This window comes from Ascaphus truei, chromosome 4 (assembly GCF_040206685.1).
Source record: "Ascaphus truei isolate aAscTru1 chromosome 4, aAscTru1.hap1, whole genome shotgun sequence".
NCBI classification, from domain to species: Eukaryota; Metazoa; Chordata; class Amphibia; order Anura; family Ascaphidae; genus Ascaphus; species Ascaphus truei.
The window spans coordinates 194,345,325-194,417,413 of NC_134486.1; positions in this window are offsets into that span (position 1 = coordinate 194,345,325).

Here is a 72,089-nt window from a genome sequence, read left to right on the forward strand (position 1 = left end):
CTCCCGCATCAACTGGCTATTCCACCCCACAGCGAGCGGTGTTACCTGATGCAAAGACCTTAAAACCATTGCGCATGTCCTAGTCACCTCTGGTGAGTAGGATTTCAATTTTTACCACGGCGGAGCAGTTTCATCTTCCTAGTGCACAAGCGCATGGAAGTTTTATATGCTTTTTTCATGTCTGACATAATTGTCTGATGTAATTGTTTTATACTAATTGTTTTATACAATAAATTGCTCTCTTTATACTGTCATACTATGTCCCTGGGTAATACACTATTGTAGTGTTCTCTGCATTTTTGTCTTCCGTTCCTGAGGCTATTAGTCCAAGACAAGAACTTTTGCACAAGATCCCACTTCCATTCACACCTCAGCGCCACAGGAGGTTTCCTTCCACAGACTTCTCATCTGGTTGGGAGATACCAGATTAACCTTTTGGGCAGCTCCAGGACTACCTTCATTGGACTTTGTATCACAGGTTTTAAATCTTTGTTTATCATTGTATATTGTTTGCACGACCGCTATTTGCACTTATAATTTCAACACTTGAAATACATACAGTAAAGTACAGTACTAAACATCTGTGTGATACCGGATCGTGCACACATGAACGGGAATACAGTAAGTGACAGGTTGCCTTGCAATTAGATTATTAAGCCACAAAACTCATGATCGCCGATTTGAGTTTCTGGCCAGTATTGAAGACAATGCTAAATTTCAATTTCTGCACTCTTTCAAACCACATTAAACTCATGGCTAACGTGTGAAAAGTTTCTGAAATCTCACGGCTAGCCTAGGCTAGCCTCAGGTTGCCTCGCATGAAATGGTCGACAACCGGCGGCTGCAACTGTAAGTAGAACTTTAATTTACTATATGATGGCTGGGTAATGATTTGGTTATGTTTAATTTTTTAATAGGCAAATGAGCTATTATCCAGATATGGATAATATCTGGTGAGGGAGGGATTGTTCAATGTATTGTATTGATATGTGCATTGGAGGCAGAGGAGGTGGGTGGTTAGGCCTCTCGGGTGGGTAGTGGGAGGTATTAACAATTTCAGTAGCAGTTAATACGCTTAGGTAATGAAGAGGTAAACCCCTTATACAGTCTTCAATGTAGGCCTGGCCACCCACTCTATTCCCAATAAACCAGGTAGTCTGGCTTAACCCCTTGATTGCCTTAGCGGTTTGCCGCTAAGGTAATGAAGCTGTATTTCTTTTATTTTGATAACATATTATTGTAGCAGGGGGTCTCCGGAGCTGAACCGCATTGATTTCAGGTCCTACTAGGGCATTGTATACAGTGTATACTATGGCAGGGGAGCTGATAATTTCACCCCTGCATCCTGTCCCACCTGCTCGCACACCCCCTTACCTTGGCTTTGGTGTAAAATGATGTAGCGGGGTCATGTGATGTCATGTTACCATGGTAATGTAAAGTCAATTGACTCCGTGGCCTAATTTGATGCTTTGTTGTCATCACTATGTGTCGCTGAAGCCAAGGTAAGGGAAGTTACAAAGGCCTTGCGCGGTCCTCCGGCATGTAATTTATATGCCTTGGGGAAGAGCGCGGGACCTCTGTAACCACCATGCCTCATCTGGAAAATCTCGGTCACACATTTTGCACACCTCTGTACTATGTCACAGAGGATTTTAGATTCTGTCTGTGCAAGGAGCTGGGGCACATTCGCAGGTGCTGCCACAAGGGGAATATAAGATCTACCTCAGATCCTGCACCCGCTTCTCCCACTGCCAAACACCCTATACCACTGAGTCCACCACAGGGGGGCCCTCGAGGTCTCAGATCCCTCAAAAGGCCATAGGAGATATCCCTGCCCCTGCTCTGGCAATGACTTACCACAAAAAAATGGAGATAAAAGAAAAAGGCCACCCTGATAGAGCCATCCTCTGTTGTTTCTGTCTCCTTCCAAGCACATCCTACACTCAATATAATGTATGCACCTATACGGTGAGGAGGAGCGCGAGGAAAGCCCGGATGGGGAGAGAGTACAGATGCAGCCCGATGGTTTGTCGCAGCATTAAACTTACCTGCTCACGGAATCCTCACGAACAAACTAATGGCCCATCCCTGCTCCAAAATGGTACTCCTCCTGTCTGAATCCTACAAGGCTGCATCAGTCTGTAGGAGACGCACAGTGAGAGTAGACAGAATCAGTCACTTTCTCTGCGCACCTCTGTGCTACATTTATTTTATTTTATGAACATTTTATTGAAACAGGGGGTCTCTGGAAATTAATTGTATTAGTTTCAGCCCAGGGGCCCCTGCTTCCTGAGTTAAAGGCCCTGCTATGGGGTTAGGCTATCTCCGCAGCGGATAAATGTCCCAGTCATGTGACATGGAGAATTAAACATGCCGCAAGATACCGGTTTCCCATACTGGTGCTTGTATCTTGGGAAGATGGGAGTCCCCGGGGCTTAAATTAAAGTGATTCAGATCTGGAGAACACCTACTTCAATATTATGTAATTAAGATAAAATAAAAGCATTTTCACTACCTTAGTGGCTTGCCGCAAAGGTAATGAAAGGGTTAAACCAAAGTACATGGTTTATTGTGTGTAGAGGGTGTGGGTGATGGGGGTAGTTGCCCCTGAGTGGGCTGTTAGAACTCCCAGGAGGGTTACGGGATGGGTTAACCCCTCCTGCAACCCACCCGGAAGGCCTAACCACCTGCCCTGGTGTAACTATCCTCATCCCCAAACCCTCTTCTCCCAGCCCCTGCCACCCCCATCACCAAACACACAAATGGGAAAAAGCACTCGTAAACAAATGGCTAATAATGCTTTTGCCCATTAGTGATGCAAAAAAACAAATAAATACAAAATTAAATAAAATTAACATTAAAATAAAATAAGACAAAAATACTAGCCAGTACACCTATTGATTGCCACTGTGGTTGTCTATGTCCTCAATGGGAGAACAGTGACCCCAATGACAATGAATGCAACCTACTACCACTCCCTCTACCCACAACAACCCCTCTGCCCCCCAACATATAAAGTACAGTGATAAACGGACGAGTGTGTAATGCTCAGGAGTTATTTCAACTACACTTTCAAGGCTCTGGACTGGAATGGTAGAGTCACACTTGTATTCTGCGTCGACACTGTGTGAGATTGTCTCCCAAAACTCCCTAGATGTCTAGCGAGAACAACATCCCAGGCAACCCAAATTCACCTACTGTTGCGGCTCACTTAATTCTAACAAATCACCGGTTTGTCCCTGGCTTGTTCCTGGAATGCGACGCTGTTCACCCGGAGAATGCCGCGTTCCCAGCCAGGGGTCATGCGCGGCTGACGTGCGGTTGATGTGTTAATTGATAATGGTTTAGGATTTAATAGGCTGCAATGCTTCGCGTGTCCGCCAGATGGCATAAATTCATGAATTGTAATGCAGTATATATATATATATACTGTTTAACAACAACCCCTATAACCCCTAACATACAGTACTGTACACATACAGTACTGTATATGCACATCAATGATACTATAGGCCGTCCCCTGGCGAGATGTGTTTGCAGCAGAGAAAGATCCGCTGCTCTCTCTGCGCAAACATTGGCACATTAAAAATTATTTAAAATACATTTTTATTCATAGTGTAGATGTGCAGGGGGTCTCCGGAGCTGAACCGCGTTGGTTTCAGGTCCGGGGACCCCCTGCTTCCCGAGATACAGCCCCCTTTATGAGGTGCCGGTATCCCTCTGCATTTAAAGGTCCTGATCACGTGACCGCGGCATGTAAACAAAGCAGAGGGATACCGGCACCCCATAAAGGGGCCTGTATCTCGGGAAGCAGGGGGTCCCCGGACCTAAAACCACAGCGGTTCAACACCAGAGACCCCCTGCACATCTACAGTATGAATAAAACACATATATAAATAAACACTCATTCCTTACCTTTGCGGCTATGTGCTACGGTAACGAAGCAGCATGACTGTATTTTTAATAATATTGTACAGTGAGCAGGGTGTACCCTGAGCCACAATCAAAGCTCCTGCACAATATTATTAAAATACAGAAATGCTGCTTCATTCCCATAGCTGATAGCCGCTAAGGCAATGAAGGGGTTAACCCACCGTGCCCGCTTTATTGTGGGTAGCGGGGGTGGGTGAAGGGTTTATTTGGCCCTTGGTGTGAGTTTAGGACTTGCGGGGGGGTTGCGGGTGCACTTAACTGCTTCACGGCCGTAGCAGTTAATACCACTACGGTCATGAAGGGGTTAACCCTCCCGCTACACCCCCACAAGCCCTAAACAACCATCATTGGGGCTAATACCCCCTTCACCCACCCTCGCTACCCACAATAAAAAAATTCACACACAGCAGCCGCCCAAAAAATAAATAAATAAATACATGAATATAAATAAACAAATTTAAAATAAATTTTTATTCATAGTGTAGATGTGAAGGGGGTCTCCGGGGGTGAACCGCATTGGTTTCCGGTCTGGGGACCCCCTGCTCCCCGAGATACAGCCCCCTTTATGAGGTGCCGGTATCCCTCTGCATTTAAAGGTCCAGATCACGTGACTGCGGCATGTAAACAAAGCAGAGGGATACCGGCACCCCGTAAAGGGGCCTGTATCTCGGGAAGCAGGGGGTCCCCAGACCTAAAACCAAAGCGGTTCAGCTCCGGAGACCCCCTGCACATCAACACTATGAATAAAAATGTATTTTAAATGTATTTATTTATATTCATGTATTTATTTAGATTTATTTATTAATTGTGCTGCTGCTGTGTGTGAATTTTTTTTATTGTGGGTAGCGGGGGTGGGTGAAGGTTGTATTAGCCCCAATGATGGTTGTTTAGGGCTTGCGGGGGGGGTAGCGGGAGGGGTTAACCCCTTCATGATCGTAGCGGTATTAACTGCTACGGTCGTGAAGGGGTTAAGTGCACCCGCAACCCCCCGCAAGTCCCAAACTCACACCAAGGGCCAAATACCCCTTTCACCCACGCCCGCTACCCAAAATAAAAAAAATTCACGCACAGCAGCCCCACAATTAATAAATAAATCTAAATAAATAAATAAATACTTGAATATAAATAAATATATATATGTATATATATATATATATATATATATATATATATATATATATAACAACAATCCCTATACATATATATATATATATATATATATATATATATATATATATATATATATATATATATATATATATATATATATATATATATATATATATATATATATATATATATATATATATGTATAGGGATTGTTGTTATATATATATATATATATACATATATATATTTATTTATATTCAAGTATTTATTTATTTATTTATATATATATGTATAGGGATTGTTGTTATATATATATATATATACATATATATATTTATTTATATTCAAGTATTTATTTATTTATTTAGATTTATTTATTAATTGTGGGGCTGCTGTGTGTATATACATTTTATGCACCATAAATACAATGTAAATGCAATGTATTGATTGGAATGTGAGGTTTTTCATTGGCATTTGATGATTTAGATTTTTAGATCAGTTAGGATTATTAAAGGAAATTCATTTTAATGTAGTGTGCCTGTATGGAGAAGTGTTATTTGTAGTACAGTATGATTTTGATAACCCTTCTACATTTATTTGTATATTGGTTCATCATGTGTGTGTATATACTGTATATATATATATACTGTATATACACACATGATGAACCAATATACAAATAAATGTAGAAGGGTTATCAAAATCATACTGTACTACAAATAACACTTCTCCATACAGGCACACTACATTAAAATGAATTTCCTTTAATAATCCTAACTGATCTTAAAATCTAAATCATCAAATGCCAATGAAAAACCTCACATTCCAATCAATACATTGCATTTACATTGTATTTATGATGCATAAAATCTATGCACCATATACATTCTGCAAATGAATGTGAACAATATCATTGCAAGCTAAATACAAATACTGTACCTCCAAGCAAGTAAACTATTTTAACCAATCAAGTAAACAAAAATCAATATATAAGTACCAACCAGAAAACAAAATTTAAAACCAAGGCTAACCCTTACAATACCAATGATTACATCTATCTAATTGTAAAAAACATTATTCTGTACACACATTGAAGCATTGCAATAAACAACAAACAGTACAGTACATCCCCTGTATCTCCCTGCCTTGAGTGTAATCTGTGTAATGCCCCCTTCCCCTAATGTTTCTGTTAAATCTCCCTGCCTTGAGTGTAATCTGTGTAAAGCCCCCTCCCCCTAATGTTTCTGTTAAATATCCCTGCCTGTGTTGCTGTGAGTGCAGTTTATGTAAATGTGGGGAGGGGGAGTGGGTTATAACCCCACCTCCTTGACTGTGATCTGTGTAAAGCCCCCTCCCCCTAATGTGTCTGTTAAATCTTCCTGCCTGTGTTGCTGTGAGTGCAGTTTATGTAAATGTGGGGAGGGGGGGGGGTACCCGATGTGCATACTGTGAGGTCTAACCACCCTCACCCACTACCCACATACCGTTACCCCCCCCCCATCCTAGCCATGGCCCCTCCGCTTCTGCAAAACAGACACAAAAATTAAAACATCCAAAGTAATGTCCCCTAACCCCTTAATCACCATAGCAGTTATTAACTGCTACAGTCATTAAGGGGTTAACCCACCCTCACCCACCACTCGGGATGCATGATGAAGCCACTGTACAAATTCATGGGTGAAGGGCCAGTGTGGCTTAACCCCTTAATTACCTTTGCAGTTATATATATATACAGTATATACACACACATGATGAACCAATATACAAATAAATGTAGAAGGGTTATCAAAACCATACTGTACTACAAATAACACTTCTCCATACAGACACACTACATTACAATGAATTTCTTTTAATAATCCTAACTGATCTTACAATCGAAATTATCAAATGCCAATGAAAAACCTCACATTCTAATCAATACATTGCATTTACATTGTATAAATGATGCATACAATCTATGCACCATATACATTCTGCAAATGAATGTGAACAATATCATTGCAAGCAAAATACAAATACAATACCTCCAAACAAGTAAATTATTTTAACCAATCAAGTAAACAAAAATCAATTAGCAATCATTATTTACATCCCTAAACAATTGACAGTCCATCCTGAGCAATGAAACAATTAACTAATTCACGCCTGGAGCAGAACAATTTAGCATGTGAAAAAATATAAGTACCAACCAGAATACAAACTTTAAAACCAAGGCTAACCCTGAACACAAGCACACAATACAATATCAACAATTACATCTATCTAATTTTAAAATACTTTAAACACACAATAAAGCATAGCAGCATAGACAAATTATTTTAAAACACTTGAAAGAAAGCTTTTAAAACAACATAATTTCTTACCCTGTATGTATATATCTCTCTAGACATAGATACATACATACATACATACAGTTGCAAGAAATGATATACCACAAAAAAAATACACATGTTAAAAAAGCTTTTAAAAAAATTAACAAGTTAAATAAAATACATTTCTTTAGTTCACTTACCATTACTTGGCCCACCGACTCCCGTTGCGCAGCTTACTCACGAACCAATCCACCAGGCACAGGAACCCATAAAATAATAAACCATACAAAAAAATAAACATTAAACTAAAAATCCAAATCAATCCACGGGTCTTCTAATTGTAATCCATCTTCATCTTCATCTGTATTCTTCTTTCATCTATCTTCTTCCGGGCAGGGCGGGGTCTTCTTTCCATCTTCGGCCATGCCCTGGTCTTCTTTCTTCTCCGGAGGTCCTTCCTCCTTGGCGTCTGGCTTCAAAATGAGACGACATAGGCTTTTAAAGGCCTATGACGTCACATTTTCGTCATATGGTTCCCACGGCCCTGATAGGGCCGTGAAAACCATGTGTTTTGGCCAATAAAAATTAAAATGATGACGTCACTTAAAGGCAATGAAAGCACAGCCAATCAGAATGGCTTTGCCTCAATTGCCTTTAAGATGACGTCATGAAAAGAAACATGGCCGCCCTCACATGGTATGGTAGCCAATCAGAGCGTGGGAACTCCATCCCTACTCTAATTGGCTCTAGTATACCATGTGACAGAGGCTTGGGGGGAGAAAGGATGTGACATCATTGAAAGCCTGTCACAGGGTACTACAGCCAATCAGAGTAGGGATGGAGTTCCCACGCTCTGATTGGCTCTAGTTTACATGCCGCGGTCACGTGATCGGGACCTTCAAATGTAGAGGGATACCGGCACCTCATAAAGGGGGCAGTATCTCGGGGAGCAGGGGGTCCCCGGACCTGAAACCAATGCGGTTCAGCTCCGGAGACCCCCTGCACATCTACACTATGAATAAAAATGTATTTTAAATTTATTTATTTATATTCATGTATTTATTTATTTATTTTTTGGGCGGCTGCTGTGTGTGAATTTTTTTTATTGTGGGTAGCGGGGGTGGGTGAAGGGGGTATTAGCCCCAATGATGGTTGTTTAGGGCTTGCGGGGGGGTAGCGGGAGGGGTTAACCCCTTCATGACCGTAGCGGTATTAACTGCTACGGCCGTGAAGGGGTTAAGTGCACCCGCAACCCCCCCGCAAGTCCTAAACTCACATCAAGGGCCAAATACCCCCTTCACCCACCCCCGCTACCCACAATAAAGCGGGCACGGTGGGTTAACCCCTTCATTGCCTTAGCGACTATCAGCTATGATAATAAAGCAGCATTTCTGTATTTTAATAATATTGTGCAGAAGCTTTGATTTGTGGCTCAGGGAACCCCCTGCTCACTTTACAATATTATTAAAAATACAGTCATGCTGCTTCGTTACCATAGCACATAGCCGCAAAGGTAAGGAATGAGTGTTTATTTATATATGTGTTTTATTCATACTGTAGATGTGCAGGGGGTCTCTGGTGTTGAACCGCTGTGGTTTTAGGTCCGGGGACCCCCTGCTTCCGGAGATACAGGCCCCTTTATCGAGTGCCAGTATCCCTCTGCTTTGTTTACATGCCGCGGTCACGTGATTAGGACCTTTAAATGCAGAGGGATACGGCACCTCATAAAGGGGGCTGTATCTCGGGAAGCAGGGGGACCCCGGACCTGAAACCAACGCGGTTCAACTCCGGAGACCCCCTGCACATCTACACTATGAATAAAAATGTATTTTAAATAATTTTTAATGTGCCAATGTTTGCGCGGAGAAAGCAGCGGATCTCTCTCTCTGCTGCAAACACATCTCGCCAGGGGACGGCCTATAGTATCATTGATGTGCATATACAGTACTGTATGTGTATGTTAGGGGTTATAGGGGTTGTTGTTATACAGTATATACTGTATATATACAGTATATACTGAATTACGATTCATGAATTTCTCGACATCAAAGACAACAGCTCGCAAACGCCCCCATGAGTTTTTAAACGGCATTGCAGTATTTCAGCCAGCGGGAATAAAATGCTTATATCACAGCCGCGAATATAACGCAATACACCCCGGGAGAAAACGACACAAAACCGCAGATAACCGGGATAATCTGAAATTCGCGGAGCTAGCCGAGTTAGAATAAAGTTGGTCGCCAATGTATGTTAGGGTGTGGAGTGAACCGATGTCCTTGTCCCAGATGGACAGGCTGTACCTATTCAACCATAGCCTCTCATGAGCCAAGTCCAGTGCCATTAGGTTGTTTGCATTCTCGGACCACAATTGTGCATTTGTGACAATGGCACAACTACCGGCTGTGCCCACTGCCTCCTTTTGGCACTTTAACATTTGGGTAATAGTGATAACATGGTCTCATTTGAGATAAATTATAAAAAAACACATTACTTGGGTTCACCAAAGACCTTAAACTTTAGACAGGCAGATTGTAATAAACTGAAGTCTAATCTACAAATAATAGACTGGAATGATGTTTTTGCAGGGAAAAATGGGCAGTCTTTAAAACATTGTTAGAAAAGCACACTCATCAGCGTATACCCTTGGTTAATAAGTATTAAAGAAATAAGTCAAAACCAATGTGGCTGAATAAACAGGTAGGGGAGGAAATGGACAAGAAGAGGAAGGCGTTTAGATCCTTTAATTCAGAAGGGACGGAGACATCGTATCAGAATTATAAGGAATGTAACAAAAATTGCAAAAGGGCAATCAAATTAGCAAAAATGGATAATGAAAAAAGGATTGCAATAGAAAGTAAGGTCAACCCTAAAATATTCTTTAAGTACCTTAATAAAAAATGAGAAAAGGAAATAAAGGACCCTTTCAGTGTGAGATGGGTAGAGAGATTATTGGAGATAAGGAAAAAGCAGAGGTATTAAACAAATTCTTTGCCTCTGTGTTTACCAGGGAAGAATCAAGTTCAATAGTAGTGCCGCAGGAGGAAGCCAAAACCTCCATATTAATGAACAATTGGTTAACTGAGGAAGAAGTTCATAAGCGACTTAAAAAAATTAAAGTAAGAAAGGCACCGTTTATTGCTGTACTTTATATGTTGGGGGGCAGAGGGGTTGTTGTGGTTAGAGGGGGTGGTAGTAGGTTGCAATTCATTGTCATTGGGGTCATCTGTTCTCCCATTGAGGACATAGACAACCACAGCTGCAATCCAAGAGTTCCCAAGGAGTTAAGCTCAGTTATAGCCAAACCATTATATTTCATATTCAAGGACTCCATTTCCACAGGCACAGTACCACAAGATTGGCGTAAAGCAGATGTGGTGCCTATATTTAAAAAGGGAGCCAAATCACAACCGGGGAATTACAGACCTGTAAGCTTGATTTCAATAGTGGGGAAACTACTTGAAGGTTTAATATGGGATAATATTCAGCAATACCTAATGGAAAGCAAAATTGTTAGTATTAGTCAGCATGGATTTATGAAGGATAGATCATGCCAAACTAACCTTAGTTTCTTCTTTGAGGAGGTAAGTAGGAATTTAGACCAGGGTAATGCAGTTGATGTGGTCTACTTAGATTTTTCAAAGGCTTTTGATACAGTTTCACACAAGAGGTTGGTGTACAAAATAAAGAAAATTGGACTCAGAAATAATATATGCACCTGGATTGAAAACCGGTTAAAGGACAGACAACAGAGGGTTGTCATAAATGAAACTTTTTCAGGTTGGGCTAAAGTCGTGAGTGGAGTACCTCAGGGATCGGTACTGGGACCCCTGCTTTTTAACTTGTTTATTAATGACCTTGAGGTTGGCATCGAGAGCAAAGTCTTCATCTTTGCTGATGATTCTAAATTGTGTAAGGTAATAAAATCAGAGCAGGATGTAATTTCTCTTCAGAAGGACTTGGGAGAGACTGGAAATGTGGGCAGGTAAATGCAGATGAGGTTTAATACAGATAAATGTAAGGTTATGCATTTGAATAAAAAGGCGACTTACAAATTAAATGGGGATAAATTGTGCAAAGCATTAGTAAGACCTCACCTTGAATATGGAGTACAATTTTGGGCACCAATCCTAAGAAAAGACATTATGAAACCAGAGAGAGTGCAGAGAAGAGCCACCAAATTAATAAAGGGGATGGACAATCTAACTTATGAGGAGAGGCTAGCTAAATTAGATTTATTTACATTAGAAAAGAGGCGTCTAAGAGGGGATATTATAACTATATACAAATATATTCGGGGACAATACAAGGAGCTTTCAAAAGAACTATTCATCACACGGGCACTACAAAGGTCTCTGGGCCATCCCTTAAGGTTGGAGGAAAGGAGATTTCACCAGCAACAAAGCAAAGTATTCTTTACAGTAATGGCAGTTAAAATGTGGAATTCATTACCCATGGAGACTGTGATGGCAGATACAATAGATTTGTTCAAAAAAAGGTTGGACATCTTTTTAGATAGGAAAGGTATACAGGGATATACCAAATAAGTGTACATGGGAAGGATGTTGATCCAGGGATTAACAAACACGCAAATGCTTATCGCTCTCCAACTATTCAATATAGAGTCTATTTTAACTCATGATGCATAGGTTAAAAACTGATATGGATACATAAATCCAAAGGGGGGGGGGGTTGAAGCCCCCAGTGGAGCAAGAAACCCAGGGCTGCACTCACGAGAGAAAGGTAGGAGGGACCACACAATGTGTCCCGGGCCAATAGCCCTGTGCTACGCAACGCAAAACAAAAAAAGTTTATTTATATACAAGGGAAAGGAACATCAGGGGGTGTGGGGTAAGTGGGGAGAGAGAAGTGCGTTAAAACATAAGGTGGGTAGGTGACCAGGGCAGAGCAAGGTCCCATATATCAGGTATACTAAAAGTATATATGGATTCCCAGTATATATGATACTTAGGGTACTAGCTGATATGAGACTTGGATGGCCAGAACGAGCAGGGTGTATACTTATAGCAGCTAGCAATCAGCTAAGGTACATATGGGTAAATCTAACACTAGTGATGTATATCATAGCTGCTAGTGTCCAAAGCTGACATGAGAGAGACACCTAGTGGATGCCCATACATCTGTACTCCAAACTTGCCACTATTATAAATCGGGCGCATATAAATACACAATTAATCCCCTACAATGGGGAACCGTAGGTATAAATAGCCTCCCGCAAAAGGGCTGTGTACTCCAACCTTAACACTGTTATAGATTGGGCACATATAAATACACAATCCCCTGTAGTGGGAAACCGTGCATATGAACAGCCTCCCGCAAAAATGCTATGTAGTGCTGTATCACTTCACACAAGGCTGTATAACCGGCATGAAAGGTGTATAAGTCAAAAGACAAGGTCTAATAAAACCCGTTCCGCCGTGTGACTGATGATAGATTTGGTACACCAACTCTCCTGGCCTCATCCTGGTCGCCCCCACCTACGTCAAAGGAATGACGTCATCTAAAACCGACGAGCCGTTTCGCATAGGAACCTATGCTTCATCAGGGCTTAAAGTGGTGGATCTTCCCTTGTATATAAATAAACTTTATAATAACCCCACCTACGTCAAAGGAATGACGTCATCTAAAACCGACGGGCCGTTTCGCATAGGAACCTATGCTTCGTCAGGGCTTAAAGTGGTGGATCTTCCCTTGTATATAAATAAACTTTTTTTTGTTTTGCGTTGCGTAGCACAGGGCTATTGGCCCGGGACACATTGTGTGGTCCCTCCTACCTTTCTCTCGTGAGTGCAGCCCTGGGTTTCTTGCTCCACTGGGGGCTTCAACCCCCCCTTTGGATACCGATCCAAGGATTAATCTAATTGCCAATTCTTGGAGCCAGGAAGGAATTTATTTTTCCCATATGAGATATCATTGGAAGATATGACTCTGGGTTATTTTGTTTGCCTTCCTCTGGATCAATAAGTATAGATATATAATAAAATATCTGTTGTCTAAATTTGCATTGGTTGAAGTTGATGGATGTACGTCTTTTTTCAACCTCATCTACTATGTAACTATGTAACTATGTAACAATACGTTGTTGGAGGACGAGGGGTTCGCGACATCGGTCTTGGGGTAATTGAAGGCCTGGAGAGGTTTCAGGCAGACTTTGTAATGTTAGAGCAGTGGTGGGACGTGGGCAAGGTTCGTCTACACCTCGTGTGCCAGGAGTATGCCTAAGGTGCTAGAAGAGAGCGCGATACAGAGATCGAGGCCCTTAGGGGAAAGAGCTTAATCTCAAGAAGCGTCTGTCTGCGTCAGAGGACCAAACCTGCAGAGTGTGTACACAGAGAGGAAGTGCACTTTCCATGAATTGGAAGATCAGAGAGCTCAGGGGTCGTACATGCATTCCCATGTTCCATTGTCTAGGTCCTTTGGGAGATGGGTTGTGGGCCACACCTCTTCTATGCACTTGATACAATTATAGAAAACTTTAAACATGTCACCTGCTTATTGGCAGAGGACAGTTCCCCTCTTATGGAACCGGGAACATCCAGAGGTTCTACGTAGACCTTTTCTCCCTGAGTCCATCCAGCCAAATGCATGTAGGGTCTTCTGAGATGGGCTTCCCACAGTCAGCAAAGGTGGAAGGGAGCGGCTTGAGTTACCATTGAGTTACCTGGCTGAGTTTTGTGAAGCCCTCTGTCTCATGTCCAACGGAAAAGCGCAAGGTGCTTGATGGGCTGACAGTGATCTTCCTACAGTTTTTGTAGGACTTGATTTCTCTGAGGTCATGGCCGAAGCCCTCAATTTCTGGGCCTTCTCCAGATGGTATATGGCATATTCCTTTGCAGAGTGTCCGGTGAAGATTAATTGGTCCCTGACAACAGAGTGAGGATAGAATGTGATGCTCCAAAATCAGAAAGAGTTCCATCTGTAGCATATGATAAACATAATAATCCAGATGACAATGGAGTGTCCAGGAGTGATGAATGAACTCACAACAGGGAGGGATATGTGTCTAGTGGTGTCCACTTGACAACCACAGAATTGGCACATTAATAAACACCCGGCCAGTATAAGTGAATCAAATAATAACCAAGTTGCACAGGAATGTATACATATATATAACAGGGCCCTACAGTCCTTTACCTGTGTACTTCAGAGGACACTCCAGACATCAGGGGCGTGCAGTCCATCCAGTAGGATTTCCAGTAGATAGCAGCAGTTGATGAAGAGCACAGCCAGGGAAATCCAATTTCTGACTTGAAAACGAAGAAGGAAAAAATGCAAGCAACTCCAAAATTGCAATGAAGGTCAGGTTTATTGCAGGCTGAAAAGACAATAAAGGGACCACACCATTGACAACACCTTTGGCATTTGGTCGAGGAGTACATAAAGGATGCCCCCTATCTGGGCAACTGTATGCACTTGCGATTGAGCCCTTCCTCTGCCTACTAAAGAAGTGGCTCACTGGGCTGGTGCACGGGAGCCCATCATGCGGGTTGTCCTGTCAGGCTATGCTGATGATGTGCTCCTCATGGTCCTGGACCTACTTTATCTGGAGCAGGCAAAAGCATGCAAAGAGGTCTACACAGCAGCCTCTTCAGCTTGTATATGGTCCAAGTATTCCGACCTTTTGGTAGTGTAACGTTGCCGACAGCAAAACAGGATATGGACCCGTAGGGTTCAAGTAGTACACCAACCTTGGCCTGGGATCAGAGGCCTGGGATGCAGGGGTAGTCAGATCCAATTCTGGGGTTGACGCAGGCGGCAAGCATGAGTAGACAGGTCCAAGCAGAAGTTCAAACACAGGCAGGTAATCAAAGGAGCAAAGGCAGAGCTCAAGCAGAAACAGAGACAGAGAGCAAATGCTGCTTTTTAAATGCTAGAACCAGCTGCAGGCAATAGAGGACCAGAGAGAGGCTGACTTCCTGTCGGCAGCCATCTTAGAGTAAGCAAAATACGACATGGTCCATCTGCCATCTTGATATCCAGACAGATCCTTTATAGGTTGGTCCCTTACAGGTAGACTCCTTGCCCCCCACATTTCATAATATCTTGTGGGGGAGCAATACTCTCAAGTATCTGGGAGTCAACATGTTCATTGAGGAGAACCAAGCCCCAGAAAACTTCAGTGATCTTGAAGATCAGGTCATTGATCGACTAGGGACATGGCCATATCTGTCAAACATGATTTCCCTCAGGGGAAGGACTCAACTAAAAGGCGATCAACTAACTTGTTTCCAGTCAGCTGTAGCACCAGCTTATAAACATGGGTCAAACCCCCGAATTCATTAGCAAGATCCAGAGAAAGTTGCTGGACTTTCTCTGGATAGGGAAGCATTGGGTCTCTGCAGGTGGTACACTCTCTCTCTGGGAAAGAATGGATTGGGATTGGTGTGTGTCTGCTCTCAGATACAAACTTTCTGCCTCCAATACCTTTAGAGATGCCTATTTGCAGATCCATCTCTGCAGTGGTGCTAGATGGCAACCAGGTTCTTTCATCGGCTGCACAATATGGGTATGGCTAGCAACTGTTTATAAACAAGCCAGAGGGGATAGGTAGAGACCTCTCAGTGCTGCCAGTATACTACCACAACCTTCTTGGCGCCTGGAGCCAGGTCTCTGCGACCAGGAAAGGAAAAGCGGTTAATCTGGCACTGGGCTCAGATGATGGATTCATCCTATATCCGTCACCAACTAATCCAGGCAGGTGTGACCAGAGTTGGGGATCTTCTGGGCTTTAGCGACGGGACTTGGTAGAGGCACTCGTGCACCATATGGGTCTGTCTACTGCCCGCATCCTTCGTGTCTGATCCAGGAGTTTAAAGATGCCATTTCCTCAAGCAAAGGCACCTTCATCGAGGGGGTATTGCAAACTGGAGAGCCTGGCCCACCTTTCACCCCCAGCTGATCTTTGCTTGGGTTCAAAGTCACGCCAAGCCCCTCAGGCTCCTCTCATCCCCAACCTCAGCAGGTTGGGGGAAATGTCCCTGGCATGTATCCATGACATGTCCAGAAAAGGGCTGTACTCTCTTGTGCTCCACACAGTGCACTACCTCACCCTTGTCGCATGCACGATACCATCTGGAGGCAGGTACTACCAGCAAATGAGGGCAAGAGGCCCCGGTGGAAGGAACTCTATTCAGAGTTGGTTCCCCGGCCCACCGGGGATCTGAGTTGGAGTGTCCTCCACTGAGTTCTGAGCACAGGACAGTACTTGGATCACTTCACGGACTCCCCCATCACCTCCCCCATTGGTGGCGAAAGGGAGAAGGGAGTCCATGTACCATATTTATTTTAGCTGTGCCAGATTGAAGCCCCTCTTGTCTACTTTAAGGGGCCTTCTCCTGCAGATCTGGCTGCACTTTTCCCCTAACATTTTCATTTTTGGGCTCCCAGTGTCATGGGACAATAAGCCTAGGGATCTCCTCATCAACCTGCTCCTGGCATTGACTAAGCTAGCCATTGTAAGACAAGGAAGCAGTGTTTGGAATGGGAGGTTAATAAACATTGTGGCGATGTTCTGGGTGCTGGTGTGCAGAATACACGTACACCGAGTTGACTGGTTTGGTTCCAAAATTTGCATCCCAATGGGCGCCAGGCGGTGTGCTCTGCTCGGCATCCCCCCATATGCATTTCTTTATAATAACCCTCCATTTTTTGTGCACTTTTATTTCTGTTACAGTGCACTTGATATTGTTTTTTTTATATTTGTTTGTCTGGTTTCTTTTGTCCTATTTAGTTCCAACCAAGTAGAATTGCTTTTCAACTGATTGGCCGGTAAAGCTAGCTACGTAATCAACAAAACCAGTATAAAATAGACCTATATATTTATTTCTAACTGTATTACACTTAGGGGTCAACATAATTTTTGATAAGGATAATACACATTCTTGAAACATGGCATTTATGATTTTCTGAATGATAGCATGGCCAGTGAATTAATTGATGCTCCTCTGCGACATACAGTAACATAAAATAAAATAGTTGTAATTGCTGCATTCCATATCATAAAATATAAATAAAATTACGGAGCTTGTAGCGTGATATAACCTAATTCTGTGTTAACTCAATATTCTAGGCACTTCCTGAAACTTGTTTGGGCCATGAAGATTCATTCTTGATAAGGTCAACCTTTATCATATTTTTAATCTTCAGAGATTGATAAAATAATGAATAATTATAATATGGCAGTAATAACTGTAGCCTTGCATAAATTGCACCTGCAGGGCAGTTTCAAATGGATTATAAAGTGCACATTTATTACTGTATCAGTGGTATCATTAACTAGCTAAGGTTGCTGTAATTTCCTTACTAACAAATTACTACATTTTCTTTCCTTTTCAATTTATTATTGAGTGATTGAAAATCTTTTATATTTTTTTCTGATTTTAAACTTTGTGTAACTATTCAGACTTTCACAGGTTGCTCTCTCACCCTTGTGTAATAAGTCTTAATGTTTATCTGATTTGATTGTTCAGGGAGCAATTAGTACATACAGTACCACAGACAGACATTTATTATTGCCAATGTGTAATTTAACCGCTTCACACATTGTGATCTGTCACTTATATATATACCATATGAGTTTGTTGCATGAGAGAGGGATGATTTTAAATGGGGATTTGGGGGATTAAACCATTCTAGGGGGTCTATGTAACATGGAAAATCTGAGGCATTTTAATCTTCACCATGTTATAAAGTACTTTGCTCTAATTATATCCTTTCTGCCTCAGGTTGAAAATTGTAGTGTCAGTGTGAGTTGAGTAGTAACATAGTGCACATATTAGAATAATATGTATCAAAGTCTTTGCATCATTATTTTTAATTTTTACATGTTCTGTACCAAATTTATTTATTTAAAAAAAATATCCCGTGGGGGACGTGTCCGGAAGCCAAGCTAAGCAGCCGCACAAGCAGAGAGCTCCATGAAGGACTGCCGAGAATCGACCTCAAAGGACACACACACATTAAAAAATAATCAATAAAAAGGAGATACGCAAAGAGAGAAGGACCCCCCCACCCCCAGTGCTCTGAGCAGCTCGGCGCGAGCAAGGAGTGGACACGGGCACACGAGAAGAGCCTGGGGTTTCGGGGCTATCTGCGGCGTGGATTCAACATGGCCGCCGGGCGCGAATGAAGGAAGCCTGAGCCGTCTGCTGTTCGCCTGAAGCGCCGCTCTAAGAGGGAGGAAGGAGGGGAAGCAGCGGGGAGCCGGCTAGCAAGAGACCCAAACTAACGCTGCGGCGGTAGGGCAGCCACAGAGTAGCGACTGTCACGACGGCAGCGGGACACGGAGCGGCAGCCATTTTGGCACCGAGCCAGAACAGAGCGCTGTCGGAGGCCGCGGGCCGCGGACCTGTCTCTCTTCCTTCCCCCCCCCTCCCACATATTAACCGGCACTGAGAAACTTCTGCTGGGCAGTGGGGAACATGGAGGCGACCCTCCCAGCCAGCATATACCATAGCAGGCAGCCAACAGAGGCCAAAGTATCCCCGGCACCCAAGATGGCCGCCGGGGACCTGTGACTGGAGAGGGGGGGCAGAGGAGAGGTTAAAAAAAATAACAATCTGCTGGTGGAGGTCAGATCGAGATAACAGGGGTAAAGCTCAGAAAGGATCAGAAGAGCCCCCACCAGAAAATAGAAAGGACTAGTGCCAAAGAGTCCTCCTGCAAAAAAATCTAAATAAACAAATAAATAAAAAAGCTGAGGGGAACACCAGGAGTCTTGGGAAGCACCCCACGACATTAATGCAGATAAAGCACAAGCTACAATACTGACAGGGGCGGAGTAAAATATACTAAGAAATGAAAATATTACCACGGAATATGCAGCATTAGATAGAATGATACCTTTGGGTCCTGACCCGTCATGAATACCAGAGAATAGTAATGAAACAATAAACACCCCGCCACCCACAAAAAAAAAAGAAATAGAGGCCAAGAGAGAAGGGGAGAACACAAGAACAAACAGAGCGAACTAAAAGGGGGAGAGGAAGAGAGAGGATCCCATCAGAGCGGCAGAATGCCCCCCCCCCCCCAAAAAGTCACAAAAACCAGAGGCATCAACTTTTTTTAACAAAAGGCCAACTAACCCGAATACACCTAGAAGAGAGGCAAGGGCCCCACCAAGAGACCAAGAGGAGATGGAATCGGAATCAGAATCGGAGAAGGAGTCAAGCTTTAACAGGAACATGAAAGCCTGAGTTGAAGGAATTAAACATACATTCCACGAAGAAATGCAAGAGCCATGAACGGACTCAAATCTCGGCGGTGGAAGAGAGAACTAAAAGTCTGGAAGAAACGATGGAGACCGTCACAGAAACCCAGATAGACATGGAATCAGATATCAAAATACTCAAGGAACAAATACTGGAGCTGCAAGAAGCAAGAGAAGACGCGGAGAACAGATCCAGACGAAACAATATTAGAATAAGGAATGTCCCGGAATCTATAAAACCAAGAGATATTAAACCATACCTACAGAGACTGTTCCAGAGTATACTACCTGATGCTAACAGTGAAAGACTGGAAATGGATAGAGCACTTTGGGCATTAAGACCCAGAGACTACGAAGGAAGAGGCCCCAGGGACATCATAACCAGACTACATTTTTACTCAGTGAAGGAAGAAATACTCCACAAGACCAGGAACTTAGACACAATCTCCTTTGAGGAAATGGACATCCAGATTTTTGCGGATATCGCCCTGGTAACATTGGCGAAAAGAAGAGGCCTGAAAGATATTACGAGCCTACTCAGAAGTCGAGGAATCCGATACCGTTGGGGTTTCCCCTTCAGCCTCCAAGCCTCATACAACGATAAACAGGCGATGATGAGAAGACCGGACGAAGGACTAGCATTTATCGAATCTCTTGGGATAGAAATTACCCCAGAATTATCAGCAAGATTGCAACAGAGGCAGCCCCTTCCGAGGAGAGAGGCATGGAACAGAACCAAGGCAAGATCAGGACAAACAAAGGAGAGAGATCCAGACTCAAGGATCCCGAGAACCGAGGCTGACTCGGAGTCTTGAAGGAGAACATGTCTCATGGAAGTAAAGACATGAGGAAGAGCTCAATTGAATATCTGGAATGAACTAAACACTCTTCGTTTGGTTCCGGGTCCATGGAGCAGATAATAGCGAAGACTAAGAGGACAATAAGTCAGCAAACATGGACGCTAGTTGTCTTAGACCATATGTGATTAATGTAGAATATGGCAAGTTTCAATTCCTGTATACACACAGTAAAAGTTAAGACCTAGTTTAGCTAGGGCGGGTCCCCTAGAAAAGTTTGTATCTTAATAGAGGTTCAATTAAAATCCAAACCAAAGTTGAAGGTTATAATATATGTTCCTCGATTCGGTCGAGAGTTTTCTTTTTTCTCTTCCTCTCCTTTTCTCTATCCTCACCGTATCTCTCCACCAAGAACCCAGACTCCATCTGAGACTTTAATCAGTGGACAAGCAGGGTGGAACTGAAGGGGCGAGATGATGGCTCGGACGGGCTAAGGACCACAGGTATCATAACCCCCACCCCACTACAGTCCCCGACTCTACAAACCACAAATCCCCCAAAGGTAGAGATAAAGGGCCAGGAAGCATATGGGCTTCACCTCCACACACGTTAAACTACGCACACCCTATTCCCCTAATCCTCACTTAAGTTTTTCCCCCTTTTTTTTTCAACCACACCCAACCATTTCCACTACACCTACAGTATGCTAAACCAGCTCCAAAGCTAGAACAGAAGGGAAAAAAAAAGACATTTAAAAATAAAAACAGCTTACACACAAAGCGAAGGAAATCCGCTTAAATGGCTAGTAAGCTAAAAAAAAAACATCCCGGACATACTATTGTTTCAAGTGTTTACTTGTACTGTATTATTACTATTAAGACAGACTTAAGTTTTCTGTTACATTTGTAAAATTTGCAAAGACGTATAGAAAACTAAAAAAAATATATTAGAGATTAACACTATAACAATGTCATGAACCAACTGTTCTCTTCAAAAACATAAAAACATTTGAAACATGTACTGTAAACAAAAGCTCCCCCCACAACCTTTATGCTTCTGAGCAAAGTGAAAACAAAGACACGTTGCTAGGGCAGTAGGTAAAGCAAAAATTAGGGACACATTTGCATTGCATATGTAGCCATATCCCTCTTGCCCCCCTTAATTCCAATGCAGATGTGGGGAAGGGGGAGGCTGTTATGGCTGCAGGAGTGATCGGGGCCTCTGATGTGGTATGCGGCAGGTGGCATGAGTGACAGGAGAGGGAGCTCTGTTGATCTGGAGGCTCCATGGCGCACCTGGCAATTGGGGGCTGCCATTGTCACGATGACACCAACTTTTATCAACACATTTATATTTCTGGGTACTTGATTGAACAAGTTGCAAAATAAATTGTGATTTATTTCCTTAATAGACAAACACACGACATCTGCAGAATACACTTGAAAACAACACTTACTGGAATAAGGAAATGAAAGAAATTGTCCTTTGAAACAAAAGAAATTGTCCTCTGCTTGCAAGCGCAAGAAATGCAGCCTTGGTTTTAAATGTTCCGTGGTTATGTGGTTATTAACCCCTTCACTCCTGGACTGGATGCTGCTGTACTTGAACAAAGTCTTGCATATTTACATCATGGATTAAAATTCAGGAATCACACACTGGGATACCTGGGGGAGCCACAGTTATAGACTGCCCAAAGCTATCTTTAACATGTGGATCCAATCCCCTCGTGGGAACAAAAAAAACCACGAATAGCCAAGTTACCCACAGTTCATAAGACCGCTCAAAAGGGCTGTCCAGTGGGCAGGGCGCATGGGTCAGGTTGACGTCCATGCCACTTAGCATACCTGGGCAACACCCATAACGTGGGGCCACTGTGTCTGGTTTCTGACTCAAAGGTGTCACTAGCCTGACATCTGCTGTGCATCAGTATGCCAGTATTGTATACATTATGGGTCTCTGGGTCTTTTCATAATTGACACTCTTTTAGACAGGGGGACTCTAAATCTGTGAGAGCCTTTTGAGGCTCCGTAATAAAAATAACTACAGCCCTTTGAGGCTTGGTCATAAAAATAGCCCCAGCTCATTAACCCATATCACAGCTGGATGTCCAAGTAATTCCTGCTTGGACTTACAAAAAAATACCTCCTCCCTTACATTTAAGATCTGCCATCATGTGTCGGTTAGAGGGTATGGCAAGCAATGCATATAGTCTTTTACCCTCGCATACAGGGAATGTCCGGCAAATGGGGAATAAAAATTGCGGGGACAGGGCAACAACAGTAATGCATGGCAAATCAGGTATTAACCCTTTCCTCCCCGTCACAGCCATCTTTAGTTGCGCACACATGCGCAAAAGTTATCAGCGGTGCAGCAGCCAAGTCAGGGCTTTGCGCATGCGCACAAGTGCAGGAGCGGCGCCGTTGCCTATAGGCTCCGCAAGGGGAACTACAATCCACAGCATAACCAGGGGCTGTTAGTCAGCTGAGCCAGTAGAGCCAATAGGGCTGTAGTATTCTCACTGAGGGGATATTGATACATTTTGCATGTTTGGAGCCACGCTAGTTAGTTGGAGCCAGGACAGACAAGGGGAAGGTAGGGTCTGAGTATCAGTAGCACTCAGACTATTCCAAATAATCCCCTTAGGTCCCAGATAGGCCACAATCATGTGTAGCTTGCGGCTGCTTCAGGGAAGGCCTTTAGATAGGGACACTTCCCCATTTTACTGTAGTGTCAGGGACACAGTAAAGACACCGTGCAGTGATCTCGGCCTGCGGTTTGGGACCAGACCACAGCAGTGTTATTAAAGACTCTTAAAGGTGAGACCGTTCTACAGGAGTCCACCCACCACAAAGGCGGACGCCATTGTTGAGGCCCACGTCGCTGAATCAGACGGATCCTTGTTGCTAAGTTGGCTGCACTGAGTACTGGAGTACTCGGCAGGTACCTCAACAAAGTGCACCAACAGTTCACGGGATAGCGACTCCCTACACTTTTGGGTGGGCTGGACATCGGGAAAGGGACATCACGGTATGGGTGCCTAGCACCCAATGTACTTTGGGACATTCACTGGTGGTACTGGGTGAGGTGTTCACTATACTGCGTGGTTGTGTTATGATATATGTGTTGCCAGTAAAGGTTGTTATTATACACTGTGTGTTTACTATTATTATTGGTTCCTGTGAGGAGCTCCTCTCACTACACTGGGATCCCTCACAGGTGGAGGCGCTGCACCAAGATTGTATTGTATTGTATTGTACACTGGCGACACACTTTATTCAAGCTCGGCTAGTCCCACGAATTCGGGTATACCCGGGTGTATTGAGGTTTGTGACTGTTTTCTGCCCGAGTGCATTGAGTTATTTTCCGGCAGGGATTGAAGCATTTTATTCCCACTGGCTGCAATACTGCACAGTACATATATATATACTGCATTACAATTCATGAATTTATGCCATCTGGTAGACACGCGAAGCATTGCAGCCTATTAAATCCTAATCATTATCATTTAACAGATCAGCCGCCCGTCAGCCAGGCATGAACCCAGGCTGGGAAGGCAAATGCAACGGGGCTTGTCAGAGGTGAGGAGCGGCGCATTCCAGGTATCTGCCAGGTACATACCTGGTATTTGCTCGAATAAAGTGTGTCGGTGCAGTATGTCTTTATTTATATAGCGCCATTAGTGTACATAGCGCTTCACAGTAGTAATACATGTGGTAATCAAATAAATAACAGATAATATAAATAACAGATCATGGGAATAAGTGCTTTAGACATAAAAGTAACATTTCGGAAGAGTAGTCCCTGCCCCGAGGAGCTTACAGTCTAATTGGTAGGTAGGGAGAACGTACAGAGACAGTAGGAGGGAGTTCTGGTAAGTGCGTCTGCAGGGGGCCAAGCATTATGTATCGTGTTTAGAATATCCACAGTGCTATTCATATGCTTCATTAAGCAAGTGTGTCTTAAGGTGGGTCTTAAAGGTGGATAGAGAGGGTGCTAGTCGGGTACTGAGGGGAAGGGCATTCCAGAGGTGTGGGGCAGTCAGTGAAAAAGGTTTAAGGCGGGAGAGGGCTTTAGATACAAAGGGGGTAGAAAGAAGACATCCTCGAGAAGAACGCAAGAGTCTGGATGGTGCATACCGAGAAATTAGGGATGAGATGTAAGGAGGGGCAGAAGAATGTATAGCTTTAAAAGTGAGGAGAAGAATGGACTGTGAGATGCGGGATTTGATCGGAAGCCAGGAGAGGGATTTCATGAGGGGAGATGCTGAGACAGATCTAGGAAAGAGTAGAGTGATTCTGGCAGCAGCATTTAGGATAGATTGTAGGGGAGACAGGTGAGAGGCAGGAAGGCCGGATAGCAGGAGGTTACAGTAATCAAGACGGGAGAGAATGAGAGCCTGAGACAGAGTTTTAGCAGTCGAACAACAGAGGAAAGGGCGTATCTTAGTAATATTGCGGAGGAAAAAGCGACAAGTTTTAGAAATGTTTTGAATGTGAGGGGCGAATGTGAGAGAGGAGTCGAATGTGACCCCTAGGCAGTGTGCTTGGGCTACTGGGTGAATGATTGTAGTTCCAACAGTAATGTGGAAGGAGGTAGTAGGGCCAGGTTTGGGAGGAAGTATGAGGAGCTCTGTTTTAGCCATGTTGAGTTTAAGGCGTCGGAGGGCCATCCAGGATGATATAGCAGAGAGACATTCAGAAACTTTGGTTTGTACAGCAGGTGTAAGGTCAGGATGATAATTATACCACCACAGGCTCCCCGTGGCGGAGGCTTGGGCCCTCTGTGAGCGAACAGGTAACGGCAGCAACGGTAGCCTCTTTATTTAGGGGGAAAGAGGGCTACACATATAACAATAAATGAGTGCATACTTCAAAGCACCAAAACATGGCTGAAGATTAGTGCAAACAAAGACATGTGCGGTTATGGCAGTGGGTAAAGCAGAATATGGGATTTCTACAGTACAGCACATTATTGATGGCTAAAATGAAACAACTGGGATTTTCACACAATACTGACCTAACTTGTACATTATGATCAAGTTCAAAATCCACTTATTTTGCCATTACAAACATTCTGGATACTGCTCAATGAATGCTTTTATTGGACTTGGCTAACAATTACTGGAGGCAGAGCAAAACCTGGGCACAGATTTGCATTGCATTCAGTTAAAAAACATGAGTGCATACCCTCCACCAGCCATTCCCCATACATTGTTTTTCTGAGCAGCAAGACATAGCTACAGCTTAGTGCAAACAGAGACACATGCGGTTATGGCAGTGGGCAAAGCAGAAACGGATTTCTACAGGTCTACAGGTACATTATTGTTGGCTAAAATTAAACAACCCAGATTTGCACACAATTCTGACCTAACTTGAATGTTATGATCAAGTTCAAATTCCCTGTGTGTCTGATGCTCCTCCTAGTAGTAAACGGTTTGTTGTGTCCATAGCCTTAATAAAGTTATGGTGTACTGCATAAAACTATTAGATGTGATTGGTGTGGCTAGCTGCAGGATGAGAGAGGCACAGTTTGTGAGTTCCGGGACACAAACAAAGGAAAGAGTAATTTAACTCCTAAAAAAGCATATTCAAAAGTATGTATTAGGCAGCCCAATGATCACGGACCTCATATATGGTTTTTTCTCCTGGGGAAGGGGGCTAGGATAATTTCCCCAGCTGCTATCAGTCCTTTCAAAGGCCCCTGTGGTCGAGCTGCAAGATGGTGCCGACCTGCGCCATCTGCCAGGGGAGAGAGCGCCCAGGAGATGAACCGTGCGGTTTGGAGGCAGAGGAGAGAGCCGACGAACCCCGTTGCATACTGCTGGAAGCAGAGAGAGTAGGAGCGAGTGCAGGGCAGGGAAGAAAGCCGACGTTTCCTTTGACACGTTACCAAAAGCAGAGAGTGGTGCGGCGTGTGCAGGGCAAGCAAGAGATCCGTGCAGAGAACACAGGTTTCTTGGAAGTGTCTACAGAGGGGAGAGGGATTAGAGACCAGGTGTCCCTCCTCCCCTTCCTCCCCCAGAGAGGAATAGAAAAGAACTGCCAACACAAATCATCCCCTTGTTAAGCAATAAGCCCCATCTCTCTCCCCACCCACCATCCTCCCCTGACTGTACCTTACCTTGAACTCCAATATCAACATCTACTTGGCACTGGTCCCTGAGGGACAAGTGAGTGAAACCAAACCAGCACAACTCACAGACACCTGAAAAACACAAACCCTCTAGAGAAAATCAGAGATGCCCAATCTGGGCTTCATATACTCCCTTGGGTGAGGAAGAAGATTAGAGGCATTGAGGAGTCAAAAGCTACAACTACAAGATTGGGGTCGGGGGAGAGGAGAAGAAATAACACAAAGGGCCTTATTCAGAAAGCCTCGATAAGACCCTTATCGAGCACTTATCGACCAAAATGGCTACTCGTATTCAGAAAGCCTCGATAACGGCCTGTATCGACGCAAAATTTTATCACCCACAGAAAATCGCCAACTGAGCGGCGATCAGCCGCTTATCGACCATTTTCGGAGGGTTGATAAACTTGTGCGATTCAGAGAACCGCGAGTCGGCTGTCGCGGCCTATCGCAGCCCATCGCAGCCCTAAAAGGTGTTCTTCTCTCCAAATCCAATACACCACAAACTTTTTGGTAAATTGGTGGGGAGATGGCCTCGATGAGCTGCGATGTGTCGGGACTTAGAAAAAATCAGGCCCCTTTCCTCCCTCGGATTAATGCCGGGGGTCGCCGGAGCTGATAGCCATTAATAGCAGCTCCGGACCCCCCCGGCATGCATCCGAGGCAGGAAACATGCATGTACAGCAACTTCATTACCTTAGTGGCTAACCGCTATGGCAATGAAGGGGTTAAACACCCGTGCCAGGCTTACTGTAAGAATCATACAATACAATACAATATAATACTGTGGCTAGCGAGGTTGGGTGAAGGGGGAATTTGGCCCTTAGTGGCTGTTTAGGCATTGAGGGGGGGTTGCGGGTTGAGTTAACCCCTTCATTACCTTAGCGGTTAATACCGCTAAGGTAATAAAGGGGTTAACCCAACTGCTACCCACCTGCAAGGTCTAGACACCCATCCTTAGGGCTAATACCCCCTTCACCCACCCGTGAGGCCTAAGCACCCCCCCCTGACTGACTATACCCACCCTATACCCATTGAGTAGTATAGTGGTACATCATACCCATATAATAATAATATGGGCATGATAAGCCTCTATAGCACTCAATGGGCACCCTAATGACAATTAATTAATACACAAGACACACAGTAATAAAACGTAACTAAACTCCAAAAAAACACACTTCGCTAAATACAAACTGTAGCCAGCTAATCCAATCAATACAATCAATAGCAACATCAACAATGAATTAATTAAACCATTAACCAATCAAAACAATTAATTCCGAAACCAACTCAAAATGAATAGTAACCCTACCCAATCCAAACAATGAATTACTCCAACATTAATGAATTTAAACAGTAAAATAGAAAGAAAGAAATTCTAACAATATCTGAACTAACCATAAAACACATTAGCTAACATAATATAACATTAAGTACAAACGAACACCAATCGCAAACCTTTAATTACATTAAGCATGAAAAAACAATCAATCACATCCACATAACAAATTAAATGCAAAAAAGCAACAGCAATACCAAGCGACAAATGCCCCCCAAATATTGGCTTTTGTTAGTGTTACTATTCATTTTGAGTTGGTTTCGGAATTAATTGTTTTGATTGGTTAATGGTTTAATTAATTCATTGTTGATGTTGCTATTGATTGTATTGATTGGATTAGCTGGCTACTGTTTGTATTTAGCGAAGTGTGGGTTTTTTGGAGTTTAGTTACGTTTTATTACTGTGTGCCTTGTGTAATACTGTATTGTCATTAGGGTGCCCATTGAGTTCTATAGAGGCTTATCATGCCCATATTATTATTATATGGGTATGATGTACCACTATACTACTCAATGGGTACAGGGTGGGTATAGTCAGTCCGGGGTGGGTGCTTAGGCCTCCCGGGTTTGTATCGGGGCAGGGTGGGTTAACCCCTTAATTACTATAGTGGTTATTAACCGCTATGGTGATTAAGGAGTTAGGGGCTATTAGAATGTATATATTATGTATATATGCTTTCTGGCAACGGAGGACAGAAGGACCTGCTGTTGTGGTAAGTATAACTTTATTTATTTACTTTATTTATGTATGCTAATGCAGTGTTTAATAATGGGCAAATAATCTATTATCCATATCTGGATAATAGTTATTTTGCCCATTACTGTACTGTATGGGTTTGGGTGGAGGGGGGGGGGGCGTGTATTGATGTTTATTAAAATATTTATTGATATACGTTTCTTTAATAGTGTAGATGTGCAGGGGGTCTCCGGAGCTGAACCATGTTGGTTTTATGTCCAGGGACCCCCTGCTTCCCGAGATACAGGCCCCTTTATGGGGTGCTGGTATCCCTCTGCATTGAAATGTCCCGCGTCACGTGACCGGGACATTTCCTTGCATAGGAGATATCGGCACCCCATAAAGGTGCCAGTATCTCGGGAAGAAGGGGGTCCCCGGACATAAAACCAACGTGGTTCAGCTCCGGAGACCCCCTGCACCTCTACACTATTAAATAAATGTATATTTAAATAAATAATTTTCGTGCAACATTTCCGCTGTGAGAGGCGGCTCTCTCAGAAATGAATCGCCGGTTTAGGCCTTTTCAGAGGCTCGATGCTCTCGCTGGCAGCAACTCGCCCGTTTTGAGAATTTTGCTATCACTGGTAATCGAGCCTTTCTGAATACCTTGATAGCAACACCCAAAAAAACGGCATTTTAAATTCCCTGGCGATTTTTTTTATCAACCCTCTCTGAATAAGGCCCAAAGTGTTCTCAATGTCAAGTGAATAATTGTAGATAATGTGCGAGTGAATAAGATACCTCAGCAATGAGAGGGCTTAACTAATTGTCATGGAAGACCAGTACTTTTAACACTTTTTACAATTTGGGATCAATTCATCATACAGAACAAGGTAGTGGAATAAAATGAGGTTTATTCAGGTGAAACCCGCAGACACACAAAAAAAACACAAAATACAGATAAACCACACTTAACTCTGGGGTGAATATCTAGCTTCGAATAGGTGCCGGGCGCCCACTTTGGGAAGGCCTAACCTGTCCAACTCACATCCAGGAACACACGGTACTCTTTTCAGGAGAGCCGCAGTGTTTTCCCCGCTTTGTTCTCCACTCAGAACTTGGTCTTTAAACCGCGTCTTTAAAAATTGGTCTCAGCTAGGCAGACTTCTCTGGCTAAAAAAAAACCCGGTTGCTCTACTATTCACAACAGAGCAACTTTGAAAAGCCTGCAAGTGCCTCACGACCTACTGTAAGCCTCAAGATCGTCTGGTTCTCTGATCGGCCAGTCCCCTTTCAAAGATCTCGGAGTTCTATGTCTAACATGGAAAAGGGGCTGGTGACAAATCAGATACCGGATCGTAACTCAGCCAGCCAATCAGAAGGGGGGCTCCTCTGGCTGTTGATGTCAGAGGAGGGGGTGTGTCGAGCTGGCTTGAAAAAACGGGCGTGCAGGAAATATGAATTGGCCCATTGGAATCATGTCTACGGGCAGTGGTTTCCCCAGCCAGCCCATTGCCTCCCGCTGGGTAGGCTCCACTGCGTCTGCAGATCAAGTGTTTCCCTGCAAGAAACCCTTGTTCTCCGGACCCAATACTCTACCCTTCCCCGCTCACCAAACTGTTGCAACACCTCTCGACTTCCGTTCTCCTCTTTGATCCCTGATCTCTATGCAGACATGCCCGCACCTATTTAGATTTTTAGATTCTCTATACAGACAGTCCAGGAAAACTCATAAAACTGATGCAAATATCGCCATTCAGGGAAACTCCATTTTTAGGAGAGATAGGTCAAAGAGAGCAGAAGGGGTGTTATTTTATATTGCAGACACCTTACAATTTACACTGTTATATTGCCCCCCAAGCCCACTCTTTTTTGAAATCCTTGTTGGCAAAATCTGCCTCCCCTTTCTAAGCCCATCTTGGTTGCTGGCATCTACCGCCCCTCCTAAAGTCCCTCTACAGTCCCTAACTGATATCAGCTTGGTCCAAAGGGGTGGAAGGGAGCGGTACAGTCAGGAACACACCAAAAATAAAAAGATAAACACAATAATGGTGCAGTATATTCAAACAATTTGGAAGATAGTTGAATCTTGGCTCAAATAGAATTCCTACTTACAACAAGTAGAATAAATGTAAGCAGGGGTCTGACTAAGTCAGTGTGGATCAGGTAAGGTCTTTAACAGAGATGACTCTGGATAGGCAGGAACTTCAAATGTAATTCATTGAAGTGATGGAGACTCCGATTCACGCAGAGTGTACTGCTGCGACACACTTTATTCGAGCAAATACCCAGTATGTACCTGGCAGATACCTGGAATGCGCCGCTCCTCACCTCAGACAAGCCCCGTTGCGTTTGCCTTCCCAGCCATGGTTCATGCCTGGCTGACGGGCGGCTGATCAGTTAAATGATAATGATTAGGATTTAATAGGCTGCAATGCTTCACGTGTCTACCAGATGGCATAAATTCATGAATTGTAATGCAGTATATATATATATACTGTGCAGTATTGCAGCCAGCGGGAATACAATGCTTCAATCCCTGCCTGGAAAATAACGCAATGCACTCGGGCAGAAAACAGTCACAAACCTCAATACACCCGAGTATACCCGAATTCGTGGGACTAGCCGAGCTCAAATAAAGTGTGTCGCCAGTGTAGGTATCATATGCAAAAGAAACGGACTATAGTGTGGATCGTATAACACAATATTTATCCAATCAAACAAAGTAAGAAATGTACTTACAATAAGTACATAGGGTATGTACACGTAACAGTTTCATGAGACAGTAGAGGGCTCTTAGTTAAAAGAAGCTAGCTGGACTCTTCTCCCTTTGCTCCCACCTCACCGCCGGTGGATGGCGTCTGACGTCACCGGAAGTGTGACGTTTCTTTTGCATATGATACCTACACTCTGCGTGAATCGGAGTCTCCATCACTTCAATGAATTACGTTTGAAGTTCCTGCCTATCCAGAGTCATCTCTGTTAAAGACCTTACCTGATCCACACTGACTTAGTCAGACCCCTGCTTACATTTATTCTACTTGTTGTAAGTAGGAATTCTATTCGAGCCAAGATTCAACTATCTTCCAAATTGTTTGAATATACTGCACCATTATTGTGTTTATCTTTTTATTTTTGGTGTGTTCCTGACTGTACCGCTCCCTTCCCCCCCTTTGGACCAAGCTTGTTTCTGTAAGGAATCCTTACAAATTCCTGTGAAGGTTGAGAAGTATTTTCTGGTTACACACCTATTCACTGCGTGTTTATTTATCTACACTTTAACTATTTAAGGGTGGTACTTAGTGCCGATACAAATCACTTGGGTTCACTTGTCCTAACTGAATTCACCCAGTTTCTTGGCTCCATTTCCTCTCTGAATGAGAAGAGTGAGCTGATGGTTCTTGGGGATTTCAACTTCAATTGGCTCGACCCTAAAAACCACAAAATCCAGCTACATATCAAGTCACTTAACCTATCGCAACTCATTTCCCAATCCACAAGGACAAATCTGAAATCGCACTACCATTCCTTGCTTGATGGATTCTCTCCTCAAATCCCAGCAGAATCCAATCCTCTGGCATCCTTCCTGACATTTTCAGTGATCATGCAATAGTGTACTGTGTAAGGAAAATTAAACCCCCCCAATCAAGCCCTAAAGTTCTCCTCAGTAGAACATTTAGAAACCTTAACCCACAACAGTTTCTGGCTGACCTTACCAACTGCCCTTGGCACAGAATCGATTGAATTCCCGACCCTGATTCTGCGCTTGACTATTTCCAATCAGAGTTCTTAAAACTCTGTGATACCCATGCCCCACTACGCAGTATAAGGGTACGGGGGGGCCACTGTCCATGGGTTTCAACTGACCTTATAGCCCTCTACCAGTTCAGGGATGCCTTGTGGAAAAGCTACAAAGTAACTGGAGAAATTGGGAGAAATTAACCCCTGCGACGCTAACCAGATATGTCCATGTGAATTGCATGCAAAGTGTAGCACCTTGAATCTTGATCCCACTCAAAAGACAGCTTAATTAACCCATTCGTATGTCGTCCCACATAGTCAACCACTAAAGATACACCACTTCATATGCATGTTCAATAGCCTAACACATAGGTAAATCTTGTATGAACAATGCAAAGGTGTTCTGTGACCAGTGACTTGATTGTAGCAAACAATTGTCTAAAAGTATACCAATGAATTGGTTACTCACTTGTTTGAGCTGTGGGACTCTGTGGGCTGTCGGCGTGCTCCTACCAGGTGTATGCAGCATGGAGGAAAAGGTTGAAATGGCAGTGCAACTGCCACAAGTGGAAAAATGGAGACCGAACTGCTGGCTTCACGGTACACAAAAATGTATTGTAGGCACATAAAAGTAGCAAGAGAAACCTCTTACGCGTTTCGTGCGGGTGACCGCACTTTATCAAAGAGTAACACATAGTAACAGACACAAGAACTAAATACCCACCATACCCCCCCCCCCCCTCTCCTATGACATATCGGCACTTAGAACCAATGAAAAATGAGTTAACTCACAGCTAGCAAATCAATAGCCTTTTCACATACTCAATTGCAGGTGAGCCATACAACCACAGGGTGGAGCCACAGTGAATGTAAGTAAAAACAACACAAATACTCATGTACTTTAAAGCTGCAGTTCAGTCTTTTTTTATTATTATTTTTTTTTTATTCAATAGTTTCATGTGGGCAATATCTAATTACCTAAAGAACTGCATAGCTGCCGGTTAATTCGTTCTCCGTCTATTGATCGGCAAAGTTTGGCGACATCTTTAAATATGGGGAATGTAAATCATTGCTATAGGAACAAGCATGCTTGTTAAAATATAATACAAGAAAATTGGTCTTTCAAAGTTGTTTTTTTTTAAACAGAAAATGCTAAAAGTATTTTTTCTTAGTACAGAACTGATTTATTAAAAAACACACACATGCAGGATATTGCCTGAACTGCAGCTTTTAGGAGAATGCCACGCAAAATATACAATGATCTATATTAGTTTGATATTATATTAGAATCACTGCATGGTCCTAAGCCTAGAGAATAAGAAATGAATAAAACTAAGTCCATCATAAAATGTACAAACAATTGCTACAAAACGAATCCTGCACTAACCTATAATGAAACAAACAAGCACAGAAAAGAAAAGAAATGAATAATAATATTGAATAAAATGATATCTCCTCCAATTATGAATATAATTAAAACAAATAATATCAATATGCTATTTGTATCATTTATTCAAATAATTATAAATTCGAAAATATAAAGAATGTCTCTAAATAAAAAAGATGAAGAATGGCATATCCTTGGTAAAAGAATAAATTTGATCAATTCAGGGATTTATTATTTCAAAATGAATATTCTCTAAAATGCGGACCATTCATATCTTATTTGAGAGATAATAACCAAATTTGAATTTGAATTTTTAAATGTTTAAACTTTCTATAGGGTCAATGATTAAGCACTACTAATTCTGAGTCTCTCAACATAAGAGTGACTCTGAAATTAATTAACTGCTTAATATCTTAAACCATCTCAAAGAACAAGCCCTATAGAAAGAGGAATTGGACTAAGGGGGAAACTCTTATTATGAAAGATGAATGGGATTAGAGAAGGAACAATTTATTGTAAAAAATGTTGGAGTTCCCAATCTATGTTTATGCCAGCTGGACTAAGCATATCCAAAGAGAATACCCAGAACATCTCTCTTTTGTTTAGGAGATTCAATCTATCTCCTCCACAAATGTGGACTTTGATATGTTCAATGGCCATGAAATGGAAATTCATAAGGCCACCCTGGGGGCATTCAGCAAAGTGCTTTGAAACAGGGTGTTTTAAGTCCCCATTCCTAATGAATCGTACATGTTCCCTCATATGTTCTTTTAAGGGCCTATTAGTTCTCCCAACATAGCCCTTGTTACATTGACACCAAATGTAATACACAACATATTGAGTATTACAGTTGATAAATGATTTAATAACATAGGGTTTTTTCATTTTTTTCACCTTCAAAGATTTAGTTGGAAGGGCAAATTTCCACATTTTGCAAGCTCCACACTTAAAGAAACCTTTTGTGGCCTTTAGTTTGAATTGAGTTGGTGGAGGTTCTGAACAAAACAGGCTTGGTGATAAATGGGTGGCCAAAGTATTAGCCTTTTTGAAAACCAATTTGGGACACTTTTCTATAAAAGGAGAGAGTTCAGAATCAAGGCCGAGGATACCCCAATGCTGATTAATGATAGACCTGATTTGTTTAGCCTGGTTACTATATTTTGTTATGAAGAGGGGAGTTTTTGACTCACAATTAGCTTCCTGATTTTTTGAATTTTTTGGCAGACCTGTTGCCACACTTGAAGATTAAATCCTATCGATTTAACACACAGGCATGATCAAAAGCACTCTGTATTGTTACAGTGGCGACCAACTTTATTCTAACTCGGCTAGCTCCGCGAATTTCGGAATATCCCGGTGATGTGCGGTTTTGTATCATTTTCGCCCGGGGTGTATTGCGTTATTTTCGCGGCTGTGATTTAAGCATTTTATTCCCGCTGGCTGCAATACTGCAATGCCGTGTAAAAACGCATGGGTGCGTTTGCGAGCTGTTGTCTTTGAAGCTGAGAAATTCATGAATTGTAATGCAGTATATACTGTATAGATACAGTATATACTGTATAACAACAACCCCTATATAACCCCTAACATACACATACAGTACTGTATATGCACATCAATGATACTATAGGCCGTCCCCTGGCGAGATGTGTTTGCAGCAGAGAGAGAACCGCTGCTCTCTCTGCGCAAACATCGGCACATTAAAAATTATTTAAAATACATTTTTATTGATAGTGAATATGTGCAGGGGGTCTCCGGAGCTGAACCGCATTGGTTTCAGGTCCGGGGACCCCTGCTTCCGGAGATAGAGCCCCCTTTATGAGGTGCCGGTATCCCTCTGCAATTTAAGGTCCCGATCACGTGACCGCGGCATGTAAACCAAGCAGAGGGATACCGGCACCCCCTAAAGGGGCCTGTATCTCGTGAAGCAGGGAATCCCCGGACGTAAAACCACAGCGGTTCAGCTCCGGAGACCCTCTGCACATCTACAGTATGAATAAAACACATATATAAATAAACACTCATTCCTTACCTTTGCGGCTATGTGCTATGGTAACGAAGCAGCATGACTGTATTTTTAATAATATTGTACAGTGAGCAGGGGGTTCCATGAGCCACAAATCAAAGCTCAGGGGACCCCCTGCATAATATTATTAAAAAAACAGAAATGCTGCTTCATTACCATAGCTGATAGCCGCTAAGGCAATGAAGGGGTTAACCCACCGTGCCCACTTTATTGTGGGTAGCAGGGGTGGGTGAAGGGGGTATTTGGCCCTTGGTGTGAGTTTAGGACTTGCGGGGGGGTTGCGGGTGCACTTAACCCCTTCACGGCCGTAGCAGTTAATACCACTACGGTCATGAAGGGGTTAACCCCTCCCCCTACTCCCCCGCAAGCCCTAAACAACCATCGTTGGGGCTAATACCCCCTTCACCCACCCCCGCTACCCACAATAAAAAAAATTCACACACAGCAGCCGCCCAAAAAATAAATAAATAAATCTAAATAAATAAATAAATACATGAATATAAATAAATACATTTCAAAATACATTTTTATTCATAGTGTAGATGTGCAGGGGGTCTCCGGAGCTGAACCGCATTGGTTTCAGGTCCGGGGACCCCCTGCTTCCCGAGATACAGGCCCCTTTATGAGGTGCCCGTACTAACAGTCTCTTTTTGGTACTGTGCCTGGTTTGCCTTGATTATACCAACTGCATTTATGGTGTATGTATATAATATATGTATTTGACATCAGCATGTATTAGGCAATTTGGTGCATGTGTTATCTATGCTTGCTGTGTGGTTTTATATTTACTAGGGGTGAGGCTGGCCTTGTAGGTTCAAGGGGTTATTGTTAACCCCTTGTTCTACATATATTTTGTGCTTATAGGCTTTTTTTCCCTTGCCTTGGGTATTAGGGGTCCATCAGTATCTTCATAGGGGATTTCCCCTGTCTGATACATATTCTATCACAGGAGGATGTCAGGGTTTGTTTTAATATTTTTTGTATTTTATGTTTGATTATTTGTGCTGTTAAATAAATCATAATTTTCTTTGATATTTGTTCTGAGTATACTTGAGTGCTGAGTTTGGACGCTTTTCTTTTTCTTTTCATTGTTATATTACTTCTAGTCCCTAGCACCTTTAGTGGTTATTATATTACTAATCTACGTACTCATTATTTACTTAGTCTGTTGCCGACAGTTTGTCTTGTTGTAATATTTATAGTTGTTGAACCCACTTGCGGGGTCTTTTCTCTGCCTAGCACGACGGTGTGTATCATAATTTTAAAATGGATTTTGTTAGCTGTGAGCGAAGGTGGATTTTGAGTGTTGATGAGGTCTTCTCTAGTATTGAGGATCCAGTGGTTCAGAGTGATAATCCTGATACCACTTCTCAAAAGGATAGTATTAAAAATCTAAAATTTCTGTTACAGAAAAGATTAAAGGTGTGGTGGAACAGGATTTCCTTACTTAGATACCTTGAACAGCATCTGATTCCAAGAGGTCTACGCATACAGGTTTTTCCTGCATTTGAATTTGATAAAAGTGAACTTAAGACCCGTTGGGAAGAGGCCCTGAATGTGCGCTCATCTGAGCTCATGCGTATTCTAATTGAGCATGATACATCTATCATTCAGGGCCTTACAGAAGAGGTTGATGTAATCAAGGCAAATCTAGATAAAATGCTGATCCTCTGGTTCTGTCCATTGAGAAGGAACTCTTAATGTATGAAGCAGAGTTGAAGGATTTTAAAAGAAAGACATTTCTGCGTGAATTTATGGATTACAAAAATAAAAAGGTGTATAAATGGACAAAAAATCGGTCGGCTCGTTATAATAAGAAGAAATATACAATGGTCCCTACAAATCCGTCTAACCCAGAATCTGGATTCATTACCTCAGATCTGGAGTCATCTGAAGGTGAACAGAGTGGGGGAGATGCAAGGGACCAGATGAACTCTGCATCCTCATTTTTAGGCGTTGCCCATCTGGACTCCATAGAAATAAGACTAGGAGAGGCCAGAGTTCTAAGAGATCGTCAGCAACGGCCAAAAGACGTTATGAAGAAACAGCAACCAAGGAACAAGAACAGATAGAGCAGCTACATATCATTAATCTATCGGATGTGGTTCTAACATCTGACCAGGAGTCTTTGTTGAGGTTTGGGCTTTCTTTTTCTCCCACCTTTTCAACGGACACATTCGATTGGGTTAAAGACTTGAATCTGTTCTGCAGAAAACTTCTTTTACACAAATTTTATGCCAAGCAGAACAGAGGCACCGATGATATTATATCAGACTCAATGTCGGTATATAATACACAGGAGCTGTCTCTCATTAGGGATTTAGAGTCTAATTTTGGTGAAGAGGTGGGTGTGCCCTCTGAAGTTGTGTCCTTCATCTTGTTTCCCAGGATCACTGCTAAATCTGTGTTTTGTCCCCCACTCCAGACTTTGTCCTACGTGGAGATGTTTGCTGAACTTGTGACTTGTGACTTCTCTTCCCTTGCAAAGCTTCAGGGACCAGGGAATTTGAATCAGGGACAGATCCGGGTGAATGGTGAGCTTAAGAAACTTGCGGATGTGGAGATCAAGCCTTCAGACAAAGGCGGCAACATTGTCATCTGGCCTAAAAACCTGTATGAGAGGGAGGCTTTACGCCAGCTGAAGGATGCAGGCTTTTATAGACCCCTGATGAAGACTTAGCGGTGGAAACGCGTGTTGGGTGATATCAGTGACCACTAAAGGAGCCCTTGTTGATGACATCTAGAGTGGAGGACAAATTTAATCAGCCCAGTACCTGCTGTGACGGCCGTGGAGCAGATGCTGTTGCTGTGAATATCTTGTCTGACCCTATGACCCAATGTGGTCTGAATGCTCACAAACAAAGGCACTTATGTAAGTGGAATACTTTGTGTTTTTAACATTAAAAACAGTACTATACTAAAGCCGCAACGGCGATATCAAATAAGGAATTTTTTAGATACCTCCAGATCAGAGACTTTTATAATAAAACACCAATTAGACCTATAAGAACTAATTTTGAGCAGCTGTGTTCTAGGGCTACGGACACAAGGGGACTAACGTCTAGAATGTACAGGGAAGTGATCTGTCCAAAGACCCACAATTACCATCGACTCACGTACATTAGACAGTGGGAAGCAGACTTAGGCGAGACGTTAGAGGATGAGGAATGGGACAAGATCATACAGGGAGCGGCGAAAAGCTCTATATGCACCACATTGCATATGCGCACCACATGCGCTGGTACTATACCCCATTAAGGTTAGCTAAATTTGTCAGGGGCCACTCCCCGCTCTGCCCAAAGCAGTGTGGGGAGGTGGCGGACTTGCAACACATGCTGTGGTCCTGTAAAAGAGTGGTCCCGATTTGGGAACAAATTCGAGATTGGCTACAGAGGATTCTCGGTTTGGAGATCCCCCTGGACCCGTGGTTGTTCCTATTGAGCAGGCGGATCCAGGGTATATCAAATGCGACGCATAAATTGATCGCGCATTTGGCAACCGCCACTAGGTGCGAGATCGCAGCATTATTGTCACACTTACCTCTACTCCGCGCGGAGACCGACCCGGGGATGCACCACGGGGCAGACTCATGCGCCCACGCACTGCCAGGGCAGTGCAGGCACAGCAGCGTGATGTCGGCGCTCCGCGACGCGCATCGTGCACGCGCGCGGGTTGCTCGGCAACCGGGAGGCAGGAGAACTTGAAGGAGCTGCTGGAGCCTCCCACAGGCGGAGACTTGGAGAATAGGCCGCATGACGTCATCACGTCGCGACGTGCATCGCGCACGCGCGCGGGTTGCTCGGCAACCAGACCTATCATTAAGAAAACCTGATTACAGGCTGTTTTGGATTAGTGTCTCACTGACACCATTGGTGGACCAGAGCACACCCCTGCAAGGTAATTGGACCCTTCCCACATATATACCTGCTTCTGTCTGTCTTTCATTGCTGAGCATAAACTCCTGTTTATGCATTGTGCTCACCGCTGCTGTCTAGTTTTGTCTTGAACTTTGTCTGTCCTGTTTGACCCTGCCTGTTCCTTGGATTTCTACACTCTCCAGTGCTTTGACCCCGGCTTTGTTCCTCGACTACTCTACCTTCTATTACCCTGGACCTTGGCTACGAAACTCTACCTACCCGGACTCTCCAACCCTGGAATACGGCAAGTACCCTGACCACCCTGACCTCTCCAACCCTACGACACGGTACGACTTGGACTACGCATTCCGGACAGTACTGCGTGGTTGTGGGTCGGTGCCTATTCATCCCCACCTCAGCCCCGCGGTCTTCCGTCCTGTTTGTGGTGAGCGCAGCGTGACAATATGCTCAGCCCAACAAACATGAACGCCGCTGAGGTGGCCTGACGCCTAGACACCCATGAGGAATGCTTCCGGCAACTTACCGGATCATTTACACTGAAGGAACAACTAGTTTCCCAACTTAAACAAGACGTTGATACCCTGACTGAACAAGTTAGACGTTTAACAGTATCTACCACCAACACCGCCCCACTCGCAGCCACTCCTGCTCCCATCACACCTTCCCCTGAGCCACGACTACCTGCGCCCAACCGATATGCAGGGGATCCCAACGGTTGTCGGGGGTTCCTGAACCAGTGCTTCATACAGTTTGAGCTACTGCCCTCTCACTTCCCGTTTTCACGAACAAAGGTTGCATACATAATCTCCTTGCTGACTGACGCCGCTCTAGCATGGGCATCTCCTTTCTGGGAGCAATGCCCAGATTTGACCTCTGACCTCACTCTCTTCATCACCGAATTCAGAAGGGTGTTTGACACCCCAGGGCGTAAGGTTACAGCTGCATCTACTCTGCTTAATATTTCTCAGGGAGACCGTACTGTGGCTCGTTATGCCCTGGACTTCCGGACGGTGGCTTCCGAGACCGGCTGGAACGATGTGGCCCTATCTGCAGTCTTCTGGCAGGGCCTGTCCGAATGGTTGAAGGACGAACTAGCAGCTCTGGATTGTCCCGCTGGACTTGAGGACCTGATAAACCTGTGCATCCGGATGGATCAGCGCCTCCAAGAGAGAAGGATGGAGAAAAACAAACACCCCCGAGGTATACAATCGTCTTCCTTTTCCACCATAGGTCCTCTACTCTCCACAACTCCCGTCCTAGATGAACCCATGCAGCTGGGAGGGACTAGCCTTTCGCCTATCGAGAGGCAACGGAGAAGACGAGCAGGACTATGCCTATACTGTGGCAATAACGGCCACCTGGTATTCAACTGTCCGCTGAAGCCGGGAAACGCCAAAGCCCAGTGAGTATAAGGAGGATCACGCTGGGCACTGCAACTTTTCCCCCTCCTCAACCCTCTACGAGGATTTATCTACCTATCTCCATATCCGGTGAGACCTTCACAGTACAGACACGGGCCTTTCTGGATTCAGGGTCAGGGGGAAACTTCGTGGACCAAGAGTTCGCTATCAAAAATAAAATACCGTTGGTACCCAAAGATCGACCGGTAGGTCTTGAAGCCATTGACGGACGACCCTTGCAGCCCGCGATCATTTCCTTACAAACTACGCCCCTTAAGATCTCGACTAGCGACTTCCACTCCGAGACCATAACATTGGATGTCATTCACACCCCCTCCTCGGACATCATTCTGGGACTTCCGTGGCTCCGGATCCACAATCCAGTCATTGACTGGACAGAGGCCACGCCACTTCGTTGGAGTTCTTTTTGCTTGGAGCATTGCATGTCTGCTCCTAAGGCAGTGGCAGGACTGGAGGTCACGGATCCTGACAGGGTACAGCTGCCGGGAATATATGAGGATTTTCGCGATGTCTTTGACAAACGCCAAGCAGAAGTACTTCCGCCACATCGGACGTACGACTGTCCTATCGATCTTCTACCCGGGGCCATTCCCCCCAGAGGAGGGTCATACCCACTATCTATTCCTGAGACCCAGGCGATGAGAACATATATTCAGGAGAATCTCCAGAGGGGGTTCATTAAGAAATCTTCATCACCTGCTGGGGCAGGATTTTTTTTCGTCATAAAGAAGGACGGAACCCTCAGACCCTGCATTGACTATCGCGGTCTCAACAAACTCACCACAAAGAACCGCTACCCCCTTCCGTTGATAGCCGAATTATTCGACAAACTCCAAGGAGCTAGGATCTTCACCAAGCTGGACCTCAGAGGCGCCTATAATCTGGTTAGAATCAGACAAGGAGACGAATGGAAGACAGCATTCAATACTCGCGACGGGCATTACGAGTACCTGGTCATGCCATTTGGATTGTGTAATGCTCCTGCTGTCTTCCAAGACTTTGTCAACGACATTTTCAGAGACCTTCTGGACCATCATGTTATAGTATACCTGGACGATATACTAATATTTTCCAGATCCATGCCTGAACATACTATGCATGTCAAACAAGTCTTGCAGCGCTTAAGAGAGAACCACTTGTATGCTAAGCTCGAGAAATGCCATTTCCATCAAAGATCCACCTCCTTTCTCGGCTACATCATATCGGACACCGGCCTTGCTATGGACCCTACCAAGGTAAAGGCGGTACTCGAATGGCCCTGTCCCCTCTCCCTCAAGGCCATCCAAAGGTTCCTCGGCTTCGCCAACTATTACCGGAGGTTCATTCAGGGATTCTCATCGGTAGTAGCACCCATCACGGCACTCACGCAGAAGGGAGCTGATCCTACGAGGTGGACTGAGAAAACTCTTCAGGCTTTCGAGAGGATAAAGACGGCATTCGCCTCAGCACCCATCTTAACTCATCCAGATCCTTCGTTACCTTTTTTTTTAGAGGTCGACGCCTCCGATGTAGGAGCAGGTGCTATACTTTCCCAGAGAAAGAATCCTCAAGCCCCACTTCATCCTTGTGCGTATTTTTCTAAAAAAAATTCCTCCGCCCAAAGGAATTACGATGTAGGTAACCGGGAGCTCCTCGCTATCAAACTGGCCTTAGAAGAGTGGAGGCACTTACTGGAAGGCACAGAGACGCCAGTCACGATACTTACTGACCATAAGAATCTACTGTACATTGAGAGAGCACGGCGACTAGGATCTCGCCAGGCAAGATGGTCCTTATTCTTCACTCGCTTTAACTTCCTCATTTCCTACATCCCTGGGTCTAACAACCTTAAAGCCGACGCCTTGTCACGACAGTTCCTGGTAGAGGATAACAAGGTGGAACAACAGGAGACCATTCTCCCTTCCACTTGTATTTTGGCTGCAAATACTTTTAGTGCCTTAACGGACATTATCAAGGCTCAGAACCACACCCTTGCAGGACTCAACGTTCCGGTGGATCGGTTGTTCACACCCCGTAAATTCCAGAGGAGAGTCATGGAGTGGGGACATTCATCCAAGACTGCAGGCCATCCTGGTACCAAAAGAACTACTGAGTTCATCGAACGCACATTCTGGTGGCCCTACATGCGGAGAGACATACAAGCTTTCTTAGCTACTTGCGCTACTTGTGCTCGAAGCAAGACGCCACACAACAGACCTGCGGGTCTCCTTCAACCACTACCCATCCCAGAACGTCCATGGACACATATATCGATGGACTTCATCGTTGAGTTGCCTAAATCTAGAGGCATGGACACCATACTTGTGGTGGTGGAAAGATTTTCCAAACAGGCACACTTCATCCCTATGAAGGGTCTACCCACTGCACCAATGTTGTCCGAAGTTTTCATCAGGGAGATCTTCAGGTTTCATGGGTCCCCTCGGGTCATAGTGTCCGACAGAGGATCCCAGTTCATCTCCCGGTTCTGGAGGGCGTTTTGTAAAAATCTGGACGTCACACTACACTTTTCGTCAGGCTATCACCCCCAGACCAATGGACAGACGGAACGCACCAATCAGTCTCTGGAACAGTTTTTGAGGTGCTTTATTGCTGACACTCAGGATGACTGGGCGGAACTTCTCCCGTGGGCAGAATTCTCCCATAATAATCTTCAGAACGAATCATCCCAACAGTCACCATTTATGGTCAACTATGGCTTCCATCCGTCTGCACTTCCTTCCCTCATCTCCAAGTCTGGAGTCCCGGCCGCAGAGGACAGGATTCGCCACTTACAAGACCTATGGCAGAAGATCCATCGGAACCTACAGCACGCTGGTATATTACACAAGAGACAAGCAGATCGTCACCGAAGAGAGGTCCCAGGGTACTCTGTAGGACAAAGGGTTTGGTTATCTACCAAAAACATTCGGCTAAAAGTAGCCTCACCCAAACTGGCACCACGTTTTATCGGTCCTTTCCGCATCACCAAAAGGATCAACCCAGTAGCCTATCGGCTTGAACTGCCTAGGAATATGAGGATTCCTTCTGTATTTCACTCATCCCTTCTCAAACCTTGTCTACAAGACTCATCCTCCAAAGGACAATCTAAACCTCCGCAAACCATACTGGTAGATGGCCAACAAGAATACGAGGTTCAGACCATTCTCAACTCCAGAATATCCAGAGGAGGATTGCAATATCTTGTACACTGGAGAGGCTATGGCCCAGAGGAGAGAGAGTGGATCCCTCATCATCAGGTACATGCCAACCGCCTCATCTATGCCTTCCACCGTAGGCATCCTGAGAAACCATCTCTGGGTCGCCCGGAGGTCTCCCCTCAAGGGGGGGATACTGTCACACTTACCTCTACTCCGCGTGGAGACCGACCCGGGGATGCACCATGGGGCAGACTCATGCGCCCACGCACTGCCAGGGCAGTGCAGGCACAGCAGCGTGATGTCGGCGCTCCGCGATGCGCATCGCGCACGCGCGCGGGTTGCTCGGCAACCGGGAGGCAGGAGAACTTGAAGGATCTGCTGGAGCCTCCCACAGGCGGAGACTTGGAGAATAGGCCGCATGACGTCATCACGTCGCGACGTGCATCGCGCACGCGCGCGGGTTGCTCGGCAACCAGACCTATCATTAAGAAAACCTGATTACAGGCTGTTTTGGATTAGTGTCTCACTGACACCATTGGTGGACCAGAGCACACCCCTGCAAGGTAATTGGACCCTTCCACATATATACCTGCTTCTGTCTGTCTTTCATTGCTGAGCATAAACTCCTGTTTATGCATTATGCTCACCGCTGCTGTCTAGTTTTGTCTTGAACTTTGTCTGTCCTGTTTGACCCTGCCTGTTCCTTGGATTTCTACACTCTCCAGCGCTTTGACCCCGGCTTCGTTCCTCGACTACTCTACCTTCTATTACCCTGGACCTTGGTACGAAACTCTACCTACCCGGACTCTCCAACCCTGGAATACGGCAAGTACCCTGACCACCCTGACCTCTCCAACCCTACGACGCGGTACGACTTGGACTACGCATTCCAGACAGGACTGCGTGGTTGTGGGTCGGTGCCTATTCATCCGCACCTCAGCCCCGCGGTCTTCCGTCCTGTTTGTGGTGAGCGCAGCGTGACAATTATGGAAGCAGCAGGAAATACCAATCATCCCCACAATTAAAAATAGGATTTGGCATGTCTGCCGGATGGAGCAATTAACGAGTCTAGTTAATGACACCGGTGAAAATTTTCTAAAAGTCTGGATGCCATGGTTGGACCAGACAGATATCCAAGGGGTAAGTACTACAGCAATTTTTCAATAAATGCATTCTCCTTTGAGGGCAGCGAGACATGACTTCACATAGCGACGGACAGGTAGGCGGACAAAAGACGACGGTCCCGACCACACTTAGGGGAGGGATATGTCGGGCCCAAGCTAAAACCCCCCTGCAAAAAGGGGGGGAAAAAGGGGGAAAAAAACCATAAACAAATACATCACAATGCTATCCCACAAGAACCCAAGACGGATCCAAACCGCCTCAGCGATCGACAACCTACCTCGCACAATGACTCCCCATGCCCTCCCCCCCCCACACTCCTCCCCCTTCCCCCCGGCCCGGTGTCAGGTACGTCTGGTGTGTCGTGTCTATTGTGTTAGGTAACTCCCAATGTTCGTCATGTTTAAAGTGGTATTCTTTGTTTTATTAAGAAAATAATTGGTGTACTCTACAATGGGCTGTGATATAATGTATGCTTGTAAACATCAATAAAAATTGAAGTTGAAAAAAAAAAAAACAGTACTATACTATTTTGCTTCCCCCTTTTTTTGTATATGGAATTTCCCCCTCTCTATGTGGATATGGAGTACCTGTCTGGAGACATAAGATGGTAACTTTCAACAACCACAACGCTTTCAATTCACGTTAAACACGTGAGTGCAAACTTTATAGAACCTCCAGCATTGAAGCTATTTTGTTGGAGTAGACATTATTGCACTATTTTGTGTTTCTACTTTCTTTTACATGTCCTGATGTGATTTGCGCACCTGTTTCTCCTTCGTTTGCTGATTGAATTTGGTTTGAATTCTACGTCAGGAGCTGTACTCATTAAGGATAGTATATCATCTGTGTTACCATTGATTTGTTGTGATATTATTTGCGCTTGATTTTTTCTTTTCACTGTTATAGGCCCCTCCCTGGTGATCCTACCGGAAAGTTTAAAAATCAGTTGGATGCACTTATTAGGGTGGCAGTATCCCAGGGAACTATTACAGCTAAACAAGGTCTTGGTTTTGTTCCAAATTCCCTATAGTGCCCACATTTTATATGCTCCCCAAGGTCCATAAGGATGCTTCTCGTCCTCCCGGTCACCCCATAGTGTCTGGCATGGGGAGACTATGTGAGCCCATTTGCCATTTCCTAGACTTTTTTCTCAGACCATTTGTTGAGACTCTGCCCTCATACCTGAAGGACATGATGGACGTGCTCCTCAGGTTGGACCATGTTTCACTGGACAGGAATACAGTTCTGGCAACGTGTGATGTAGAATCACTTTATACTAACATCCATCATGGTGATGGATTACGTGCGGCGCGGTATTTTCTGTCCAGTGGTACTCTTGGGCCTGATCTGGTTGATTTCTTATTAGAATGATTGGAATTCGTACTTACGCACAATTATTTTGTGTTTAAGTGCCAGTTCTACCTCCAGGTCAGAGGAACGGCAATCGGTGCAATATGTGCACCCTCCTATGCTAGTCTCTTTTTGGGGTACTGGGAAAGAGAGGTTTTCTTTCAAGTGGACACTACCTTGGGGAGTAAAGGTGTGGTACTGTGGTTGAGATTTCTCGATGACATCCTCATCTTCTGGGACGGTTCACCCAGGAGTTTTTTTGTCGAGGGTCTCAACCATAATGTATATAATATCAAGCTCACCAACTCCTGGAGTCTTGAGTCATTGTTTTCTTTGATCTCAAGATTGTGTTTGGTGAAGACGGTCTCGTTTATACTGAAATCCATCATAAGGAGACCGCCACCAACTCCATTCTTCATGCACACAGCTGTCATCCACGCCACCAAATTAGGGGGGTACCGGTGGGTGAATTTGTGAGATTGAAATGTAATTGTTAATTACAGAACACCTACCGGTCCCGGGCTGAAGAGATGACTACCCGTTTCCAACAGTGTGGTTACAGTAATACTGTGATTGGAAGGGGAAGGAAGAAGGGAAGTGCAGGTTCAAGAGCATCTCTACTTAAATCCAGGTTAAAGAACATTAGTGTGCCGGACAAGATTATCAGGTTTGTGGCCTCGTATGATAAAAACTGGAGTGGGTACAGGAACATATTACGAAAACACTGGCATTTGTTACAAACAGACCAGGGTCTTAAGGTGGTCCTGGGCAAGGAGGTTAATTTGGTTATCAGGCGTGCTCCTAACCTCAGGGAAAAACTAGTGCGGAGTCACTATCATGTGGGGGGGCACTAATTTTCTATCAAAACAATACATCGTGGCTTCGTGTCCTGTAAGTCCTGCTCAGCTTGCCAATTTATGACTAACACACTGGAATTCTTTGAAACCAATCGGACTAAGAAATACATCATTCTCCCTAGTCTGTCGTGTAGATCTAAAGGTGTTATTTATTATCTCACTTGTAGTTGCCCTAGGATCTACATAGGCATGACTACACGGGAGCTTCGCTTCCGTGTATTGGATCATGTTCGGAGTATCAAAAATTCTGAGCAGGACTTACTCAAAGGCAGGAAGCTCACGACGGTGGCTAAACATTTTAGAACAAATCACAACTCTGATCCTGGTCTACTTCAGGCTTTTGCTATAGATCAGGTGATGTTGGGTATTCGGGGGGGTGATATGGAGAGGGCCCTCCTGCAGCGTGAGTGCAGGTGGATTTTTAAACTTGGCACTCTGCTTCCGGGGGTCCTGAATGAATACACAGGGCATGTTATGTTTTTGTAGGTATATGATCTTTTACCTGTGTCTCTTACACTGGCGACACACTTTATTCGAGCTCGGCTAGTCCCACGAATTCGGGTATACTCGGGTGTATTGAGGTTTGTGACTGTTTTCTGCCCGAGTGCATTGAGGTATTTTCCAGGCAGGGATTGAAGCATTTTATTCCCGCTGGCTGCAATACTGCACAGTATATATATATATACTGCATTACAATTCATGAATTTATGCCATCTGGTAGACACGCGAAGCATTGCAGCTATTAAATCCTAATCATTATCATTTAACAGATCAGCCACCCGTCAGCCAGGCATGAACCCAGGCTGGAAAAGGAATCAGGGGAGCGTCAGTGCCTAAGGAAAAAATGTGATACTCGCATAGTGCAATATGTTAACAATACACATACACAGGCAGAGCTCTCATAAGAGCACAGTGAGGCTAGATATTAATGATCACTAAGTATCAGAATTATTAGCTGTGTATGGGCATCTCTAATGACCCATACACACAGGAACATAAATAGGAGGTAGGAATCCAAAAGAGAGACACCAATCCAATACTTAAAAAATGTAGATATTTATCCAGCATTGATCAAAATTGGAGGCTTACAGGATTCCGGAAAGGTAACAGCAAGTTTGTACACATGAAGGTTCACTCGAGTCGCGTTCTCGGGATCTCTGCACGATGCTGCTTCCTCATCCGGTCTCCGACCTGCGCTGCTTCAGGGGGCCGATACGTCACTTCCGGGTTCTTCAACTCGTATTGCGGACGCCACCGGAACTCCACAGCAGGCTCTCTCCCTCTGGATCTCACACGAGGGGTTACGCTCTACTAGTTTCGCCGTACGTAGTGACGGCTTCGTCAGGAGTGATGTTACCCCATAAAGAGATGCTATTTGTACCCTTTACTTAATGCTGACCTTTCCTCCTATTGGACAGCAAGTAAATTGGTGATTGACTACATATGTCCTCCCAATCTTCACAACACTGTTATACAATTAACCTTTAAAATACACAACAGTGTTTATACACTTCAAAGTAAAATACATCTTTATTAATAAAAAACCCATTCTAAAAATTCACGAAGTGGCCTAATATACAACTGTGCTATTTTTGGAATTGTATATAAAATATATAAAAGACATAAAATCTAATAAAATCGCTCAAAATCTAACTTCTAATATATGTTGAAACGGCGATTGTTGTATCTCAAAATAAAATAGGGAAAAAAACAATTAGTTCACAATAAGTGCATTTTCAACCTCATTTTGCAGTCTAAAGCAATTTATTGTCTAAAACGATTTATTTTTACAGTTTTTTAAAGGAAAGCACTTAGCTCAAAATCCACATTAAGACCTAGTGGTACAAGTGTTTGCAAAGTGAAGATCCAGAAGCTTTCTCTTTTTTTAAGAGCAGCTTGTCTGTCTCCACCTCTCCAATGTGTCAACACTTGTTCTATAACTGTAAAAGTGAGCCCAGATGTGTCCCCATTATGTTTTTGTAAAAAATGGTTGGACAGGTGATGTGTAGTAACACCTCTCCTCACATTACCGATATGCTCAAGTATACGTATATTTATAGTTCTTGTTGTTTGGCCCACATATTGTAATCCGCATGGACAGGTGATAAGATATACCACATAATTAGATTTGCATGATAAAAGTTGTTTTATGTTGTATCTTTGCCCTGTGATATTTGACACAAAACTAAATTTATCCTCTGGTCTATATTTACATGCAGTGCATGTGGTACAACCATAAAAACCTTTGGATTTTGTTAGCCATCTGTTCCCCTCACTGGTTATTTTAGGTAGGGCACTGGGGGCTAATTTATCTTTCAATGATTTGGCTTTTCTGAAGATCACATTTGGGTTTTCAGGGACAATCTCTCCAAGCACAGGGTCATTTTTTACAATGTGCCAGTGCTTTTTAATTATTTTGGTAATCTTATCTGATTGTCTATTATAATCTGTCATAAATGAGTACTCAAAAGTTTTATTTGATTTAACCTTCTTGTTCTTACTCAATAAATCATTTCTATCCAAATCATTGACTTTTTTAATGGCATCCTGTATGATCACATCATTGTAATCTTTTTCTAAAAACCTTTCTTGAAGAAAGACAGATTGTTTTTGAAAGGTACTTAAGTTACTACAATTCCTTTTAATGCGTCTTATCTGTCCATATGGGACATTTTGCAGCCATTTCGGATGATGACAACTTGTGGTGGATATATAATTGTTTATATCTACACCTTTGAAGAAGGTCTCTGTTTTTATTGTCCCTTCCTCAATGAAAATAGTCAGGTCCAAGAAATTAACTTTTTCCTGACTATATTCACAATTAAATTTTAAATTGAGCAAGTTGTCATTAATATAGATAATAAACTGTTTAAGGCTTTCTTCATTACCTTTCCAGATAAACATAATATCATCTATATATCTACGCCATAGGCACAAATTCGCACCCAGCTCTGCAATAGACCAAATATGGTCTTCTTCCCATGCTCCCATAAGAAGATTTGCATAGCTGGGTGCAAATTTCGTGCCCATGGCGGTGCCACATTTTTGCAGGTAATATACCCCCTCAAACAGAAAATAATTATGTTCTAGGATGAACTTTATGCCATCTAAAATAAAGTTGGCCTGTTCATTTGGCATATCTGGATCTTTTGATAAGGCCCTATCCACAGCTTCATGTCCATCTCTATGATTTATACACGTATAGAGGGAGGTAATATCACAAGTTACTAGATAACATCCATTTTCCCATACTTGACTTTCTAAGATGCGCAAGATATCCGTTGTGTCTTTAAGATAGGAAGGAAGTTTAGTGACATATTTTTGTAAATATATGTCTATATAAGCAGATAGATGTGACGTTAAAGAGTCAATCCCCGCTATTATGGGCCTACCAGGTGGATTTGTAATACTCTTATGGAGTTTTGGTAGGTAATAAAATATGGGTCTAACAGGATTTTCTCTGTAGAGAAAGCTATATTCATCACTGTTAATGACTTCTTCTATCTTACCTCTATCTAACAGGATTTTAAGTTCTTTTAAAAAATCTACTGTTGGATCTTTTTTAAGGGTTGGTATGTATTCACGTCACCTAGAATTCTTTTAGATTCTGTGATGTAATCATTTCTGTCTATAATTGCTACACCGCCCCCCTTATCAGCTTGTTTTATAACAACGTTGGTATCTTCTTGTAGCACTTTTAAGGCCTTTCTTTCAGAGATGCTCAAATTGTTTTCAAACTTAGTATCAGATTTAACTAGTTTTTCAAAGTCTTTTAATATAAGTTGTGAAAATACGTCTAAATTGTTACCTTTCACATACTTTGGATAGAACGTTGAAGGTAATTTTAGGCCAGAGTGTATTAACATTGGTCTATCTTCTAATGTTACAGGTGACTTAATCACATCTGATGTAGTTACAAGATTATCGGCAGTCCTTTGTTCTACATCTTTTAGTCTAAAGAATCTTTTTATAGTCAGTTTTCTTAAAAACCTCTGTGCATCCACAAATAGGCCAAAATTATTTGGACCTACTGTTGGTGCAAACTTAAGACCTTTTGACATTAGTGACTTTTCCGATTCTGTCAGTGGTTTTGAACTTAGGTTAAAAATATTATTTCCTATTTCTTGCTTTTTTTGAGATACTTCTTTTTCCCTTCCTCTTCCCCGTTTTCGTCGGGTCTTGTTCTTTTCCTTTCTGACGAGGGATCCCTCTTCATTAGGGGAGCATAATGATTTGCTCCCTGAAATGAAGTGGACCCCCCCTCCCCTAAAAAATCCTTTTTATTACCATTTTTGGGGGCATGTTTTGTAAATAGTTTCTCTTTTTGAACTTCTCTTTGTTCTTTCCTAGAGTTTGTTACTATTTCTACTTCAGAATCGAAGTCTATACTTATAGTTCTTTTAGGTGTTTTACTTACATTAATCTGAACTTTATCAGGTCCTTTTGATGTTTTTGGAGGATTAGATTTAATTCTCCAATTTCCTCGTTCAGGACTCTTTCTGTTTTTATTTCGTATATCCCTTGTATTCTTACTAGATTTACTATTTTCCCTTGATCTATCTCTTTTTTGAAAGGATTTCTTAGGGTTTTTTTTAGTAGATTTGGCAGATAAAACTTCAGGAGTTTTAATCTCTTTAGGATTTGTTTTCTCTTCCAGATCAGGTTTCCTAGGAGGTCCATCTTTATAGTCCTCTTCATCTCTCAGAATTTTTTTAACTTTCTTAGTGATGGTTTCCTTCCTGATCTTATCTAATTTATTTTGCAGATGAATGTCTTTCTCTTTAAACTGTGTTGTTTGGTTTAAATTACCGATCCTTAGTTCTATTTCATCGATCTCGACATCAATCTGCAAAACATGATTTCTCTGCTGTTCAATAATTAATCCCATTAGATCTTGTGAACATTTTTCTAGCAGATTATACCATTTCTCAATGAAAGCCTCATCCTCTAGATCTATAGATGGGTGTTTCTTGAGTCTTAATCCTCTTGGGACTCTGCCACTTATAATGTACTGTTCCAAAAAAGTGTAGTCCCAAAATTTTTTAATATCTTTGATAAATAACTTCTCCAATTTCTCAAATTCTGATTCCAAAGTATGTGACTCTTCAACTATAGTATCAGAGTCTAAATTTAGTTTCAGAATGCTGTCAAAGTCCACAACCCTAGTGTGTCTTCTTGAGAAAACATTGGGGAAGCTATTATCAATTTCTATTTCTTCCATACTGAGTGGTGCAGCCTAACTAGTGAATGAAACAAAACAAACACTATACAAAAAAAAAACACTAGATGGCGCTCATACACTCTAAAAAACACACAACTTAAACCATGCAGTGATATATAGTGACTAGTGATATCAAAAATAAATCAAAAATAAAGTGCATGAAGTGATAAATAGACACTCAAACCCTTAAGGACTGTTTCACGGTCCGCAAAGTAACAGGAAAAGGAATCAGGGGAGCGTCAGTGCCTAAGGAAAAAATGTGATACTCGCATAGTGCAATATGTTAACAATACACATACACAGGCAGAGCTCTCATAAGAGCACAGTGAGGCTAGATATTAATGATCACTAAGTATCAGAATTATTAGCTGTGTATGGGCATCTCTAATGACCCATACACACAGGAACATAAATAGGAGGTAGGAATCCAAAAGAGAGACACCAATCCAATACTTAAAAAATGTAGATATTTATCCAGCATTGATAAAAATTGGAGGCTTACAGGATTCCGGAAAGGTAACAGCAAGTTGGTACACATGAAGGTTCACTCGAGTTGCGTTCTCGGGATCTCTGCACGATGCTGCTTCCTCATCCGGTCTCCGACCTGCGCTGCTTCAGGGGGCCGATACGTCACTTCCGGGTTCTTCAACTCGTATTGCGGACGCCACCGGAACTCCACAGCAGGCTCTCTCCCTCTGGATCTCACACGAGGGGTTACGCTCTACTAGTTTCGCCGTACGTAGTGACGGCTTCGTCAGGAGTGATGTTACCCCATAAAGAGATGCTATTTGTACCCTTTACTTAATGCTGACCTTTCCTCCTATTGGACAGCAAGTAAATTGGTGATTGACTACATATGTCCTCCCAATCTTCACAACACTGTTATACAATTAACCTTTAAAATACACAACAGTGTTTATACACTTCAAAGTAAAATACATCTTTATTAATAAAAAACCCATTCTAAAAATTCACGAAGTGGCCTAATATACAACTGTGCTATTTTTGGAATTGTATATAAAATATATAAAAGACATAAAATCTAATAAAATCGCTCAAAATCTAACTTCTAATATATGTTGAAACGGCGATTGTTGTATCTCAAAATAAAATAGGGAAAAAAACAATTAGTTCACAATAAGTGCATTTTCAACCTCATTTTGCAGTCTAAAGCAATTTATTGTCTAAAACGATTTATTTTTACAGTTTTTTAAAGGAAAGCACTTAGCTCAAAATCCACATTAAGACCTAGTGGTACAAGTGTTTGCAAAGTGAAGATCCAGAAGCTTTCTCTTTTTTTAAGAGCAGCTTGTCTGTCTCCACCTCTCCAATGTGTCAATGTGGTATATCTTATCACCTGTCCATGCGGATTACAATATGTGGGCCAAACAACAAGAACTATAAATATACGTATACTTGAGCATATCGGTAATGTGAGGAGAGGTGTTACTACACATCACCTGTCCAACCATTTTTTACAAAAACATAATGGGGACACATCTGGGCTCACTTTTACAGTTATAGAACAAGTGTTGACACATTGGAGAGGTGGAGACAGACAAGCTGCTCTTAAAAAAAGAGAAAGCTTCTGGATCTTCACTTTGCAAACACTTGTACCACTAGGTCTTAATGTGGATTTTGAGCTAAGTGCTTTCCTTTAAAAAACTGTAAAAATAAATCGTTTTAGACAATAAATTGCTTTAGACTGCAAAATGAGGTTGAAAATGCACTTATTGTGAACTAATTGTTTTTTTCCCTATTTTATTTTGAGATACAACAATCGCCGTTTCAACATATATTAGAAGTTAGATTTTGAGCGATTTTATTAGATTTTATGTCTTTTATATATTTTATATACAATTCCAAAAATAGCACAGTTGTATATTAGGCCACTTCGTGAATTTTTAGAATGGGTTTTTTATTAATAAAGATGTATTTTACTTTGAAGTGTATAAACACTGTTGTGTATTTTAAAGGTTAATTGTATAACAGTGTTGTGAAGATTGGGAGGACATATGTAGTCAATCACCAATTTACTTGCTGTCCAATAGGAGGAAAGGTCAGCATTAAGTAAAGGGTACAAATAGCATCTCTTTATGGGGTAACATCACTCCTGACGAAGCCGTCACTACGTACGGCGAAACTAGTAGAGCGTAACCCCTCGTGTGAGATCCAGAGGGAGAGAGCCTGCTGTGGAGTTCCGGTGGCGTCCGCAATACGAGTTGAAGAACCCGGAAGTGACGTATCGGCCCCCTGAAGCAGCGCAGGTCGGAGACCGGATGAGGAAGCAGCATCGTGCAGAGATCCCGAGAACGCGACTCGAGTGAACCTTCATGTGTACAAACTTGCTGTTACCTTTCCGGAATCCTGTAAGCCTCCAATTTTTATCAATGCTGGATAAATATCTACATTTTTTAAGTATTGGATTGGTGTCTCTCTTTTGGATTCCTACCTCCTATTTATGTTCCTGTGTGTATGGGTCATTAGAGATGCCCATACACAGCTAATAATTCTGATACTTAGTGATCATTAATATCTAGCCTCACTGTGCTCTTATGAGAGCTCTGCCTGTGTATGTGTATTGTTAACATATTGCACTATGCGAGTATCACATTTTTTCCTTAGGCACTGACGCTCCCCTGATTCCTTTTCCTGTTACTTTGCGGACCGTGAAACAGTCCTTAAGGGTTTGAGTGTCTATTTATCACTTCATGCACTTTATTTTTGATTTATTTTTGATATCACTAGTCACTATATATCACTGCATGGTTTAAGTTGTGTGTTTTTTAGAGTGTATGAGCGCCATCTAGTGTTTTTTTTGTATAGTGTTTGTTTTGTTTCATTCACTAGTTAGGCTGCACCACTCAGTATGGAAGAAATAGAAATTGATAATAGCTTCCCCAATGTTTTCTCAAGAAGACACACTAGGGTTGTGGACTTTGACAGCATTCTGAAACTAAATTTAGACTCTGATACTATAGTTGAAGAGTCGCATACTTTGGAATCAGAATTTGAGAAATTGGAGAAGTTATTTATCAAAGATATTAAAAAAATTTGGGACTACACTTTTTTGGAACAGTACATTATAAGTGGCAGAGTCCCAAGAGGATTAAGACTCAAGAAACACCCATCTATAGATCTAGAGGATGAGGCTTTCATTGAGAAATGGTATAATCTGCTAGAAAAATGTTCACAAGATCTAATGGGATTAATTATTGAACAGCAGAGAAATCATGTTTTGCAGATTGATGTCGAGATCGATGAAATAGAACTAAGGATCGGTAATTTAAACCAAACAACACAGTTTAAAGAGAAAGACATTCATCTGCAAAATAAATTAGATAAGATCAGGAAGGAAACCATCACTAAGAAAGTTAAAAAATTTCTGAGAGATGAAGAGGACTATAAAGATGGACCTCCTAGGAAACCTGATCTGGAAGAGAAAACAAATCCTAAAGAGATTAAAACTCCTGAAGTTTTATCTGCCAAATCTACTAAAAAAAACCCTAAGAAATCCTTTCAAAAAAGAGATAGATCAAGGGAAAATAGTAAATCTAGTAAGAATACAAGGGATATACGAAATAAAAACAGAAAGAGTCCTGAACGAGGAAATTGGAGAATTAAATCTAATCCTCCAAAAACATCAAAAGGACCTGATAAAGTTCAGATTAATGTAAGTAAAACACCTAAAAGAACTATAAGTATAGACTTCGATTCTGAAGTAGAAATAGTAACAAACTCTAGGAAAGAACAAAGAGAAGTTCAAAAAGAGAAACTATTTACAAAACATGCCCCCAAAAATGGTAATAAAAAGGATTTTTTAGGGGAGGGGGGGTCCACTTCATTTCAGGGAGCAAATCATTATGCTCCCCTAATGAAGAGGGATCCCTCGTCAGAAAGGAAAAGAACAAGACCCGACGAAAACGGGGAAGAGGAAGGGAAAAAGAAGTATCTCAAAAAAAGCAAGAAATAGGAAATAATATTTTTAACCTAAGTTCAAAACCACTGACAGAATCGGAAAAGTCACTAATGTCAAAAGGTCTTAAGTTTGCACCAACAGTAGGTCCAAATAATTTTGGCCTATTTGTGGATGCACAGAGGTTTTTAAGAAAACTGACTATAAAAAGATTCTTTAGACTAAAAGATGTAGAACAAAGGACTGCCGATAATCTTGTAACTACATCAGATGTGATTAAGTCACCTGTAACATTAGAAGATAGACCAATGTTAATACACTCTGGCCTAAAATTACCTTCAACGTTCTATCCAAAGTATGTGAAAGGTAACAATTTAGACGTATTTTCACAACTTATATTAAAAGACTTTGAAAAACTAGTTAAATCTGATACTAAGTTTGAAAACAATTTGAGCATCTCTGAAAGAAAGGCCTTAAAAGTGCTACAAGAAGATACCAACGTTGTTATAAAACAAGCTGATAAGGGGGGCGGTGTAGCAATTATAGACAGAAATGATTACATCACAGAATCTAAAAGAATTCTAGGTGACGTGAATACATACCAACCCTTAAAAAAAGATCCAACAGTAGATTTTTTAAAAGAACTTAAAATCCTGTTAGATAGAGGTAAGATAGAAGAAGTCATTAACAGTGATGAATATAGCTTTCTCTACAGAGAAAATCCTGTTAGACCCATATTTTATTACCTACCAAAACTCCATAAGAGTATTACAAATCCACCTGGTAGGCCCATAATAGCGGGGATTGACTCTTTAACGTCACATCTATCTGCTTATATAGACATATATTTACAAAAATATGTCACTAAACTTCCTTCCTATCTTAAAGACACAACGGATATCTTGCGCATCTTAGAAAGTCAAGTATGGGAAAATGGATGTTATCTAGTAACTTGTGATATTACCTCCCTCTATACGTGTATAAATCATAGAGATGGACATGAAGCTGTGGATAGGGCCTTATCAAAAGATCCAGATATGCCAAATGAACAGGCCAACTTTATTTTAGATGGCATAAAGTTCATCCTAGAACATAATTATTTTCTGTTTGAGGGGGTATATTACCTGCAAAAATGTGGCACCGCCATGGACACGAAATTTGCACCCAGCTATGCAAATCTTCTTATGGGAGCATGGGAAGAAGACCATATTTGGTCTATTGCAGAGCTGGGTGCGAATTTGTGCCTATGGCGTAGATATATAGATGATATTATGTTTATCTGGAAAGGTAATGAAGAAAGCCTTAAACAGTTTATTATCTATATTAATGACAACTTGCTCAATTTAAAATTTAATTGTGAATATAGTCAGGAAAAAGTTAATTTCTTGGACCTGACTATTTTCATTGAGGAAGGGACAATAAAAACAGAGACCTTCTTCAAAGGTGTAGATATAAACAATTATATATCCACCACAAGTTGTCATCATCCGAAATGGCTGCAAAATGTCCCATATGGACAGATAAGACGCATTAAAAGGAATTGTAGTAACTTAAGTACCTTTCAAAAACAATCTGTCTTTCTTCAAGAAAGGTTTTTAGAAAAAGATTACAATGATGTGATCATACAGGATGCCATTAAAAAAGTCAATGATTTGGATAGAAATGATTTATTGAGTAAGAACAAGAAGGTTAAATCAAATAAAACTTTTGAGTACTCATTTATGACAGATTATAATAGACAATCAGATAAGATTACCAAAATAATTAAAAAGCACTGGCACATTGTAAAAAATGACCCTGTGCTTGGAGAGATTGTCCCTGAAAACCCAAATGTGATCTTCAGAAAAGCCAAATCATTGAAAGATAAATTAGCCCCCAGTGCCCTACCTAAAATAACCAGTGAGGGGAACAGATGGCTAACAAAATCCAAAGGTTTTTATGGTTGTACCACATGCACTGCATGTAAATATAGACCAGAGGATAAATTTAGTTTTGTGTCAAATATCACAGGGCAAAGATACAACATAAAACAACTTTTATCATGCAAATCTAATTATGTGGTATATCTTATCACCTGTCCATGCGGATTACAATATGTGGGCCAAACAACAAGAACTATAAATATACGTATACTTGAGCATATCGGTAATGTGAGGAGAGGTGTTACTACACATCACCTGTCCAACCATTTTTTACAAAAACATAATGGGGACACATCTGGGCTCACTTTTACAGTTATAGAACAAGTGTTGACACATTGGAGAGGTGGAGACAGACAAGCTGCTCTTAAAAAAAGAGAAAGCTTCTGGATCTTCACTTTGCAAACACTTGTACCACTAGGTCTTAATGTGGATTTTGAGCTAAGTGCTTTCCTTTAAAAAACTGTAAAAATAAATCGTTTTAGACAATAAATTGCTTTAGACTGCAAAATGAGGTTGAAAATGCACTTATTGTGAACTAATTGTTTTTTTCCCTATTTTATTTTGAGATACAACAATCGCCGTTTCAACATATATTAGAAGTTAGATTTTGAGCGATTTTATTAGATTTTATGTCTTTTATATATTTTATATACAATTCCAAAAATAGCACAGTTGTATATTAGGCCACTTCGTGAATTTTTAGAATGGGTTTTTTATTAATAAAGATGTATTTTACTTTGAAGTGTATAAACACTGTTGTGTATTTTAAAGGTTAATTGTATAACAGTGTTGTGAAGATTGGGAGGACATATGTAGTCAATCACCAATTTACTTGCTGTCCAATAGGAGGAAAGGTCAGCATTAAGTAAAGGGTACAAATAGCATCTCTTTATGGGGTAACATCACTCCTGACGAAGCCGTCACTACGTACGGCGAAACTAGTAGAGCGTAACCCCTCGTGTGAGATCCAGAGGGAGAGAGCCTGCTGTGGAGTTCCGGTGGCGTCCGCAATACGAGTTGAAGAACCCGGAAGTGACGTATCGGCCCCCTGAAGCAGCGCAGGTCGGAGACCGGATGAGGAAGCAGCATCGTGCAGAGATCCCGAGAACGCGACTCGAGTGAACCTTCATGTGTACAAACTTGCTGTTACCTTTCCGGAATCCTGTAAGCCTCCAATTTTGATCAATGCTGGATAAATATCTACATTTTTTAAGTATTGGATTGGTGTCTCTCTTTTGGATTCCTACCTCCTATTTATGTTCCTGTGTGTATGGGTCATTAGAGATGCCCATACACAGCTAATAATTCTGATACTTAGTGATCATTAATATCTAGCCTCACTGTGCTCTTATGAGAGCTCTGCCTGTGTATGTGTATTGTTAACATATTGCACTATGCGAGTATCACATTTTTTCCTTAGGCACTGACGCTCCCCTGATTCCTTTTCCTGTTACTTTGCGGACCGTGAAACAGTCCTTAAGGGTTTGAGTGTCTATTTATCACTTCATGCACTTTATTTTTGATTTATTTTTGATATCACTAGTCACTATATATCACTGCATGGTTTAAGTTGTGTGTTTTTTAGAGTGTATGAGCGCCATCTAGTGTTTTTTTTTTGTATAATGAACCCAGGCTGGGAAGGCAAACGCAACGGGGCTTGTCAGAGGTGAGGAGCGGCGCATTCCAGGTATCTGCCAGGTACATACTGGGTATTTGCTCGAATAAAGTGTGTCGGTGCAGTATGTTTCATCATTCACTCATTTTTTCCTCCTCTTTTAATTTCAATTCTTTTACCATCCCCCCTACATATCCTCTTTTTCTTCGCTAAACATCTTTTTACTCTTTCCCTTTTTCTATGGGATACTGTTCTTCTGTTATGTTTCCCTGTGCTGTATACTAGAGGCCATTATCTCTAGGTATTATTTCTTCTTTTAAATCACCATTTTATTTAGTTTCCAAATTGAGTTTGTGCAATCTATATATTTTTTAATATAATTCTTGCTGAGATATATATGTAGATTAAAACGATTCTTTCACAGTGATCCCTATAATGAGGACAGTGGGAGCAGATTTGAATATCATACATCATTGTGAGCTGTGGAGAGCGGCTGTGAGCTACGAATCTACCTCTGGATACATTGCTGCAGAGAAGTTTGCTCCAAGGGACCTGTGTAAAGATACGCACACTTTTTTTTTTCTCAACTCTGTCATACATTGCGGGCTTAGGTATGTCTGGGATGTTTTGCTCTTTTCACCTGGTCCCTTAGGGGAAGTAACTAATGACTAGGCAGAACTCATTCTGGTGTGCTTTTTGAGACATGCAGGCACTCTTCCACCTTTGCACAGCTGCAGGCTGGATGGCATTACAATCAGTATGCTATTTAAATCCTTGGTAGCATGCATTATTTTAAGCCCCCTGATGAAGCGAGGGTGAAACACGTGTTGGAGCGTTTGTTTTTCCCTGACTCCCCTGCGGATGGACCCCTCAATTGGAAGATCTTTACCCTTTGGACATTTTACTATCACAGTGTGGCATGGATGGTCTCATGGACTATGGTAACTGATGTGAACTGTTAACCATTGTTGATCCCATACTAACAGTCTATTTTTGGTACTGTGCCTGTTTGCCTTGATTATACCAACTGCATTTATGGTGTATGTATATAATATATGTATTTGACATCAGCATGTATTAGGCAATTTGGTGCATGTGTTATCTATTCTTGCTGTGTGGTTTTATATTTACTAGGGGTGAGGCCGGCCTTGTAGGTTCAAGGGGTTATTGTTAACCCCTTGTTCTATGTATATTTTGTGCTTATAGGCTTTTTTCCCTTGCCTTGGGTATTAGGGGTCCATCAGTATCTTCATAGGGGATTTCCCCTGTCTGATACATATTCTATCACAGGAGGATGTCAGGGTTTGTTTTAATATTTTTTGTATTTTATGTTTTATTATTTGTGCTGTTAAATAAATCATAATTTTCTATGATATTTGTTCTGAGTATACTGCACCGACACACTTTATTCGAGCAAATACCCAGTATGTACCTGGCAGATACCTGTAATGCGCCGCTCCTCACCTCTGACAAGCCCTGTTGCGTTTGCCTTCCCAGCCTGGGTTCATGCCTGGCTGACGGGCGGCTGATCTGTTAAATGATAATGATTAGGATTTAATAGGCTGCAATGCTTCGCGTGTCTACCAGATGGCATAAATTCATGAATTGTAATGCAGTATATATATATATACTGTGCAGTATTGCAGCCAGCGGGAATAAAATGCTTCAATCCCTGCCTGGAAAGTACCTCAATGCACTCGGGCAGAAAACAGTCACAAACCTCAATACACCCGGGTATACCCGAATTCGTGGGACTAGCCGAGCTCGAATAAAGTGTGTCGCCAGTGTACTTGAGTGCTGAGTTGGGATGCTTTTCTTTTTCTTTTCATTGTTATATTACTTCTAGTCCCATTGCACCGTTAGTGGTTATTATATTACTAATTTAAATACTCATTATTTGCTTAGTCTGTTGCAGGCAGTTTGTCTTGTTGTAATATATATATATTTTTAGTCTAAGAAACCCTAATATATATATATATATATATATATATATATATATATATATATATATATATATATATATATATACATACATGTAGAGGTATCAGTACCGTGTTAGCCGAGCTTCAATAATCAAAAAATAAATAGATGATACCGTTCTGTGGCTAACGAAATGCTTTTATTTGTGCGAGCTTTCGAGATACACTGATCTCTTCTTCCGGCGATGTTACAATGAATGAAGCAAGGATAACTTAAAAACAGTGTCTCTTGGAATGTTATCTGTGCTTCTCCTTCCCCCGGTGTGGATGTGTTTTATGGCTAGAGGTGTCAAAGGGTGACTGAAAGCAAGTGAAGAAAGAGTGTGTATGTGTATCAGTGTGAATAAAAATGAATGGAGAGCCCACAGTATAAACAGTGCTCTACACAAGGTGTGTGTGGAGTGAGAGGGATATAAATGGTGTGGGTGGGTGTGGAAATGTGAGAGTTTGTAGCACAACTAAAAGTGTGTGTGGATACTATGTGGTCCCTATTGGTGTATATGGATGGAAAAATAAGGAGTATTAGTATGTGTGAGAGACAGCTGTGTGTGCATACATATAGCACAGTATGTACAGACATGGCCTTTAGCGCTCATGGGAAGAGAGTTCGCTAGTGTCAGTAATGACTCATAAAATTTCGATCTCTGTTTAGGCCACTGCTAAGTGTCCCGAACAGTTGCATAAATTTGTATTCATGCAACCGTCTCTCTTTCGGGGTTTTAAGATTACCTTTGAGTATGGCAACCCTCAGATCGTTCATCTTATGGCCAGAGTCAGAGAAATGTTGGCAAACATGGCCTGGTAGCCATCTGGTGTCTCGGAACCACGGACTTGAAAATCCCAGTCACATATACAAGCATATACATTTATCAAATAAAACTTTTAATAAAATATACTTTGCTTCTGTGTCTTGTGTTTAAACATGTCTAAGTCTCCTGGTTTAGTGTCAGGGATAGAATAAGAATATAGGTTCCCTACTCTCACTAGCCTCATCCCTGTTACACTGTAAAAACCTGACTTTTACAAATACAGAAATAAAATTATTGCAGCTTTATTACCTAGCTCGAGCACCAGCTGAACCCCCCCCCAACTTATGTTGGGGACCCCGGGACCATTCTGGGTATACCTGGATCCCTGATGCCCTTTATACCTTTCCTGTTTGTGCTGAAACAGGGATCCCGGTCAGTGAGTCGCAAGAATGTTTCCAGGGTAGGATTTTTCCGGAGCACTGTGCTTGATTGTGCCCGAGAATCTTACCTGATTCCTGGGTAAATCTTTGGGGTATCCCATAACTTGGGAACCCCGCTACATAGGTACCCCTATATATGCACTCTAAACCAAGCGTATATATGTTTCTTCAGCCACAAGGAAAAGAATCCCAATACCAGAAACTAAAAGCGAAAACGGTGCAGAAAACAATTTTTTTAATACATATATATATATATATAATAACACTCAAATGGATAAAATGTAGGTATGAACTTAACCCCTTGGAGGAGCAATATAGAGTCCAGATGGGGATATAATTGGAATAGGATATCTCATAGGTGATTGATATCAGAGATTAACCCCATCTGCTCCTGCGTATAAATTTAACATGTGATGCCCATAAACTAAACACATTACCCATGTATTTTCAGTAGCCTGCACCAGGCAATAGGATGATGGCAGTATCAGACGTAATAGTACACAATATGGTCAGCAGTTCACCAAAATCAATGTAGTAAATGCCACACTGTATTATATACATGGGGTTTCAAAGGTCTGTGCTAATGACAAAATGTCAACTCTTTAAAAGGTATCCTTTTTGTGGTGTTAACCCTTCCCTCGTACGTGTACGGATACACAAGCTGTAAACAGTGTAACAAGCCAGTAGTCATTGGTTGCTGTGTAGTAACAGCATCCCTGAGGCCCGCCAGTATACTCAAAAGTAGCTAAATGCTATTCAAGCAACTGCTGAATTAGCAACAAACAACACAGCTTGTCGGCAGTAGGCCAGTGCTTAGACTCCTAACACAGAAGGTAGGAGAGGGGAAGGGAGAGAGAGCGGGCTACGGCGAACCCTTAGCAAATAGAGAGGCATACGACCCATTTGAGCATCTGGTACAGTTCACGCAGTCGCTCCTCCGGTGATGTCACCCTCGCGAAGAAACATATATACGCTTGGTTTAGAGTGCATATATAGGGGTACCTTTGAACTTCTTTGTTCACTCTTTATAACATATGTACAATACCTCCTTTGCACCTACCGTTTTAGGACATCCTGTTTAATAGGCGAGCAGTTCTCTACAACCCTTATGTGAACCCTGCTACATAACCACAATGTGAAAGATGTTTCTCTGCAAAACCCACCATCAAACTCACAGCCTAGCAATCTCCTCTGGCTAGCACTCCTGGAAAGGCAAAAACACAAAAATACTGTATTTTTGCATACTTTTTACACAGTCACAGTGATGCATATACGAGAGTCTGGTCCAAGAGCTGATACTCTAGGACCTTCAAACACAGATCAGGGGTAACCAAGTAGGCTTGACCTTTATTATTGATCCTGGTTACCCCTCACCATCATTGTAAGCACGGGACATAAACAACAGTTTATGCTCAGCAACTAACATAGGGCTCACAGGTATAAAAGAAGGTAGCAACCAATCAGGGAACAGCAGGATAAGTGACATCATATGTAGGCTACGAGCCGATAGGATGGAATAGGATTAGCAACAGATGAGAGGCAGCTGAGTTCCCTCCTGTGATTACTTGCCACACGGTGTGCGTGAGACGGGCGTGACGGTCCGGAGTGGTGACATCAGGTGAGTGTAGGTCCATGGATACAGCATTCCTGCAGTGCATATGCGCAGGTTGAAGTCCGCCCGTGCCCCTGGAGTTTGTGCGTGAGGCGTCCTGGGGTTGGAGCCTAGCTGTGATCCTGACAGTACCCCTCCTCAGCGAAGACCTCCGGACAACCCTGAGATGGTCTAAAAGGATACCTGGGATGGAAGGCCCGAATTAGTCTGGAGACGAGTACCTATTCTTGGGAAATCCACTCACGCTCCTCGGGACAAAATCCCCTCCAATGCACTAGGTACTGCAATCTTCCCCTTGATACTCTTGAATCAAGAATCATCTGGACCTTGAACTCTTGTTGGCCTTCCACAAGAATTCCCTGAATTTTTTCCCAAGAATCCTGGAGGTACTGGATTCTGTTTTCGGCAGTGGGAAACCCCAGATCTGGGGACTGTGATGGAAAGAGCCGAGGGGTGAAAACTATAATTGATGCAGAAAGGAAATTGCTGAGAGGATTCGTTCCCAAGATTATTGTGTGAAAATTCTGCCCATGGGAGGAGATCCGCCCAATTGTCCTCAGCGACCAAAATAAAACAGCGAATAAACTGTTCCAAGGACTGATTGGTCCGTTCTGTTTGACCGTTGATTTGCGGATAATATCCTGAAGAGAAAGGCAGAAGGCCCTCCAGAATTGGGAACTAAATTGTGAGCCTCGATCAGAGACTACGACTTGCAGGGCTCCTTGGAGTCTGAAGATCTCTCTAATGAATACGTCCAAGAGTCTGGGCGCGCAGGGTAATCCCTTGAGTGGAATAAAGTGTGTCTGTTTGGAAAAGCGGTCTACGACCACTAGTATGGTGTCCATCCCCTTAGAGGTAGTTAGTTAGACGAAGAAGTCCATCGAAAGATGCGTCCATGGACGGTACAGAATCGGAAGGGGTTAAAGAAGCCCCGAGGGCCTGTTGCGAGTTGTCTTATTTTGAGTGCATGTGGCACATGTCGAAACGAAGTTCCTGATGTCCTTGCGCATATTTGGTCACCAGAAGGTCAACTCCAAAAGGTCGATTGTTCTCCTGGTAACAGGATGGCCGGCTGTCTTGGATGTGTGACCCCATTCCATTACCCTCTTGTGGAAGGTAGGTGGCGTGAACAAGCATCCCTCTGGAATCTTGAGGCCCTCTGGAATGCTAAGTTGAAGCTTGTGTGATGTCTGGTAAGGCGTTGAAGGAGTTGACTGAAAGTATACAACCGTGGGAAGTATAGTCTCTTGATGATCCTCTGATTAGTCCTCCACCAGAAATTGTACAGAGAGTGCATCTGCATTTATGTTTTTAGACCAAGGAAGATACGAGATGACACTATTAAAACGGGTGAAAAATAAGGACCACCGTGTCTGGCGTAACCCCAACCGACGTGCACCTTTAATGTATAGCAGATTTTTGTGGTTGGTCAGGATAGTAACGGGGGTCTCCGTACCCTCGAGAAGGTGTCTCCATTCTTCTAAGGCCATCGTAATGGCGATTAGTTCACGATTTCGCATGTCGTAGTTTTGCTCAGCGGTAGAGAATTTTTTAGAAAAGAAAGCGCAAGGATGCAGTTTGGCCTGAGGATTTTTTCTCTGAGATAGTATCGCCCCCGCTCCTACATCTGAGGCATCTACCTAGAGTGTAATGGGCAATCCTGGTTCCGGGTGAACAAGGATAAGTGCAGAGGAAAAGGCTTTCTTCAATCTTTCAAATGCTCTGGTAGCTTCGGGAGGCCATTGCGCTGGGTCGGCTCCTTTTTGGGTTAGGGCTGTAATCGGTGCAACCACCGAAGAGAAGTATTGGATAAATCTCCGATAATAATTAGCGAATCCGAGAAATCTTTGTACGGCTTTGAGAGATAGAGGACAAGGCCAATACATGACTACTTTGACCTTGGCCGTGTCCATGGCGAGTCCTGCGTCGGAAATTATTTATCCCAGGAAAGAAGTCAGGGTTTGGTGCAACTGGCATTTTTCCATCTTGGCAAAGAGATTATTTTCTCGCAGTCTCTGAAGAACCTGTTTTGCATGTCCTGGATGTTCTTATGTAGTCTTCCACAGCAAGGGGAGCGCAGGACGTTCACAGCGTAATCATGAAAAAATAGAAGGACATAACATAGTGCAACCTGTGTGCATATAATGGAAATATATAGGGCTGTAAAATAGTAGCACTCACACTTTATCCCCAGAAATCAAGCAGTGTAGAGACTCTGGGGGCTATGCACTAAGCTTTGATAAGTCTTTTTAAGATCGCAAAGTGCTCTTAGAGCGTGAAGTTCCGCCGAGTGCGATTCACAGAGACGCGCAAACAGGCACTTTGCGCTCTAAAACTGACTTTTTTAAGGAAATTTTTCAAAGTCCAACTTTGCTCATACGATTAGCTGTTTGCGCTGAATCCTACCCTTCTGCGGGATTCATTAAGCTATGCAAACTTATCGTACTTGAAAGTTGCACTGAATACAGCTCACTAGCTAAAGGCAGGTGATAAAAAAAGCAGGACTTAGAAAAATGTATTTGTTTACATTTTTGCAGGCGCAACACCAATACAGGAGGCCGGCGGGTGTCCCTGGCTAACCCCGTGGGTGTCCCCGGCTGACCCCACGTAGGACGGAGGCCGGGGGTCCCGCAGGTGTCTGGGGGTCCCGCGAGTGTTCTGGGGTCCCCACTGGCATGCGGTAACAATCGTGTGCCATACCCAAAAACAACTATCCTTACAAATTCATACAACCCCATAACACATACAGTACAGTATTGTGCAAAATTACTATTCTCCACATATGGATAATACTGCATTTCACCTTTTAACATACAGTACATTAAGTTGTAGAAAGAAAGTACATTTAATTAGCAGTCAGAGGGGTCCAGGGGTGTTCATGGATGTTGGCGTGAATATATCTATGTCCCCCGGAGCTGATTAACAATATTTGTAATTGAAGGAGAACACATGATTGAATTTAAATTAATATCATTGCGTGTATGCCCCTAACTTTATAGTGTACCAGTAAACATTAGCAGGGGGTTAATTTAAAGGCCAATACTTCTGACAACACAAAACAACCATCCTGACAATAATCCAAACTTAAGACACACCTTTATAGAAACAAACGATTAGTTCTTGTGATGTAACTCCTTCATGACTGAACATGTTACATACAAATGTCATGATTGAGTCATTATTTTATAACAATTACTCATATTGTGTCGATGCATCGCTTTCACTGTGGATTCAGGAATGTTGTATATTTGATGATTACATCACATAGAATAATGTGTGTAACACATCAGAATAAAAAGTGAATGAATTGTTGAATTACTACAATTCATATGTTCACTATACTATTCAACACACGTGTCATCATTTACAATCATGTCACTTATTAATCTGCCTATTTAAATGATAGAAGGAGCCACTTACCTTACAGGGAGAAATTGATGAGGCACAAGATTACGCTTTTGTGTTGTTTTTTGCGAGGAGGAGGGACATTATGTTGCAGAGGAGAGAGAGAGAGGACAGGAGAGAGAGGAGAGAGAGGAGAGAGAGGAGAGAGAGGAGAGAGAGGAGAGATAGGGAGATCCATGTTGTCAGACATATAGCCCCCCGCAATTTTAGGCAAAGAAGCTCCCTAGAGGGCTTGAGTGAGGCAGAGATTGAGCTCAGTGGCTATCTTTGATCTGTATGAAGTGTAAGAGAAGATTTAGAGCCAACAACAGACAGGAGTCATGCAGTGCCTGGCCTGATTAAAATGCTGAGCTCATTACATTTTGTTGCTTCTGGGTCATTTCAGACAACTGTGGGCATAGTAGGCGGGGTCTCGCAGTCGGCATTCTCACGTGCCTTTAGCCAGTTTCTATGTGCACTGACTCAACGCGCTAGTGATTATATACATTTTCCTAGCGAGCAGACAGAGTGGCAGGCACTGAAGACTGCATTTTATAATGTAGCTGGACTACCCAATGTGATGGGTGCTATAGATTGCACACATACTGTATTGCGCTGACCCCGCTATGTGAAGAGGAGAGGGATTTCAGAAACTGGAAACATTACCACTCGCTCAATGTGCAGGTCATTTGTGACGCATACATGAAAATTCTGAGTGTGGTAGCCCAATTCCCAGGTGCCTGCCACAATTCCCATATTCTGAAGAGCTCATTAGTGTTCCGTAAATTTGAAGCGGGGGAATTCGAGGACGGTTGGCTTTTGGGTCAGTCAATGTTACAGAAAGTGCATTTCCAAGTACATTTAATGTAGAGTTAAATGTTTCATTATGTGTTGCTAATATTGTAAGTAACCACAAATACTTAGCATTTGTGAAGTTGTATATCTAATCCATGTAATGCAGCGTCATCTTAGATAATGAGGATTTTATTGTTAGGGCATGTGTTGTATATTCTTCCCTCTCAAGTACTAGGAAATTCCAATAGCCAATGTTTTGAATATTGTTACATATTATATTAACATTCATGTGATTTGACTGTCTTATTGGCGACTCAGGATTTGGAAGCCGGCCTTGGCTTCTGACCCTACTGGGTAATACTCAAACCCCTGCAGAGGAACGATATAATGCCCTACACATATTCACACGCTTGGTGATTGAGAGGACATTTGGAGTGTTGAAAAGTCGTTTTAAATGTCTTGATAGATCTGATGGCGCGCTACAGTATTCGCCAGCGAAGGTTGGCGACATAGTGATTGCTTGTTGCATTCTGCACAACATTGCCATACGTCACAATATTCAAGGCAACATTCGTGAGGATTTAGAGGAGGATCCGCCCGTGCCTCCTGCAGGGGTTAGGGAGCATACAGCCAGTGGGGTGGAGACTCGCCGGACGTTAATAGCTAATTTTTTCACATGTAAGATTTTATTTGACAAATAATATAATCTATAATCATCTCGTGATGTGTGTCACATTGCATTGTGTATCTAATCATAGGATCCTGCTCTCTCCAATGAACTGCACATTTTGTAGTGAATGATCCTAAGTTCGTCTGCCAATGGTATGTCAATGTTTAACACATTTGTTCTTGTATAAATCATGTTTCTCCCCACCTGTACAATGTGTGCATCCTTAAATGCAGAATGTTGTGCATTAAGTGAAGAGATAGTGCTGTATTGCTGAATATGCATAGTGTTATATTACAACTTAACAACTACTCTACATGATTATATATATTTTTTCAAACAACTTGACAAATTATTATTAACTTAAAAACCATTAATATAATTGTCTTCTTAAATACTTTGACAATAGTTATGGTTCACATTCCTTAATTAATAGTATTATTGCCACTTATGTAACTATTACTACATACATAATTGGACTGTCTGCAGGAGTATGAGCAGATGACATGGTGATATCTTCTATCATTAACCTGGCATGTATCCCTAACAGAATTAATAATTGTATGTTTACAACACACATTTCTATATTATTCTTTCATGTCAATGCGTGGTACTATTAGTCATGCAGAAATTTAAGCAATACATTACAGTTCCAGTATCACTAAATGTGTCTTTCTTCACACGACATAGGAAAACATTAATTGTATTAGAGTGATGTCAAAGTGTCATCAGCATGACATTGAAAAAAATGTAGCACTAACACAAGATGTAATTGAAAAGTTTATTGTAATGTTTACACACATTTCAAAGTCATCGAAAATTCCCTAAAATCTATATTCATTCAGCTAATCACATTATATCATCTAAGATTAGATAGATATATAAAAGTTTTCATGTTCACTTTCATGTGTATCATAGCATGAGTGCCCATGTGATGTATTTGGCATTCGGCCAGTATTTAAAAAGCTCTCTGTTGGTCGGTGTTTGAATACATCCATTCACATTATCTTCTGTCTGGAACGGAGATGTCAACATCTGTTAAAGAAGTAGATATGTAATATTAATTACAGCAATGTAGAGGTTAAATACAAACTTAATGATGCATCTAAACACCCGTGTTTTTCTACTGTATGTGTACTACACGTGAATCATGCCATTCTAGAATATTACACTACATCTTCTAAATAACTACTTTCTAACTTACTGTATCAAAACAAGGTTTTTCTGTTATAAAGATATATATATACAGTATATATATATATATATATATATATATATATATATATATATATATATATATTTATATTATGAATCATCCACGGAAAATGCTACAAATGCTTGGACTACACAAGGTTTTGTTTGTCCACATGCTATCACTTCACACATGTTATACAGTATACAGAATGCTAAACAACATTAACTATTCAGCATAATGGGACCGATTTGCTGTTAAAGTGCTGCTTTTCCTGCCATTTATATAAGTGACTAACCCTGAATCAACAGACACATAACATTATAATGTAGCCATATGCAAAGTACACAGATAAGGAATGTATGTACTGCATTTCGGCACATAACATATCAATGTAATTTTGCTAATGGATTATTTTTTCACAGAGGGGCGTACACGTACACTGGCGACACACTTTATTCGAGCTCGGCTAGTCCCACGAATTCGGGTATACCCGGGTGTATTGAGGTTTGTGACTGTTTTCTGCCCGTGTGCATTGAGGTATTTTCCAGGCAGGGATTGAAGCATTTTATTCCCGCTGGCTGCAATATTGCACAGTATATATATATATATACTGCATTACAATTCATGAATTTATGCCATCTGGTAGACACGCGAAGCATTGCAGCCTATTAAATCCTAATCATTATAATTTAACAGATCAGCCACCCGTCAGCCAGGCATGAACCCAGGCTGGGAAGGCAAACGCAACGGGGCTTGTCAGAGGTGAGGAGCGGCGCATTCCAGGTATCTGCCAGGTACATACTGGGTATTTGCTCGAATAAAGTGTGTCGGTGCAGTAGTGGACTGACATTTAAGGGCTGCGCAGGAATATCTGTGATTTCAGGCGCCATTTCACAGCACTTTTAAAAAGTTTGGCACGTATATCGTTAACTAGATCTTACCTTCTTTCAGAACTGTGTTCCAGCATATTGTGATCTTCACACCGCGATCTCTGTTATATTATCAGAAGAAGGTGAAAAAAGGTAAAAGACACACGTTAATTTAGACAAAGAAAAACTTTTCATGTATGGTATGCGCATGCGTCATGAATCGAACGCATATGCCTGTCATTCGGGAATAAGCGATTCACACATTGTATAAAGTAC